The 66547-nt window shown below is 37.4% G+C and overlaps 3 protein-coding genes and 1 long non-coding RNA gene across 4 annotated transcripts in view; all 4 read left to right on the top strand.

The window, feature by feature from the left end:
* Nucleotides 1-15210, top strand: part of LOC121421388 (serine/arginine-rich splicing factor RS2Z33-like) — an 18071-nt gene extending 2861 nt beyond the window's left edge. Inside the window, exons 2-7 of the mRNA XM_041616084.1 lie at nt 645-656; nt 1284-1324; nt 8441-8524; nt 10125-10227; nt 11970-11985; nt 13698-15210. Of these exons, the coding sequence (XP_041472018.1) occupies nt 645-656; nt 1284-1324; nt 8441-8524; nt 10125-10227; nt 11970-11985; nt 13698-13887 (446 nt within the window). The 3' untranslated portion in view covers nt 13888-15210. The remainder of the gene's footprint in view (nt 1-644; nt 657-1283; nt 1325-8440; nt 8525-10124; nt 10228-11969; nt 11986-13697) is intronic.
* An 11170-nt stretch (nt 15211-26380) lies between these two features.
* Nucleotides 26381-32976, top strand: LOC121421250. Its single transcript, XM_041615911.1, has 2 exons — nt 26381-26429; nt 26883-32976. Exon 2 carries the CDS (start codon nt 27313-27315, stop codon nt 32974-32976), a length of 5664 nt encoding a protein of 1887 aa, XP_041471845.1. The 5' UTR covers nt 26381-26429; nt 26883-27312.
* Nucleotides 32977-34543: 1567 nt separating this feature from the next.
* LOC121422078 lies at nt 34544-35378 on the top strand. Its single transcript, XR_005971110.1, has 2 exons — nt 34544-34721; nt 35175-35378. It is a non-coding gene; the product is annotated as an uncharacterized LOC121422078 (long non-coding RNA).
* A 2300-nt stretch (nt 35379-37678) lies between these two features.
* On the top strand, nt 37679-60958 carry LOC121422118. The gene is made up of 9 exons (XM_041616954.1): nt 37679-38795; nt 39944-41117; nt 43817-43986; nt 44552-44644; nt 54910-55059; nt 56665-56889; nt 57698-58057; nt 58542-58959; nt 59495-60958. Exons 2-9 carry the CDS (start codon nt 39992-39994, stop codon nt 59677-59679), a joined length of 2727 nt encoding a protein of 908 aa, XP_041472888.1. The 5' UTR covers nt 37679-38795; nt 39944-39991; the 3' UTR covers nt 59680-60958.
* The last annotated feature ends 5589 nt before the right edge of the window (nt 60959-66547 follow it).

Here is a 66547-nt window from a genome sequence, read left to right as displayed (position 1 = left end):
CATACAACTGGATTTTGTGAATCCTTCACCAAAACTCCTCGAGCTTTAAGGAATCTTATACATGTAATAAGATCGTCATTTTTAGTTAGTGTAAGCAGTAGGAGTAACCAAAGCGCAGTAGAGTATATTTATATAGTGGCTGCGCTATACAAATTTATCGTTTATTATTATTATTATAATAATTGTCTGTACACGTAAAAAAAAATGTTTAAATGTATTGTACATGTACCTTCATCCTCCTTCAGACTGATTTAAGGGTCCTTACAAAAGTGCCGTATGCTGCACGTTTGATAAATAAAAACAAATTTTATTGTTTAGTCCCACATATTTTCAATGATCATGAAGACATCAGAGGTGAAATACATGTAATTGAATGTACCAGGGGCTGGTCTAGGATTTTCCAAAAGGAGAGGGGGGGGGCACATTTTCCTGAGGAAAATATTGACAACCCCCCAACAACAAAAAAAGGTTGACAGTGCAAGAAGGAAAATTCAAATTGTTTGAACTAGCTATTAACAATTTTAATTTGTCATTTGAGATTAATTGTAACCAACTGTTTTTCACATAATGTAGATGTGTTATTTTATAAATAAGCCTGCACTTTTTAATTTGATTTTTTTTCTTTCTTCCATTTGTTCTTGTAGGATCAGGCATGGGTGAGTACAATATAATGACACTGTCATGACTGTGTGAAAATATGTTGAAATTCACAATATGATGAGTAACCTCTATCAATGATGATAGTGATATCATAAATGATAGATCCAGAATGATACATGGAGTAGTAGTAGTCCGACTACACCTGTACATGAAGAAGTACTGTAGTAATAATAATTATAATGTATTGTTGATGATCATGATGACAATGATAATACTAATGATAGAAACAAATTATATAAATAATAATAATAGAAACAAATAATACTGTTGATGATGATGACAATGATCTGAATTCTGATAACAACAACAGCAACAACAATCACGCTTATATGAAAATTATTAGTATTCTGGAATTATATTTAAACTTTTTTAGGAATTATACATCATTTTCACAATGTCACCTTTGCCTAGAGTTGTTTTGATCACAATATTAATGTTGATTTTAAGTGCCGGAATGGCCACATTCAGTCAGTGCAGAAGTGGAATGTTTACAGCTACATGTATTTGTACATGTACAGTATGTAGGACTTCATAAAACAAAACAATCACAAATATTTTTATTGACATTGTGTGCTTTATTTGTATCTGCCATCTGTCATAATTTATGTTTCTTTCATTTGCAGCATATGCGTTTGTGGATTATGTCGACAAGCGTGACGCAGAGGTGTGTATGCAATTTTGATTTCATTTTTTTATAATATATACATGGAGCTCGTATTATCAGTGCACAACCGACAGGCCTTGCATAGACCCTTTCTTGCACTTGTCCCCTACCTGATTCCCCTTTTTTCAATACAATTTCATTTACAACTTCCTCATATTGAAATTAGAATTAACAGTTCCATTTTCGATTGTTCGAATGCCCATTCGTCCAATTACCAATGTGTCTACTATCATTTCGTCTACCACCATTTTGTCCACTATCTACATTGTTTAATTTGCCAGTTTCTCCACTCACCATTTCATCTAATGTTACCTGTTGGTCCTATAGCCATACCGTTTGGTCTAATTGGACTAAGTGTTAAATGGGGTGAATTTAATAAAAATTAAATGGGTATTAGACCAACTCAGAGTTACCAAGTCTCACGCATTATGCGTGAGACTCAAGCATTTTGGACTCTTGTTCATCCCCTCAAATCTCTGTCTCACGTTATTCACAGCCTATCCCCATATACATTGTACACAATGTCTGTGATCTCACTCAGATTCACAGAAAATATCACGCATAGATGGTCTTTGAACTTGGCATCTCTGCCAACTGGTTGCGAGACGAAATGGTAATAGACGAACTGGTGATTACACAAACCGATGATTGGACCAAATGGTTATTGGACCGTGTTGATTGGCTGTAGGAATTGGCTGAATATCATTCAAGTATTTTTAGACCATGTGGTGAGTGGACGAGTTGGCAGTAGACGAATTGGCAATTTACCTTATCCACATGCTCTATTGCATAGATGAAAATACTAAATCTGGGGCTTCATCCAGGGGGTGTTTCACAAAGATGAAAGTCGCACTTTAGTTGTGTGCAGGATAAAAGACATCACCTCATTGGTCAGATCCTGCCAAGAGGACGTGCACTACCGCTTATTCACCAATAAGATTTTGCGTTGCATATCATATAAATGTCGACATATAAGTGTGACTCTACTTAAAAAACGCAGTCACATATCCCCATGGCTGCTGAATGGTGAATTGAAAACAGCTGAAACATTTTTTGCATTTACTAGCTGCATATAGGTGGTTTGAATAAAAGTGAATAAAATGGCCGTTTTTGACTCGCCTTATGGCCGCCTGATGGGAAATCTGAGTGTAGCATTAGTCTTATTTAAGTCTGTGTGAACCACCCCCAGATCGGTAAATTGCCAATTCATCTACTTCCAACTCTTCCGCTCACCACATGGTCTACCTTCATTTTATACTCTAGTGCCATTCTGTCCATCAACATTTTGTCTAACGACCATTTGGTCCAATAACCATTTGATCCAATCATCACTTCGTCTAATCACCATTTTGTCTATGACCATTTCGTCTCATAACCAGTTGGTCTAATATCCGTTTTGTTTTCATTCATTTTGCCTAATGAACACTTACCGGTATGTGTAGTCACATTAGACCAAATGGTAGTCCTACATGTACATGTATATGGACTAAATGGCTATTAGCCCAACTGGTCATTAGACAAAATTTTTAGTGGACGAAATTGCAATTAGACCATGTGGAAAGTGGACGATCTGATAGTAGAACAAATGATAGTAAATGAGTTGGCAATAGGACGAATTGGCATTAGACCAAATGATGGTAAATCTACTAGCCTTTGATAATTCAAAATTGTTTGCATGACCCGACACTAGATCGATTAGTTTTTTAGTTTGAATTAATAGTTTGGACTTTAAGCAGAGCACTTGAGACTCAAGTGGTTTCATATCTTTATTAATTTCCTGTAAAGCCTAGATACGAAACCTCTTTGTTATTTTTCAAGATGATGCATAGATTTTTTTTGTTTGAATTTCCATATAAATGTACACATATGTCCTTAGTACAGGAACTGCATGGTTCATGTTGAGATATGTACATTAGCTGATCTGTTTGAATAGAGGTACTCCAGGCCACTGGCGTAAATCAGGGTCTAATTTCATAAAGACTTGTTACAATAACAAATGCACAATTTCTAAGAACAAATTAACTATCAACCAATCGGATTAAAGGATTTCAGTAGCTTTTAACTGTTATTGTAAATATGTCATTATAACAAGTTTTATGAAATGGATCCCAGGTCCAAGCAGTTGGGATGATAGCAAATTCAAAATTCTTGGGACACACCCACACCAAGGGCTATGTATATGGGGGTATAGGACCGTGTACATAATACTCCTATAGATCTTTCAATTGAAGGCTTCTAACGATTTGTTTTCGATGGCTATATTGTAACAATTAATTTGTTGTGATAAACTACTGAACTTTACAGTTACTATCCAAATGCGAGCGAGCAAAGCGTGCGAGTAAACTTTCAACAGTTGGAAGACATGATGACCAAAATAATCTTTTATGGGTTACAAATGATTATTGGAAAAATGTGGCGAGTGAGTAAAGATAGAATACATGTAGGTGGAAGAGTGTCCAGGGGGGTGTTTCACAAAGCTTTTCTTAAAGTTAAGAGTGACTTTAAGAATGACTGGTAATTCTTTCTTGTGGTAAAATGGAATATACATTGGCGATGGTTGAGCGCGTAAGAAAGGTTCACCAGTCGTTCTTAAAGTCGATCTTATCTTACGAACAGCTTTATGAAACGGCCCCCAGTTGGGTGTTTCATAAAGCTGTTCGTAAAGTTAGGCACAACTTTACGCACGACTGGAACATCATAAATCAATTATATAGGGATATCCCATAGCACAAGAAAGGATCACCAGTCGTGCGTAAAGTCATTCTTATCTTACGAACAGCTTTATGAAACACCAACCAGGGGGTGTGTAAGAGCGTAATTATCACATCCCAGACTGTATATTAAGGATGCATGTACAATTGTACATGATACTTTTATCTTTTACTTGAAGGACTATCACAATTATCTCTTTGACGGCTATATTATAATGAATTTGTGGTGACTTAGACATCTGAATTACACTTAATATCCAAATACATGTTTGCAAATAATGAAATTTTCAATAGTTGGTAGACAGAAAGATAAACAAAATTATCTTTTAAATGTAATGGGAGTAATTGTGGTGAGTGAGCGTAGTGGGCGAGCCTTGAAAAATGTTGCTTCAGATTTTTAGATTAATATTACTCTATTGCATAGATTATAGTGGATAAAAGAGTACGGTAAATTATCAGTCAACTTTAGAAGAAATTGAAAGTAGTCAAAATTTGTTCTTAAAACTTGTTTCCTCACTGTTCAAAGGTGAGATGAGATTAAAAAAATGGGATCATGATTATCTGGAATAAGGATTCCATGTATGAAATGACCATAACCCATCACAGGTCACAATATAAAATTTAAAAAACAACAACATGAAAATGGCACAATGATGCATATGAAAAGGAAATATTTTGAATAATCTTTTAAGATTATATTTGGAGATGATACAACAATATGTATTACATGGTTGTGTTGTGTGATTTAAAGTCCCAGGAATGGATAAAATGGTAAAGATTTGAGTTTCAAATGTTTAGGGAATTGATTTGATTAATGCCATCAGTAAGTCAGTGTACACTTAGTTTGGGGCTGATGCTCGATACACTTTCCGAGGTTTGCATTATTCTAAATATTGAAAAGGCTATTTAAATAATTTCTTCATTGTAGTCTAGATACATTTTCAAATCACTCTGTCATTAAAAATCAACAGACATGCAGAGAGAAATACCTTTTTGTTAAAGCTTGCGCAAAAGAAAATGATATCCGTCATTGCATTGTGTGTATAATAGGTGGTCTGTATGCAACAGTCTATATAATCTATCATGTACGATGTTGTTTGTGTTTTTTTGGCCCAAATTCACAGAGGTGGTTTTTAAATCTGTTAGATGAACCCATGGTTCGTGCAGATTTTCTAGTTTGCTAAATTGATGCTTGTTGCCATGGTAACATGCTATTTGGCACTGTTTTGAACAGTGGCTTCATAATATAACAATGGACTTGATCTTGATGAATGAAAAAAGGTGTGGTAAACAAGTACATGTATGCCAACTAGCATCAGTTTGGTGCACTGTGACTATAACCAGCATGCTTCAGCATTAGACTTTTCTTTCTTTGCATACATGTACCGGTACATGTATGTATAAATTCATGCATCAATTTTTTTTCATATTCAACCGATAGTTTCCAAAACCACCTTTGTGAATTTGTGCCATTGTATTGTATGAAACCAAGGTCAAAGTCTGACAACATCTGTTGCATTGTGATTTCTCTAACATGCTTCTCTGAATTTGTGACGAATCAATTTGCATATATAGGAGGGGGGTACCAGAGCAGCCAAGTAGTACTGATTTTCAGTATTTAGTACTGAAAAGTGAGAAGAATACTGATAGTTTCATGCAAAATACTGATTTTTAAAGTTTCAGTTGTATGTGTGGTCCTGTGGTATTTTTTGAAAATACAATGTACTGATTTCCTCACCGAAATACTGATTTTCAGCTTTAAGAATACTGAAATGTTCCTCTTCAGGTTGGCAGCTCTGGGGTACATGTAGGAAGGAGGAGGGAGGGAGTGGAGGTGGGAGGGGAGGGAGGGAGGTGGGAGGGGGAGGGAGGGGTAAAGGAAGGGGTTGGGAGATGGCAGGGGGCAGTGCAGACATTCCCTGATTTTGAGTGTAAAATGGCCCTAAAAGATGTCAGTCATGGAGGTAACATAGAGATGGGGGAAATTTTGCTTCCTCCCCTGCCTCTGACTGTCTGCAGACATATCCTTGTTGAATCACATAGACTTTCATGTACATGAGACATGGTGTTATCCATTTAAGTGTTAAAAGACAAGTCCACCCCAACACTAACTTGATTTGATTAAAAAGAGAAAAATTCAACAAGCATAACACTGAAAATTTCATCAAAATCGGATGTAAAAAAAAGAAATTTAAGGCATAATAAAGTTTCGCTTATTTTCAACAAAGTAGTTAAATGAACGAGCCAGTTACATCCAAATGAGAGAGTTGATGACATCACTCACTATTTCTTTTGTATTTTATTATATGAAATATGAAATATTTTGATTTTCTCGTCATTTTCATGTAAAATGAAAAAAGTTTCATTCCTCCCTGAACACGTGGAATTCCATTATTTTAACATTTTGTGCTTCAGGCAAGGAGGTCCTAATTGTCAAATTCGTAAAAATTGAAATATTGTTTAATTCAAACAATAAAAATCAAAAGAAATAGTGAGTTAGTGACGTCATCGACTCTCTCATTTGGATTTAACTGGCTCGTTCATATAACTATTTTGCTGAAAATAAGCGAAACTTTGAAATGTCATAACTTTCTTATTTTACATCCAATTTTGTTGAAATTTTCAGCATTGTGCTTGTCTGAGTTTTCTCTATTGAATCAAATCAACATTTTTCTGAGGTGGACTTGACCTTTAAAAGGTTAAAGCTTATAATAAATGCAGATGCCCCTTATGTCTCCTTGTTCCAGTGTTGCTGTTGAATGTCTGTGGTCTATATTATGGTTGTTTCACCTTAATATATGTTTGTCATTTTGCCTCCGAAGAAGATTCTGCTAGGATCAAAAGCTTAGGCCCCTTTTGACTCTCTTAAATGCAGATTTAGGCATGCATTAGAATAGCAAGTACAAACTATAAGGGCTCTTTTGCAATGTCGGCTATTTCCATGCACACCCCACAGTAAAGACTGGGGGTTATGTGTTGTCTTTGAAATGGTGTATTTTCAATTGGTCTAATGCCAGTTCGCCCAATTTCCAACTCGTCTACTATCTTTTGGTCTACCATCAGGTCGTCCACTATCTACATGGTCTAATAGCCATTTCGTTCACTCACCATTTTGTCAAATAGCCAGATGACCCAATATCCATATAGACCATGTGCCATTTGGTCTAATTGGACTACATGTAAGTGCCCGGATTAATATTAAATTGGGTGGAATGAACAGAGATGCCAAGTTCAAAGACCAGCTATGCGTGAGATTTTCTGTGAATCTGAGTGAGATCACACACATTGTGTACAATATATATGGGGATAGGCTGTGATAGTTGCGTGAGACAGAGATTTGAGGGGATGAACAAGAGTCCAAAATGCGTGAGTCTCACGCATAATGCGTGAGACTTGGTAGCTCTGAATGAATGAAAATAAAATGAATATTAGACCAAGTGGTTATGACACAGGGTGGTCGTAGAGGAACTGGTGATGAGACGAAATGATGATTTCACCACATGGTTATTGGACTAAACAATTGTAAAACGAAATGTTGATGGACGGAATGGCATTAGACTAAATGAAGATAGACCATTTGCTAAAGTTGATGAGTTGTCAGTAGACAAATAGGCAATTCACCTTTGAAACAGGTTTGTCTGTAAAACTTTGATTGTCAGAAAAGTAATGCTTGCTGTGTGATTCAAAATCAAATGTAACATTGTTTCACCTCTTAATTTTTTTTCATTTTTCTGGCTACCCTTAGCTTTTCTGATCTCTACTCTCCTTTGGAATGGTGAAAGATACTCTACCTAAAGGTCTACCCCCAAGATCTACCTTGAATGTTCTACCAAAAGTTTGACGAATTAGAAAAGAATTGGGTCGTCCTTGACTTGAGCCACCCGCAAGGGTCAAGATAGATCTACCGGGCTGTTTGTGGGCTTGACCGTTGACCGATTGCTCGGCTCTGAATTCCATATTGACGATTTTGAGCAGAGTATGTGTTGTTTACATCAAAACAAAAGAGATGGTGTCGTCACTGTGTTTTGTTTTATGTATTGTATGTATGTAAAATTAGGATTAAATATAAATCCGCATCTTGTTTAAAATGCAAGAATATGCATGAATACTATTATCAGCGTTGCCGCAAAACATCCTTTATCAATGCTGTTTATTGACGCTGGACAAATCTTACAAATTTATCCAGGAAATAATTATGTTGTTGGCTCTATACAGAGATGCCAACTTTTTTGTCAAGTATAAAAGTATTTCGCTTCTCAAAATGGTATTGTGCAAATGTCTATTATAGAAAGTTGAAAATTATTTGTAATCTATTTTGTTCTAGTATTTATTCTAAATGATCATGCTTGCCTTCTGGGCTGGAGTACTTAATGGTTGTTTCCTTTTTCTCTCTTTTTCTTTTTAGGATGCCATCAAGCACGAGAACGGACGAGAAGTGAATGGCCAGAATATCGTGGTAGAATGGGCCCGGGGGCCGAAAAGGGGATTTGTGAGTTGTTTTTCTCTCTCTCTTTCTTTTTTCTCAATTCACGTCATATTGACAGTGATTCTGAGATAGAGCAAGTAGAGAAATTGTGGCAAATAAATGAATTACTCTACCCCCATCCCTTCTTTTCCACTTAATCCACAATTCACAAGTATGTTTTCTGTGGTATTCTATGACTTCCCTATCTTGAATTGTTTTTCTGTGTTTTTGCGTTTGTGCAATATTTCTATACCCACACATTGGAAAAAAAACTATTAAAAAAGATTATTTCTTTTTGATATTTGAATGCCATCCAGTGGATAATCTGTGCCACATAACTGACATTAAAGGATAAGTCCATCACAAAAAACATTTGATTTTAATGAAAACAGAAAAATCGAACAAGCATAACACTGAAAATTCATCAAAATCGTATATATGTAAAACAAGAAAGTTATTACAATATAAATTTTCCCTTAATTTCGCGAAAAAGTTGTATGCACATGCGCACATCCTGGTCGATATGCAAATGGGAAGACGTCATCCACTCACCATTTTTTTTGTATTTTATTATACGAAATATGAAATTTTCTATTTTTTTCCTCATTGTCAAGTGAACAACAATTAATTCCTCCCTAAACATGTCATATTAGCATTTTTTTAATACTATATGATTTGGTAAAGTTGGTCCTTGTCAAATCTGTAAAAAATGAATTATTGTATGTTTGGAACAAAAAACAAAACAAGTAGTGAGTGATGGACTTCATTGTCTTTCTCATTTGCATGTCGCTGAGTTGCGCATATTACTGTTTTGTGATATATACACGAAAGGTTAAGTTGTCATAATTTTCTTTTTTCCATCCAATTTGATGAAGTTTTTCAGCATCATTCTTGTTTAATTTTTCTCCATTTAAATCAACTTTTGTTCTGGGATGGACTTACATGTAAAGGGGAATGAAACCCTTGGAAAAAGTAGGCTTGTGTCGAACGAGAAAAATCAAAGAATAAGAACAAAGAAAATTTGAGAAAAATCTGACAAATAATGAGAAAGTTATGAGCATTTGAATATTGCAATCACTAATGCTATGGAGATCCCCCCCCCATTGGCAATGCGACAAGGATGTGTGATGTCACATGTGAACAACTTTCCCTTTGATGGACTATAAAATACCCCAAAATGTCTCTTTTCGCTTTTTCTTTTGGTGATACAAACTCTTTATCCATGATGTTCATGTATTCTTTAAAAATCTGTATTACATGCCCTCATAGAAAGAATATACATGTACATGTATGCTCTACTGATAGATGTGAAAAAAAGAGGCAGTTTAAGTGAAATATATACTTCAGTAATTGGGAGAGTTGTTCACAAGTGACATCACACATGTGTGTCGCATTGCCAATTTTAGGATCTCCATAGCATTAGTGATCGCAATATTCAAATGCTCATATCTTTCACAATATTTATCCAATTTTTCTCAAACTTTCGTTGATCTATTTCTTTGATTTTTCTGTTTTCACACAAGCTATCTTGTTCCAAAGTTTTCATTCTCCTTTATTACCTTTAAGAAGATTATTGATGGAATTGTTCTTCTTCTCTTTCCTCATTTCTCTTCTTGCCTGGAAGGATGATGAATGCTATCGGTGTGGACGTAGAGGTCATTTTGCCCGGGCTTGCCGAGACGGAGGAGGCGGTGGAGACTGGGGCCGAAGACGGGGAGGCGGAAGATGTGAGTTAGCGCCCTCTTGTCTGACTGCTACCTCAGGGCTTGAATGAGAATTTCATGGCCATGGGATGACCTTGTAAAGGATGGGCATACAAAACAAAAAATTGCATGCTTCGGAAATTCACCAAACTTCCAATGAGGGAACTTTTTTTGCATAGACATCAAACTTTCTGGTGAACAATTAAAAAGAAGAAAGATTGGTGACTCAGATTCTTAGTCTTGTGTGTGTTTGGAGAACCTGCAAATTTTGGACTTTGGCTAATTTTGTATATATTCCATTGCTTGTATTTGTTTACTTGCTCCCTCTATGGAGTAATTTTCTATATATGTGTATTAGAAGACAAATGAGAAAAAAATTGAAAAGACAGAAAATCTCCTAGGCCATTAAAAAGGGGATTTAGGTGGCTTAGGCCAATCAAACTTCACAAAAATCACTGTTTTCAAAGGCAAAAAGAAAGTAGTTCCAGAAAGTTCTTGAAAAGATCATTTAAATCAAGACTGTCACCATATCTCATAGATCTCTAATGTAACCTCATCTGTGTGACATCATGAACTTTAAGCTGAAAACCGATAACTCTGTTGATTACTAACACAGATAAGCATATGTGGGACAGTATATTGATATTGTTTGGAAAAATGCCCAACATTTGATGGAATTCCATGCTTTTTTTGCTCATTTCTCAGCAGCAACATATTTTCTTCCAGAGCCATTTGGGACATATTTCTTATTTATGCATTCAAACACATGTTTGGTCATTTTATTGGATTCCGTTTGAACTCATTTTGAGATTGCTACCACAACTAGCATTTATCTTTGATGCATCTTTTTCTTTATAACCCCCCCCCGGCCTCGGCCATTGGCAGCATTTTTCTGCCTCATGGCTTTGATTATGAATGTGATTGGAAATATAAAGATGGTTAGAAAAAAATATCTCTTAAAACGAACAATGTGAGAAAACTCTCTTTTCTGGGCTGCCAAATGTCTCTGTTTGAACTCATTTAATGATCGCTACCACAACTGGCATTTATCTTTAATGCATTTTTTGTTTATAACCCCCACCCCAACCCCCCCCCCCGTAGTAATATACTCTCGGCCATTGGCAACTTTTGTCTGCCACAAGGCCTTGATCATGAAAGTGTTGGAAAAATAAAGAAAGTTGGAAAAATATCTCTTTAAAAATTAAGAATACTCCCTTTTCAAGGCTGCCAGGTCTTCCCAATTGTCAGGGAAACTTGTTGAAAAGAGACCGATTTTCGAGGAAAAACTGCACAATATCAAGCATTTTCCTGATTCACTGTATGCATTTGTGGGTGCGTCGTGGTCTACTGATTCTGACTCTTGCTCTTGAAACAGAGGGTTGTGGGTTTTAATCCTAGCCATGGCGTGTTTATCCACACTGCTGCACTCGACCCAGGTGAGGTACCCAGCAGGAGTAATTCCTTGAATGCACTGAGCACCGATGATGGTAGCCCAAGCTAAAACTGGGGTAATAATAGCAGCACTTTGTATCCTCGGGCAAAAAATACTTCATAAATCCAGCTATTATTATATTTATTATCATTATTTTCAATGTTATTATTATTATTTCTAACATTGGATTGTGTGTAATCGTGAAAGATCTCCCTCCTTCATGATTAGATTTCCTCTGAAAGGTGAATATTAAAGTGGGCAGCTCTGCTTATTACAACTATCACTGTAGATTATGAAATTTATGTTTTTATCTCCCTTTTCTTCTCTTCCACAGCATATGGGTATTCCAGGTGAGTCAGAATTCCTCTTATACAAATGTTATGATTGTTAAATATCGAATGGACCCTCCCCCCTCCTGTTAAAAGCTGGGGAACGTTTCATCAATATTTTTGTCTCACAAGTTATCAGTCTTGAAAAGAGTCCCCATTGATCCGATCAACATCAAGTATGTGGAAATCCATCAATGTCATATTTTTTCTTTAGGAAATTTGCAAATTGTCCTTTGAAAACAAAGAAGAACATACTGTAAAGTATTGCCAAGAAAACAGTGAATGAATAGACGTCATGGGCCCGTCTTGCAAAGAGTTGTGATTGACCCGATCAATCGCAACTATGAAAAGCCAGCAAAGTCATGTAAAATGCATTTTTGTTAAAAAAAAAATTATCCTACAAATGTCTGTCCATAAATTCATTGATTTCTTGACAATTTGGTGTGTTCTTTGTTTACAAAGGACCTTTTGCAAATTTCCTGTAGAAAAAATTATGACACTGATGGATTTGTAAGACGGGGTCCATATCGAGAAAATATTTTGGACAAACATGTATTTTAGATGTTGACATTGCTTGGTTTCCATAGTTGTGGTTGATTAGATCAATTGTAAGCCTTTGTAAGACAGGGCCCTGACAGCTTTCCCTGATATTGATTGGCTGAAAAGCAATAGACTAGTTCGTAGTTACTTCAGGGACAATTTTGGTCAAATGACCTTTCATTATGATAGGCAGATTTCAAAGCAAGGTATTACGTAAGCTTGCCTTACATATCAGGATGAATAAATTGAATAGACCTGGTGACTAGAATAGCACACCAATGAACACTTTGTAAAGGTATTTGTTGCATTCCTACTTTGAATGCATAATCATAGCATGTTGCACAATGTACTTGGCAAATCATGAAATACCAGTCATTCGTGGATGCATTGTTGTATTTTGTGGATGTAAATGAAAACCACTATTCTAAAGAATATATAAATAATCAAGACATCAAGTTGGTGCTTATCTCATTAGATTTTAAACCACCATGACACAAGTACAAATGACCTTCACCTGATCATGCGTAGATTCTTTTGATCATACGCAGTAAGGAACTACTAACTGGCTTATTCTACTTTCATAATTATTGTAACTCTCATATAAAATGGGTATTGTCGGATGTTGATCTTTTCATGAGAAGTAGCCTAGAAATTTCAAGTGAAAGGGTCATTCCATGCCAATACACCCAATGAATATGCAGTTTTTCACCCCATGTTTTCAGAATTTGTTTTAACAAAATGAATGTGTACTTCCAACTTTCAAACGGCCATTGTGTCGGAGTTGACCAATTTTTATGGAAATGGTACTATTTACTAATTCAAATTAAGTACTGGAGCATTTTCATGAAAATTGGTCAAGCAGTTGCAATGCAGTGACCATTTGAAAGGCGAAGCTCACATCCAGTTTTGTAGAAACACAGAGAAAAAGGCGGGCCATAGCGCAAGACCCGACAGGCTGTTAGCACTGTTTTGTTTTTGTTTTTTGCTTGGCCCATGTGGAAGTTTATACATGTACATGTATGTACCAAATTTCAATTCTGAGAGGGTAGGTTGCAGCCATTGGTTGAATCCAGATAGAATGACCCTAAATGAGATATTTTGAAGTTGTAATGCTTTCAATCTAAAAACGAAGTTGGATTATTCATTTCTCAGTTGCGCTCAGTTTTGGTTATCAAATAATCTCTTTTCTGTAGACGCCGTAGCCGAAGCAGGAGCAGGGACCGTTACAGGAGTCGCAGCCGTAGCCCCGATCGCCGCAGACGTTCATCTCCGGGATCTCGAAGCCGAAGCCCCAGGAAATACAGTCGTTCTCCATCGCCTCGGCGATCAAACGGTCACCATCGCAGCCGATCCAGAAGCCCTGATAGGGGCAGATCGCCCTAGTAACGTTTCCTAAGTGGGAGCAGTTCCTTCAAAGAAAGTATATATATATATTCACCTGCCTTTTTATTGTTGGAGGATATATTTCTTCCTCCCTTTTGTCCACACAATCGAGTTCACGTTTTTATATCAAGATGATAACATTTTTCTACTTGTATGTTCCCATTGTAAGTGTGTTATTAAGATGGTGACATTATTTGTACATGTGTGTTACCATTATAAATGTGTTATCAATATTACATGACAAAAATTATGATGCTTGTCGAAGTTCTGAAGCAATACCATGTTTTTGCTAGGTTCTCCTGCAACTTGATTGGTTTGTCTGTTGACAGTTCAGCACCCAAAGCAACATTTTTTCTTCAGAATTTATGAAAATAATAACACCGGCATACTTTCCCGGGGTAGCCATTTTAGTTCCGAAACTGTTCTCTCAGTAGGCCCTGGTATTATTACCATGGCTTTAGCTGGGCTGCCATAAAGGTGCTCAAGGATTCAAGGGATTTCTTCCTAACGGGTACCCATTCACCTCACCTGGGTTGAGTGCAGCACAATGTGGGTAAATTTCTTGCCGAAGGAAAACATGCCTTGGCTGAGAATCGAACCCATTACGACCTCCCCCTCCCCGCCCCATTGTTCTTAATTTGATACGCAACATAAAAAATCAGAAAGTCATTTGCTCGAAGTCCAAATCGAGTCAAAGGTCATTTGTTGCAAGTCCGAGTTAAGTCCCATGTCATTTGGGCATCTAGCAAGTCAACTTGCAAGTTAGCTAATTTGTATTTTCAGAGAACATTTTCTTGTGAACAGTACTGTGACTTATGTTGTTATATATACATGTATATCTTTACCCTCTATCCTCTGGGACACAAGTTGAAAATTTATCAATTTCTGTAAAGATGAAAACTTGTTTAAGATTTGAATGCTTCACCGGCCAACATGAGTAAGACACAGATGGATGATACGATACGTTGTCAGTTATTAATATCATACTGCAGAATTAAAGTCAATGCGAACCGGAAGCCCTCTAGGGTCTAGCACCCACTCAAGTCCTCAAATACTCAAATCTGGTTGGGTTCCTTACCCATAATCCATCATTCTGAGCAGTTTAGTAGTGTTGCAGTATAAGCCCACCTTTATAATAACACACTAGTATGCTTTTCATATTGTATTTCCTTAACCCCATACTATCCTTAATCCCAGACTATCTTGACCCCATACTATCTTTTTGGGGATTCAAACTGTCTTTCTTTACCCCATACTATCTGCTTAGCTGGGGTTAACACCTTAACCCCGGACTATCCCATAGCTCATGAGTATTGATGATTTTACCATACAGAGCGTGATTCACATGCAATTTCGACTTCTGTGATTGGCTATTGCTAGCCCCACTTTTCCTTAGCCCAGTTTCGTTTCACACTTCATCTCTTAGCACCGCAATAAGCCGGCTAACCCTGCCTTTTTGCAGGGCCAGATCGTACCGTACTATTTAACGTGCTAGCCCACTTTGCTAAAATGTAGTGTGAAAACGAAGTATCCCGGGGTTAAGGAAAGAAAGTACAGTGTGAAAAGCATATAAATCACCACTCCATACGTTCATTCTGCACTTACCAAGTAGTAAAACAAATCTTTTCCCCTCAATTCATTTTAGGTTCCATATACTGGTACATATGAAATTGTATGCTAATTTTTCCTTGATGTTATTGATAGTCATTACAAAACATTTATTTTAAGACTTAACTAAACATGCAAGCAATAAGGAACCACACATATTGTTGGTCAGTTTCTTCTTGTTTCTTCCTTTAATTGATAATAATAATTGCAACATTAATTTTAGCGCTTAATACAATGTACACATGTACCTAAGCACCGCGTACTAATACCGTGGCTCACGCACGGCTGCTCTTTGTTGTTGTTTTTACATATATATTCATTTTGCAGATGGTTGCAATTTTCTTGTTTTTCCTCAAAAGATTGTTTTGTTGAATAGCAGTTGCCATAATTTGGAGGATGCAGATTTAGTTTTGTACTGGGCAATACATGTATATTTTTGAACAATTGGTGTTTCTTGAAGGTACTTTCTCTGTAGTCTCATGTGTACAACCTTTTGTCTTATGTAGCTATTTTAATGTAGAAGATACATTTTGGACTGTTCTAAGTCCGGATAGCACCTTAAATCCATTGACCCGTATTCTGAACTCAGGTTTAAATAAAACTCTGGTTTAAAGCTTGTGTATAGTTTTGGTAAATCCACCAAAATGCACCTATCACTATTCCAATTTATTGCTAGCTAATATGAATGGATATGCCCTATAACAGTTATGATGTGGAGGATATGAAATGAAAATGTGTTTTACAGGATAAATTTTGCGATTTTACATGGAAATTTAACTTTATTGGGTCACCCGATCAAATTAAAACATCTGTGTGTTTTTGTCTTTCAATTAAATCCTATTCCAAATCATGGAATGGGCTGAAACTTTCAAGATATGTTCTTTGTAACTTTTGGATATCTAATCACTAAATTCATAAGATAAGTGCTTGCCCATTTTTTAAATTTAAAACAAACATCGCCGAGTGAGGGCGCTATATATCCAAGATTTGAATATTTGAAATTTTCTCAGAGAAGTGCAGTTGGAAAAATATCTAACGGTCTCTACGCTTCACTAAGACTGTCATATTAGATGATATTCGATTATCAATCACATTATTGACTCTTAACCAAAGCTATACACAGGCTTTAAGTTGTGGTTTAACTATGGAAAGCCAGTTATTACATAAATCTCAAACAGTAGAGGTTCAATGTATCAGCTCATTTGACTCCCAAAACTTTATTAACTGCCTGGGAAGGATAAGTATGACAGTTGTCTTCACCATTTAGGAATTGGTCAAGAGCGCAGTAAACATGAGAAGCAATCACTGTAAACAAAATTTTGAAACGTTTGGCTAACTATAATTTTACCACAGATTTAGACCATGGTCTAAGTTAAACCCAACGTCAGAATATGGACCATTGATAAGAAACATTATGTACTATTTGATGCACACATACTTTTTGTAGTCATGAAGGGATAGCGGGATGAATAAGACATTCTTTTGTTTTGATTTTGTAAATAGCTTTCGTACAAAAAACTCATACTTATTTCGAGCATGTACTATAAGTGTATTTTTGCCAAATGATAGAGTTGTAAATATTTTTGTTTTGTATGAGACTGTTGTATGTTAACGAATAGAAATTTGAACCATGTTCAGGGTGCTACATAAGCACTTGCCTGATTGCCTGGGGCAAGTAAAAGTCAAAGTTGGGCAAGTGTTTTGAAGTAAAGACCAAAACTACTTACAGTAGATTGCCCAAAATTAAGGTCGATGTATCAGATCGACCCTAAATTTGGTCATGGTTGGCAAGATAAATCCCTTTGGAAATAGATTTGAAATAACAAGGATACATCAGTTCATGTCAAAAGAGAAAAAAAGTCAATGGTTTATAAAATTGCAATATTTCCTCGTTTTTTCAAAAAAAATTTCGGCAAGTGAAATAGATTTTCGGGCAAGTATATTCCCACTATTTTACAAAATTTTACCTGATCGACAGGGCAAGTGCTTCTAAGAAGTTATGTAGCACCCTGCATATGTAAATTTGATTATTTTGTCATCAAATGCTGCAGCATGAGGAGTAGAAAGTCGTTATGACAATAATATACAAATATTGTGACATTTAAAGGGATACTCCTGGCTGTAGATGCTTATATCTAAATAAAATAGAGTAAAATTCACAGAGCAAAATGCTGAAATTTTCATCAAAATCAGATGACGAAAGTTATTGAATTTTACAGATTTGCATTATTCTGATGATGGCATGTCTTTTTTAATATTCATGAGGTGGACTGATGATGTCACATTCCCACTTTCCCTTCTCTTATGTTATTACATGAAATCATAATTGTTTCATTTTTTCATAAATCTGTAAATGATGTGTCTCCATTTTGATGAAATAAGTTGCAGCAATAAATAACTAATGTACTATCAATCAATCCAATTGCTTTAGTTCTTGGTAGAATTTTTTTTATAAACCTCATTTCATATAATGAAATACAAAAGAACAAGTGGGGTTATGTCATCATCAGCCCACCTAATGAATATTCGTGAAGACATGCCTAGAACTGTTTCACCGCAATAATGCAAATCTTTGAAATTAAATAACTTATTTTTTATCCAATTTTGAACAAATTTTCGGCATTTTGCTGTGAGAATTTTACTCTATTTAATGAGGTATAAATATCTTTAGCCTGGAGCGTCCCTTTAAATCTCAATGAATAGGCGATATTAGGTCCATGGTATATCTCCCTAACGTCCCATATTCATGAAAAACATTTGAAGCTAATTTTCACAACCTGCTGGCTAAATCTTTACCTTTGGAAAATATTTGCATACAGGGATTTTATAGTGGTCTTCTTAGCATTATGGAGGCAAAATCACTTGAGTCCCTGTGTATTTTCTTTCCAGATTGGAACTTTCAAAGTTTTGATATGTTTCAGATTGCATTTGTTATGAAACCCAACCTACTTCAACTCGTGTCTTTATTTTTTTATATGAACAAAAAAGAAAATATTTTCTTTGTTTTTTATTTTGTACTTTTGTAGAGATTCCTTATGGAGAAACATTCGAGCGGAAATATTTCACTATGCTTTAATTCATTTATATTTTTGCATGATATGAATATCAAAAACGTTTGTTTAATGTGAATGATATCTGTATTTCGTGATGGCCATTTGAGTAAAATCAACTGTTTAGATTTGCCAAAGGAAGGGGTAGGTTCTACACTCACTCAAAGCATTCATGTTCTCAAAATACTTTTTAGAATATGTTAGCATTTTTTTTCTACCCATTTGTGAAGCTTTTTACCTGTCCAAGTAGTTTTCTAGGGCGGCCTTGAAAGTATACATAAGCTATAAGCTTGCCTGGTAAACCAATGTGTGGTATTGCACAGCGCTTTGCGATGGATAGCAAATATGAAAGAATACTTCTGATTGGTTCCTGGTCAGTATTTTGAACCAAGTGTGCGTGTAACAATGATCTTGATTGGTCAGTTCATTTAGCGATTGATTGCTAATCTTTGTGTTACGCTCCCTTGGTGACATGACTTGTAGGTTAGGTTGATTAAAGGACAAGTCCACCCCTGAAAAATGTTGATTTGGATAAATAGAGAAAAAACAAACTAGCATATCGCTGAAAATTTCATCGAAATCGGATGTTAAATAGGAAAGTTATGACATTTTTTAAGTTTCGCTTATTTTTCACAAAACAGTTACATGCACAACTCAATGACATGCAAATTAGACAGTCAATGATGTCCCTCACTATTTCTTTTGTTTTTTATTGTTTGAATTATACAATATTTCATGTTTTGCAGATTTGACAGTAAGGACAATATAGCATTAAATATTGCTATATATCCAGGGAGGAATTAATCGTTATTTCACTTGACAATGAAGAGAAAATTAGAATATTCCATACCATAAAATACAAAAGAAATAGTCAGTGAATGACGTCATCAGTCTCATTTGCATACCGACCAGGATATGCATATACCTGTTTTGTGAAATTAAGCGAAACTTTAAAATGTCACAACTTTCTTATTTTACATCCGATTTTGATGAAATTTTTAGTGTTATGCTTGTTGGATTGTTCTCTTTTTTATTCAAAACAACTTAGTGTTAGGGCTAATAGAGAAAGCTTATCAGTTACATTATTCAGTTTAAATGACTTGCTGTCATTAAACCTGTTGAAAATGCCAAACATGACTGAACACTGCTGTTAAATGGGATAAAAGAATAAGTTATGAATAATACTTAATCTCGGTGATATAAAAAACACTATTTTGGTTTATGCCCAATGACCTTCGTTTGTTCATCTGCTCATGCGCAGATTAATTCTGAACTGGTGTCTTAGACTGTTATTTGAAACTATTATTGTGGATGTGTACCACACAGTTCTATTTTTGTTTTAATTACTCTGTTTGACAGCCATTTTGTGCTGGAAATCAAGAGTGTGTTTGTCGAGCCTTAAATGTGGAAATAAAATGGTATTATATATCTTTGATACATAACCTTTGGGCCATGTTTGAGGTATTATGTGGATTACTGTAAGGGTCGCCAAATGATTTTTAATGTGTGTTAGGGGTGGTGCGGATTTATGGAGAGGTCGATGGGGCCTTGTCCCTCCCCTCCCCCTCACTTAGGAAGGGAAAACAAGAGGGGGAAAGAAAATGATTGGAGGAAAAGAGGGAGAAGAGAAAGTGGAAAGAGAGGGAATGGGAGGGGGAGGAAGGGAAGGAAGAAACGAAAAAAAAGGAAGAGAGAAAATAAATGAATGGGAAGAGAAGAAAAAGGAAAGGACTGAAGAAAGGATGGAGAAAGAGAGAAGGAAAGGAAAGAGGAGAGGGGGACAGCGGGGATTATATGGGCCGAATGGTTCGAAGTCGGAAACGGTTCAATTGAATGGTTGTCTGCAAATCCCACTTCCATATTGAGCATATTTTGAGAGAATGAGACCCTGAAGAGATAAAAAAGCGGGAGGGATGGTATTATATTGACAAAATGATGAATAATGATAAAAATTATAACAATAGAATATGACAAGTCATCGCCTCGCAATTCTCTAAAGCACCCCCCCCCAAAAAAACGAGACAACAAACAAACACAAAATGAATACAAAAACGGGGGGAAAGAGGAAAATAGAAAATTATTTTGACACATCTCACTTTAATGATAATAATAATAATGATACTAATAGGCATTTATATAGCGCCATCTATCTAGAAATAATCTATTTCGAGTCGCGTCCCATTGTTATTTGTATTATTACCCCGGCTTTCACTTGAGCCGTCTTTCAGCGCTCAGTGCATTCAAGGAATTTATCCTGCCGGGTACCCATTCACCTCACTTGGGTTGAGTGCACCACAATGTGGATAATTTTCTTGCTGAAGGAAATTATGCCGTGGCTGGGATTCGAACTCCCGACCCTCTGTTTCAAGAGGAGGTACAGATCGACGTCGTGGGGGGGGGGGGCTTGCATGGTTACAGGTTTGAATGAATACTAACGAGTCAGAAAGAAGAGGATCGAGGGTATTTGAATTCCAGTTGATCGTGGCTTAACCGTGAACCAGAGTAGCCTGGTGGTTGAGTCGCTGCCCGGAAAGCAGTAGATGGCAGGTTCGAATCCCACTGATTCCAATTTTTTCTGACTTATGATTTATGACTTTCATACACATCGAGCATACTGATGTTATTATTTTCATTACAGATCGAGCATAATGATCTTAAACAAATCGGAGTAATGCCGAAAAAAAAAGACTGGGCTTTTTTAGAGGCTAGAAAAACTGGGTGAGGGGGCCTTTTGGGCCCCCCCCCAAGATCTGGGCCGTTGGTCGTCAGATCGAAACCAAATTTGGCACACACATCCTTTGTCATGTCCTCTAAAAGAAAACATAGTCAAAATACTGATATTCATTGTATTTTTTAATATATGCATAATTATTTATGCGAATATGCAAATTTTTATCAAAAAATTGAATTTTTCATTTTTTGGTACTTAATGCGGTCCATAATTTCCTGTTTCAAGGTTTTCAGCTGTAAGAAGAGGTTGTTTATCATGGAATTGTGTTGTTTCATGCTTGAATTATTAGATATGCTTATGCAAATTAGTAATTACTAAATATGCAAATAAGTACTGCACATGCGTTATGTAGAGAAATACAATAATTGGCATGTTTTATTGCATTACACTCTCTTGCAATGAGACAAAGCAATCTTGGAAGATACACAAGTGATGTGTTACATGTACACTAGCTGGTGAAAACAAAGCATAGGAGATATCACATACTTTATGCAAATTATATTCATAATTATGCGAATATGCAAATTTTTATCAAAAAATTGAATTTTTCATATTTTGGTACCTATTGCGGACCATAAATTCCTGTTTGCAAATTGTTGAGTATTCTAGATATATTTTGGGTTTGTTAGCTTATTCAATATCAATTATAGCATAATCAACTAAAGTGTGACATTACTTGTCTAATCAGTGTTTCCTGATTCTGGTATTTTGCGCTCGAACTTCGGTCTCTGTATTTGGTGAATCAAGCCAACGGAGTTCAGCTGAACAACCAACATAACAGAGACCGAAGCTTTTGGTCTAGTAATGGCTATGCAACTTCTGGATAGTCTGCAGGCAAAGACCCTGATTGAATGTTTGATCAGCAAACGGGTCTCGAGAGAATCCTAGCAAGAATACAATTTCTTGTCTCATTTTCTTTCTTTTTCTTAAACGAGAGGGACTTTCTACGCACAAGTCTCATTTAGCATGTTCAGGGAGTTTATGCTGCATATAATTATATTTAGACCATGCACTTTCATCGAACGAAGGGTAAAGAGATGGTCCGAACTGAAAAAATATATATATATATATATACACAACAAAAAAAGTAAGTCCCCCCCTAAACAAACATCAATAATTTCCGAACCAATGCGAGTTTTTGATATATTTTTACATGAGCGTGTAGGTAATTTTATAAGCTACCCTATGAGTAAATGTTGTAGATGTATCTTACGTCATGCTTCAGTGAGCACCGTCAGAAGGCAAAAATGTCACTTTTCAAAAGTCACAAGCAAAATATCACGACTTTGATTCCATTGTATTGGAACTAATTCCACATTCTCATCATGAAAACTAGTCAGAAGGCTTGGAAAGGGTACTTTCTAAAAGACGATACAACTTTTTAAGCTAAATTTCACGGTTGAATAAACTCAAGTCCAAATTTGCTATAATTGGATTTTTACACATTTCTTTCAATAAAAAATGCTAGAATATGATGACAGTTATTTTGGGGAAGACTATCTCCAACAATATTCACCGTTTCATGGTTCAATGAACATTTATTGGAAACAAAAAATGCGATTTTCAAATATCGTAGCAAGTATTGCTTCATTTTTCTAACTGAAAATGATCTTTTCTCAACTTGTTTGTTATGTTCATGACCAATTTACATGCTTCAATGATTCAAAGGTGTCAAATTAAACATTTACGCTTGAATGAACATGTGGAATGTGATTAGCTCTTTTTTACGTTATTGGAAAAACTGCAATTTGTAACTATGGATATCTGTCACACAACTCCTTGCACAGTTCATTTGATTTGATTTTTATGAAAATCCCGATGTTTAATGCATCAGTGAGCACACAATATTCGAAAATTATGCAAATGAGAAGAAAGTTCAAGGCCTTGGCCCCGCTCTGTACCGAATCGAATGGTTATTTTGGTGTGCGCACATTTCGGATAGTGTTACTCTGAAGCCATGTGCGAAGTTTCATGAAATAACTGTTGGCAGAAGTAACAAAAACCGTCCATGAAACAAACCCTCATTTCATATTTGTTAAAATTTTGACTTCCTCTCTCATAGACTTGTGTACATTATGGGTGCATATGTTTAAGCATACGTAAACCCCTTATTCAATATGGTGGAACTTTTTTTCAAGACTGTCTTTAGCAATGCCGTTTGGCAGTAATGTTTATCAACATATGGGCAGAATTCTGTGCAAAAATGAAATCGATTTGTTTGTTTATGGATGAGTGAGCACGCATCAAAGTTGGAAAATTGGTATTTTCAATGTCACAGACTCATTTTAAAGGGTAATAAAGTGAATATTGGGGGCAAATTTGGTTTGAAAGGTGTCTTTAATTGCTGTTGTTTTTATCATCCATCATTTCTATCACCAAACACTTTCCGAACTTTAGCCATTTCATGGTTGAGCGAGCACATTCAAAAATTTAGGAATGAATACTCTTTATACTGCATAAATGTATTCTTTTCCTAACAATTTCTCAGGATCAGTTGAATGTATGGACAGATCAGTGGTGGATCCAGAATTTTAAATGGGGGAGGGGCCTATAATCGGGGGAGCCATCAACATTTTCAAATTTTAACATGATCTAACAAGTTGTAAAAGATAATACCCCCAAAACCCTATGATGACACGTCACAATACAGGGGCCGCAGAGCAGTTTTCAAAGTGGGGGGGGGGGGGCTGACCATGCCAAAAATCACAATCGTATTACATTTTTGTACTTGCTTATGGAAAAAAGTGGGGGGGGGGGCTGAAGCCCCCCAGCCCCCCCGCCCTCCCCGCTTCCGCGGCCCCTGCAATACATCGTGCTCACTCAACCATGAACATACGATATCAAAATTTGGTCTGAAATGGTTAAATGATGGATAGTAAAACAGCATAACACTATAAAGTTCACCTAAAAACAATTTTTGCCCAACTTTGTATTTGCACAATCTGAAAAACGACTCTTGTGACTTTAAAAAATGGTCATTTTTAATTCAATCTTTAATTACTCATGCATGACTCAACCGATCAATCTCATTTTTCCCCAGGAGTTGCTTAATGAGTGTATAAAACCACCCATGAAATATCATATCTCAAAATAATTCGGTTCAAAAGTTACAGCAGTTTGATTTAGGGGGGACTTACTTTTTTTGTTGTGTATATATATTTTCTATATCTAAATAAATAGAGTAAACTTGGCAGAGCAAAATGCTAAAAAAATCATCAAAATCAGATACAAAATAAAGAAGTTTTTGAATTTTAAAGTTTTTCAGTATTTTGTGAAAACAGTTATATGCACATCGTCATGAATATTCATTAGGTGGGCTTTTTCTTTATGTTATTACATGAAATCACAAATGCTCCATTTTTGTCTCACCTGCGAAGCAGAGTCAACATCAAATCTTAACCTGAGGTTAAGTTTTTAAAATGACGCCATAACTTAAAAAGTATATGGACCTAGTTAATAAAACTTGGCCATAAGATTAATCAAGTATTACTGAACATCCTATTAGAGTTTCATGTCACATGACCGAGGTCAAAGGTCATTTAGGGTCAATGAACTTAGACCATGTTGGAGGAATCAACATCGAAATCTTAACCTGAGGTTAAGTTTTTGAAATGTCATCATAACTTAGAAAATATATGGACCTAGTTCATTAAACTTGGACATAAGGTTAATCAAGTATCACTGAACATGCGAGTTTCAGGTCACATGATCAAGGTCAAAGGTCATGTAAAGTCAATGGATTTTTTGTTGAATAACCATCATATCTCTGTAAGTTTATTGGTCTAGTTCATAAAAAGTGGACATTAGAGTAACCATGTATCACTGAACATCTTGTGCGAGTTAGAGTAGTATTCAAAGTCAACACTGCTGCTATATTGAACCGCGTGATGCAGGTGAGACGGCCAGAGGCATTCCACTTGTTGCATCAATAAATAACTAATGCACTTAATCTTTTGTCAATCCAGTTGTTTTAGTTCTAGGTAGAAATTTTTTGAATAAACCTAATTTCATACAACAAAATGCAAAAGAACAAGTGAGGATATGACATCATCATCCCACCTAATGAATATTCATGACGATGTGCATATCATTTTTTCAAAAAATATTGTTAAGTTTTAAATAAGAACATGCCTAGAACTTTATCACCGGAATAATGCAAATATTTAAAATTCAATAACTTTGTTATTTGTTATCCGATTTTGATCAAGTTTTCAGCATTTTGCTTTGGGAATTTTACTCTTTTTTTTATTAAGATATGAATATTTCCACCCTGGACCGTCCCTTTAACGTGTTACAGAGTAGACCAATCTCTTATACAAAATGCACGATTCGTGTTTCACGGATGTCGAGCTTTAGTTTGCTTTCTTTCAGGAGACATGCACCCTGTTTATTTCTATTTATTTATTTTTAATATTTTTAATAGAATTAAGAAGCAAAGAATTGATACATAAATAGGGGTGTAATTAAACACACTCAAGAACTTACCACTCCTGCTTTAAATGTGGGATACAAACATTTAGCACTAAAGACAACGAAATATTTTCCAGGGGGGAAAACCGGAACTCGCTATTGCAAGTAAGATTAATTGTATTCCCTGATGAGATTTTCTTCTACACTGAAAAAACTCCGGTGTTGATTTAACACCGGCCCTGAATCAATATGTGTCCACACCATTAAACACCAGTTTTGTTTTGGTCTAAGACCAGAAAGGTGTTTATACAACACCAATTAGTATTAAAACCGCATTGGTTTGATTCCAAACTGGTGTTGTTTCAATACTTCTCTGGTGTGGACACAATATATATTCCGGTCTGGTGTTGAATCAACACCTGAGTTTTTGCAGTGTAACACGTGACCACCAATTAACCAATCTTTGTGTGATGAAAGTACATCTGAATTGATAAATTAGCGCACCAAAATTAGCGCACAAGTGATTTAGCACTTTTTGTATATATACTTTCACTATTGCACTACCTGATTAACATATTTGTATCTAGCACTCCCTTAGTCAATGTGTACACTTACATAGCACCATGACAGGGCATTTGATTTTTGGACATTGGGTTGTGTGAGGGACCAGGATTTTGCCCTTCAAAATCAAAAACATCCTGGCTCAGAAGACATTCAATTTACTTGAGAAAGCAAGCAAAGAGGTTAGTTGATGTTTTATTTGATAAATATTTAATTATGGTCTAAGCATAAAGTGAGATTTTAGAGATCATTTTCTTGGTTCATAATGACAAATGATAATGTGTATGTAGTATGTATAATGTATGTACAAACTATAGCAGGCTCATCGATCCCATTCATAATCAAATAAGACTCAAGAAACTACATTTTGTACTACATTTATTATATAATATATCAAGAATGATTGTTGATTTGTACTTTTATTATAATTGTATTTGAGATCAAAGCTGAATGTTTGTAGTTTGAAACCTTTAATGAGTATAAAACAATCATATATGTATAGTGGAGAGAATTTGGAATCTAGTTTATATTAGACTATTTAGGTCTTCCAAAGATTGATGTTGTATTATTGATATTTAAGATCTTTCGTTTTGCTGGTATTTATGATTCCTTTTTCTTTATCATTGACTCCACAGTTTTCACGGATTAAAGATATCAATCAGATTAAAGGAACGAATTGGTTCGAAAGAAGGATTAAAAGTACCAATTGGATTCAAAGGATTAAAACTACCAATTGGATTGATTGTATGGATTTGATATCAGATTAATCGATTAAACAACGAAATCCTGTAGAGGCCTTTGTTACGCTTGTCTTTTGTTGTCGACCTCACTACAGCCACAGTGAAAACTCTTTGTGCAGCGAGAATTCTTCGACGTGAATTTCCTCTTTCGACACGGTCAAACATCCTCGCAGTTCAATGGACTTTGTGAATTCTTCCAGCTACGGAAGAATTTCGAATGCAAATGTGGAACTTCGATATTCAATGTTCGACACGATGAATGAAATCTTCGTGATATGTTGATCTCAACCTTCTTTCATCATAAATCTTCTATTTGGGAATAATCATGGCAGAAGGAGTTGAGAATGGACGGGATAGAATGCCCACTGAGAAGGGTTTGCAGTATAAAGCAGACGTCACAGTCAAGACATGGAGAGATGCCATTCGACTTTGGAGGAGAAGGGCAAATAAGCATCGCCAGCTTATAGTTGAAGACGATGTCAACACTGTGATGATTAAAGAATCCCGTAATCAAGTACAGGAAGCCATGGACAAGGCGATTTCTTCTCAAGAAGTACTTGCAGATATAGCTCCTTCAGCGGATCTTGATGATGGTGAAGATCTACTGGAAACTATTGAAGATGAACATTCTTCTTTAATGAGAGAAACAATGAAAGTAATTCTCCGATTGCAAGGTGGGACGCTTTCATCTAAGTCAGGTTCCCGATCATCCAGAGGGAGAGTTCAAGACTGGGTTGATCGTCAAGTGTCAGTTTCCCCTCGAGTTCAGAGTATAGTTGATAGAGGTAACAGTGCCCCTCCAGTGGAACCCACGATTGAGATGAACAACCCTGCTCCACCTTCGGAAAGCCCTGCAACCAAGATTGGTCATCGACAAGAACCAAGGTCCAACAATGATGATGTTCTCGCCAACAGTTTAAAAGAGTTGCTATCCTTGAATAGACTTCCTCTTCCAGAGCCTGGAATTTTTTCAGGTAACCCTCTTGACTACACGGCATGGAGGCGAAGCTACGACGCATTAATTGAACATCGTGGAATTCCTATGGCAGAGAGATTCTACTTTCTCTTGAAATACCTGACGGGTGAGCCGAAATCCTTGGTAGAAGGCTACTCTATGATCGGCGATGGAAGAGGTTACCTTAATGTGAAGGAAGCATTGGAACAGAGATATGGGGATCCATTTGTAGTTTCAAATGCCTACAGAGACAAGCTGGATGCTTGGCCCAGGGTTGGATCAAGAGACTCCTTTGGACTTAGGAGATTCGGAGACTTCCTGAAACAATGTGACGCAGCATCCAAGTATGTTCCGCACCTGAATCATCTTGATGACGAACGGGAAAATCAAAACCTACTGAGGAAACTCCCTGAATGGCTAGTCATTAAATGGGGAAGGAAGGTTGTTCAGTGGAGACAGGATTGGAAAACCTTTCCACCATTTGCTATCTTTACAGAGTTCATTGACGAAGAGGCAACCGTTGCTTGCGATCCCGTCACCTCTCTTCAGTCTCTGCAGACCTCAAAGGAAAGGAAGAAGTCAACTCCTTCTCGATCTTTGCAGACTGGAACACACAATCACAAAGATGGCTCTGCTGAGAAGAAATATCTGTCATGTGTCTTTTGCAAGGGTCAACACCATATTAGTGAATGTTCCTCATTCAATTCAGAAACAATGCAGAAGAAAAGACAGACTATTAAGGACAATGGTCTCTGCTTTCGTTGCTTGAGAAAGGGACACATGTCAAAGAGATGCAAGAAAAGAAATACATGCTCCGTATGTAAAGGAAAACATCCAACTGCTCTACATGATGATGAGTGGAAAGAGAAGCGACGGGATGCTACTAACAGAGAGAGGAGCAGTAAGGAAACTCTGGAATCAAATTCTCATGCTTCCCAGTCAGATTCCAGTCAGTCTATGAAGTCATCGATGATTGTTCCGGTATGGCTATCACACGAGTCCAGTCGTAAGGAGAGACTAGTGTATGCGCTGTTGGACACGCAATCCGATACGTCCTTCATTCTCACACAAACCAAAGAAGCAATGGGAATAAAAGGCGTACAAATACACTTATTGCTTTCTACAATGACGAGGACAAATGAGAGAATAGCTTGTGAGAAGGTGACTGGATTGAAAGTGAAGGCTTACTACAACTCCGAGAAGGTAATTAGCCTCCCTCCAAGCTATACGAGAGACATTATCCCAGCAGATCGACATCATATTCCTACTCCTGACACAGCAAGATCCTTCAAACACTTGTCTAGGATTGCCAATATGATTGCTCCTCTTCAGGATGTTGAAATTGGACTCTTGATCGGCTACGACTGTGCCAAGGCTCTAGCTCCTCGTGCTGTCATCCACTCTCCTGACGAAAGAGGACCCTATGCAGTCCAGACAGACCTAGGATGGAGCATTGTTGGGACGGTGAACGCAGGTTATGTTGAAAGTCACAATGATCCCATTGGTGTGAGCCATCGTACAACTGTACGGATGGTGCCTGAGGAGGTACAGTTGAAAGGTCATCGCTCAGAAGTGATCTTCACGCATCCAGCTACTACGAAGGAAGAGATCACCCCTCTTCATGTTGTCCAACTTCTCGAAGCTGACTTCACTCCTGATAAGAAGCAGAAACCCTATTCCCAGAATGATTTGAAGTTTGTTAAGCTAATGGAGAAGGAGATTCACGTTTCAGAGAGTGGACACTACGAGATGCCCCTTCCCTTCAAGGAGGAAGAGGTACCTGTACTGCCTAACAACAAGTTTGTTGCTGCCAAACGTTTGAACCACCTGAAGAAAAAGTTTGAAAATGATGCCACCTACTATGACCAATACCTACAAAAGATGAACAATCTTCTTGAAAAGAAGTATGCAGAGAAGGTGTCCGAACCAGGTGAACCAGGCAAGATATGGTATATTCCACATCATGGAGTACAGCAACCAAAGAAACTGAGGGTGGTGTTCGATTGCAGTTCACAGTTCAAAGGAGAGTGTTTGAACTCTCATCTTCTCACTAGCCCTGATTTGACTAATGCACTTGCTGGAGTACTGTGCAGATTCAGAAAAGAGAAGGTAGCCTTCATGTGTGACATCAAAGAAATGTTTCATCAGTTTCATGTCAACAAAGAGTACCGTGACTACCTGCGCTTCCTCTGGTGGCCAGACGGAGACTATCGTCGAGAGCCTAATGACTTCAGAATGAATGTGCACCTCTTTGGAGCTGCCTCTTCGCCCGGGTGCGCAAATTTTGGATTGAAGCATATAGCAACCGACATGGCAGATGAAATAAGTCAAGATGCAGCCAAGTTCATCCAACGAGACTTTTACGTCGATGATGGGCTCAAGGCAGTAGAAACAGAAGAAGAGGCCATCGATCTGATCTCAAAGACCAAGGAGATATGTGGACATGGTGGTCTTCATGTTCACAAAGTTGTCTCCAACTCAAGGAAAGTGCTAGATTCAGTTCCAAAGGAAGATAGAGCTAAAGAAGTGAAAGAATTGAATCTTCTACTCGATCACCTGCCTGTCGAAAAAGCTTTAGGCGTGCAATGGTGTGTCGAATCTGATACTTTCCGCTTTAGGGTGACCTTCCAAGACAAGCCTTTGACTACGAGAGGTGTGCTGTCAACCGTGATGTCCGTGTACGACCCTCTTGGATTGTTAGCCCCATTGCTGCTTCCTGGTAAGATAATACTTCAGGATCTATGTAGAACTTCTGCCGCTTGGGACGACCCCCTTCCAGACCTACTTCAAGACAGGTGGAATAAGTGGAAAACAGACATTCTCCAACTCGAAAGGGTCTCCATTGACAGGTGTTACAAGCCGGAAGACTTTGGGGAAGTCAAGAATGTCGAGCTACACCACTTCTGTGATGCGAGCAACCTTGGTTACGGTCATTGTACTTACCTGAGAATGATTAATGGAAGGGGAGAAGTACATTGTACGCTTGTGTTGGGCAAATCCAGAGTGTCACCAATCAAGACAGTCACAGTACCAAGGCTGGAACTGACAGCAGCTGTTCTGTCAGTGAAGATGAGCGCCTTTCTTCAAGCTGAGCTAGACCTCAAAATTGATAGGGAGGTCTTTTGGACTGATAGCCGAGTGGTGCTAGGCTATATTAAGAACGAGACAAGGCGTTATCATGTCTTTGTTGCAAATAGAGTCCGCCAAATTAGAGATGAATCATCACCCAATCAATGGAGGCACGTCAGCACTCAAGATAATCCAGCTGATGCCCCATCAAGAGGACTCACGGTCGATCAGCTTGAAGCATCAAAGTGGTTCATGGGTCCAGACTTCATTTGGGAAAGCGAAATTCCGGAAGAAACTGAGGAAGAAGCTACAGTCATTCCTAAAGATCCTGAAGTGAAAAGCAACACCCATGCCTCAGTAAAAGGGGTAGATGAGCTCGAGTTAAAGCGATTTGATCATCTCTCTAGTTGGTATCGAGCGAAGAGAGCTGTGGCGAACTGCCTCCGTCTCAAATCATACCTACAGAAATGCTGCCAAGCAAGAGGAGATGGGAATGACATCAAGAAAGTTGTGATGGAACCTCTGACTACCGAACAACTTCTTCATGCAGAGAAGGAAATCATAAGACTGATTCAGAGGAGGACATTTGATGAAGCGAAATCATCAGAGATCAGCAAGCCTCACAACGAAAGAGAAAGAAGGCGTCGTTGCAAGGAGACCAGTCGCTTGTGTCGTCTTGACCCATTTATAGATGATGATGGCATCCTTAGAGTTGGAGGACGTTTGAGGAGATCTGACCTCTCATTTGAAAGCAAACATCCTGCCATCCTTCCTCAAATTCACCTGACCGAGTTAATTGTATCTCAGTGTCATACTGAGGTGGCTCATGGAGGAAGAGGCATGACGACTAACCATCTCAGAGCAAAGGGATATTGGATCTTGGGTAGCAGCAACTTCATCTCGAAATTCATCTCCCAATGTGTAGTCTGTCGCAGACTTCGACAACCTCCACAAATTCAGAAGATGGCAGACTTACCTGAGGACCGTCTTTCCCCAGCTCCACCATTTACTTATGCTGGAGTTGATTGCTTTGGGCCTTGGCTAATAAAGGAAGGACGGAAAGAACTGAAACGCTATGGTCTGATATTCACATGTATGGCATCGAGAGGTATTCACATCGAAGTTCTACACTCCCTCTCCACCGACTCCTTCATCAATGGTCTCAGACGCTTCATTTCTGTCAGAGGCCCTGTAAGACAATTGAGATGTGACAGGGGAACGAACTTTGTGGGTGCTGAGGCGGAGTTCAAACGATGTGCTGAATCCAGTGAGAAACAGGTAAAAGACTTTCTCCTGAAAGAGGGATGCGACTTCATCGCTTTCAAGTTCAATGTACCTGCTTCTAGCCACATGGGCGGAGTGTGGGAGCGGCAGATCCGCTCCATACGTCAGGTCTTAGATGTTCTGCTACACCAGGCAGGCCAACAACTAGATGACGAGTCGTTGAGAACTTTGATGTGTGAGGCGGCTGCCATTGTAAACAGTCGTCCGCTAACCACCGACCTCCTGAATGAACCAACACATTCCACTCCATTGACTCCTAATCATCTGTTGACTCAAAAGTCGAGGGTCATTCTTCCACCCCCTGGTAGTTTCTCTCGAGAAGATGTCTACGCGAGGAAACGATGGCGGAGAGTACAACATTTGGCAAATGAGTTTTGGTGTCGATGGAAGAAGGAGTTTCTTTGTCAGCTTCAGTCGCGACAGAAGTGGACCAAGCCACATCGCAACATGAGAATAGGAGATGTGGTAATTATTAAAGACGATAACACTCCTCGCAATGTTTGGCCTCTTGGAAGAATCGTTGAACTGTATCAATCAAAGGATGACTACATTCGTAAGGTTAGGGTCATGGTAGGAGACAGAAAATTAGACAATGTGGGAAAACGAAGTAACCCAGTGACTTACCTTGATCGTCCCATCCACAAGCTAGTTCTTCTTCTTCCGAGTGAAGACCAGGAATAATTCCCAGCCAAGGAGCCACGTGACTCATTAAGAAAGACTAAAATGCTCATACAGAATCTGATAATTTTCAAGTTAATTTGATATTTCGATCTGGACTATAATTCACCAAAACTTTCTTTGAGAACTCTGGAGCACAGTCTGAACTCTAGACTAATCATAAGATATGAATACATCAATTTGTGGGTTATGGAAACAGAAATTGACTGTGTTAAAAATTTGAAGTAAAACTTTGATTTTACTGTCGTTCTAAACATTCTGAGTCTGATTTAAGACTATATTGCTTCGTGAATTTCAGACAATGAGTCTGATTATTGCAGAATAATTGCTTAATCATGTTTTTTATACACATACATAAATATATATATCGAATTCAATTTGATCAAACATACATTGGTCTGGAAATTAGACTTATTCTTCTCTTCATTTTCTTTCAGAAGAAAATTAACAATTTTGTATATTGCATATTTTCAAAGTTTTATAAAGATGCAAAGTGGAGAAAGTCTTGAGAACAAGTATGTTTCTAGTCGTATTCAAACTTTTCAAAGATGACTTTGTGTGTATTTCAGAATATTTTAATATTTTCATATACATGTATATACTGAGCAGGAAGAACGCATAAGTATATATATCATAGAATGTTGAAATCTTCCAAGGAAGAGTGTTGATTTATCTAAAACATCTAAAGTTTTGACTGAATTCAAGTTGAATTCATCTTAGCTATGGTACACTATGCAATTTGTCTTTCTATTATATTGATGCAGATTATATACACGTATCTCACATGCATCGAGGTCTGAATCTATATATATGATGTCTGAAGATGAGATTATAAAATTTATAACAACGATTGTCTTCCTTTTTGGCAGAAGCCTTTTTTCTTGGTTTAGACAAATATTCCATAAAAATAGAGGAAAGGTACAAATATTGGAGGTTAAGTTCGTATTCTACCAAAATGATTTGTTTCTTGATTATGAATACTTATTAATTTCTTGATATTTCTTGAAGTAGTCAAATTGTGTGAACTTGATGTTTTTATCTATATACAAAAAAAAAAGGTGAAAGGCAGAAAAGTAGTAAATTGATGTTTTTGTTTTAGATTGAAAGCCTTTCGAGTACGACACTTTCGAATTGGATTTACGCTTGTAAATTATTGTCAAAATTCAAGTATGACATTTTGCGATATCAATGTTTCATTATCATGTTTTGAAAGATGTAGTTTGAGTTTCTCATCATTTGTATATAGTACTTAGTATATCATCTTATGGTTGATGGTATAATTTTACAGCCAGGGAATGTGATTTAGTGAAAATTTTCTAGGAAACGTTCATGTATACTTAGTCTATATAGTAGCGTAAATTTATCTTTTAGAAGTATACATGTATGTAGTCAAGAAAGTACTTAAATTTAGATTTATTCATTGCAGATGTTTTCTTGAGGTAAATTAATGCTTAATTTAAAGGAGCCATGTGATGAAAGTACATCTGAATTGATAAATTAGCGCACCAAAATTAGCGCAGAAGTGATTTAGCACTTTTTGTATAAGATATACTTTCACTATTGCACTACCTGATTAACATATTTGTATCTAGCACTCCCTTAGTCAATGAGTACACTTACATAGCACCATGACAGTGCATTTGATTTTTGGACATTGGGTTGTGTGAGGGACCAGGATTTTGCCCTTCAAAATCACAAACATCCTGGCTCAGAAGACATTCAATTTACTTGAGAAAGCAAGCAAAGAGGTTAGTTGATGTTTTATTTGATAAATATTTAATTATGGTCTAAGCATAAAGTGAGATTTTAGAGATCATTTTCTTGGTTCATAATGACAAATGATAATGTGTATGTAGTATGTATAATGTATGTACAAACTATAGCAGGCTCATCGATCCCATTCATAATCAAATAAGACTCAAGAAACTACATTTTGTACTACATTTATTATATAATATATCAAGAATGATTGTTGATTTGTACTTTTATTATAATTGTATTTGAGATCAAAGCTGAATGTTTGTAGTTTGAAACCTTTAATGAGTATAAAACAATCATATATGTATAGTGGAGAGAATTTGGAATCTAGTTTATATTAGACTATTTAGGTCTTCCAAAGATTGATGTTGTATTATTGATATTTAAGATGTTTCGTTTTGCTGGTATTTATGATTCCTTTTTCTTTATCATTGACTCCACAGTTTTCACGGATTAAAGATATCAATCAGATTAAAGGAACGAATTGGTTCGAAAGAAGGATTAAAAGTACCAATTGGATTCAAAGGATTAAAACTACCAATTGGATTGATTGTATGGATTTGATATCAGATTAATCGATTAAACAACGAAATCCTGTAGAGGCCTTTGTTCGCTTGTCTTTTGTTGTCGACCTCACTACAGCCACAATTTTCATTTAGAATATATACTCATGAATGTATATATGCTAACATCCGGTGCTTTGTAGGACACACCACGTACGCTGCAGTAGTCGGTAATGCCGATACTTATTCTCATGAAGATCTTGTCACGTAAGGCGCTTGAAAGTCATACTTTATTTATCATATGAGTTTATTAATGAGGCCTTGTTATTAATTTTCTTTCGGTTGTGAGAGCCATTGGATGTTAATCCCTCACTATCGTGACTATTTTTGCGCGAGAGTGTGCATAATATAGTTTCGATTACATTTGGGGTATTTTAGCAATCACTTCGCCGACGCTTTCTATAACGCAGCGAATATATTGTCAAAAGCCATTCATGAAACAAAGCAGTCTTTGTCGAAAATCAATAAAGAGTCAATAAAGAAGTGTCGATCTGGGGGTGTTTCACAAAGATTTAAGTATGGCTTAGAGTCGCACTTAAATGTCTAGTTGCGCGCAGTATAAAAGGCCAGGCAGCATTGGTCAGATCATGCCAAGAGGACGCGCACTACTGCGTATTGATCAATAGAGATGTATATTATTGATACATCTCTATGGTATTGATCAATAAGATTGCGCGATGCATATCATGTTCACTTAAGTGCGACCTAAGTCATACTTAAATCTTTGTGAAACACCCCCCTGGACTCTGGACAAGCAACGTAAACTGGGTTCCACAATAAACTGATCAAACTTTATAAGAGCACTGCACAAACTCCGTTAAGCCAAAATGAACGATCCTTTTTTTTACACAAGCTATAGCTCCAATAACCTTTACTAGTCAATAATTAAGAGACTTATTCAATCACAAAGAGGCTATATAGCCTGTCACAGTCATTTGTTTCAGAATCCAAAGTCACAAAATGACAAAAGAAAGACCGTTGAAAGTGACTTGGGATTAACGAACTTCTCAGTTTATTGCACGCGTCCTTCGCGGCATGGGCGGGAATCCCAGGGGGGGGGGGGGGGCTGGGGGAAGGGGACGTGTCCCCCCTACTCAAACAGTAGGGGGGGCACAATATCAAATGTCACCCTAATATTTTTGGTCTTTTACGATGGTAAGAAATTTAAAATCGGAGTAAAACATGTATTTCTATTCTGCTTTTCAACTTTTCCAGTCCTTCGTCACCCCTGCCTTTCGGGAGGAATTTCCGTCCCTGCTTCGCGGACATGTAAAGTCATTGGCTCAAACACAAAGAATCTACACTGTAAAAACTGGTTTTAAAACTGACACCAGTTGGTCTAAATATTTGACCACACCCTGAGGTGTTAAAATTATACCTTAGAGATCGAACACCAAATAATGTAAATGTAGCAACCAAGGTGTAAGATCACCCGTAGTGTGTGTATTTGAGTTTTGTCAGACGTGTATCAATCAGATATGATTATTTACGTCTGGGACCGACCTTTAACGTCACCATCCGAAAGACGTGACCAGGGCTCGAACCTCTGCATCAATTTGTAACTTCCCCACAGCTTGGATTACAGGCGCACGCCACAACTCCCGTAGGTGTTAACACCGGTGTAAAATAACTGGTGTGGTCGTCTATGTACACCAGTTAACACGACAGTTTTTGCTGTGTACAATCACACAGGCCCCCCCCCCCCGAGTGTTAATGTCCTCATAAGCGGGTGATGGTGTGAACACGAGCGCCCATCTACAAAGAGTTGTGATTGATCCGATCAATCGCAACTATGGAAAGACAGAATTGTTTTTAAAAAGAAAAAAAAATGGATAGGTGTAATAACGATAAAAATGAGGGTTTGATGAAAATAATCATAAAAATAACGATAAGGATACTGATGATGATAATACCAATAAAAATCATATAATAAAATTGATTAAAATTATAATGATGATGATAACAATAATAATATATTAATAATAATAACAATAATAATAACAATTAGTAGCAATGGTAATAGCAATAATATTATTTATGGAGAAAATAAGAACGATGACGAAAAATTTTGTAAGCAGCTTATTTTTTTTACTGAGCATTTAAACCCTCTCAATAATGATAATAATAATAATAATAAATGCAATCAGCAACTTATTGGGATGGGATGGGGATTCATAACTCCCCTGCCCCTTTACAAGATACGATCACCGATCCCTACCCCCTACCCCGCCATTGCTAATTCTATACTATAATTCTATACTCTAAACTAGTTTTGATTATCATGTGGTCGATCGACTCCGTCAAGTTTACGAGAGTTTTACTTCCTGATTTGCACTCGAAGATTATATTTAAAAATAAATCATCACTCTTTGAGGACAGCAATGAAAGAAGGCTCTGTAGGAAATGGATTCTACATCGCAGGCGACACGTTTACTGAATTGAAAACATGACAGGCCTACACGACAGATCTACGTTATTCTGGGCAAAGGTGGTGGCATTCGTGTAAAATCGTTGGCAACAATGGTGGACACCTATCGACATAATACCTTATTTACATGAAACAGGATGAATATATTATTTTATATCTCTGTTGGTTGTTCGATATTCCTCTGTCAATATCATCAACCAGACGCGACATCAACTATATCCTACAACATATAAGGGCACAAAGTCATTCGCTTTTTCCCTTGAGACCAGGTGAATCTGTGCGATTATTAATCGTTTGTTGAAAGAGAAAGCGTGATTTAAGACCCACTCCCACATCATCTTCCACCTGCACACCTCTACACACAATAAGAAAATGACTCATCTAGTTTTGAAATAGCGTCTTCTTGAACGTGATGGTCATCTACAAAGTGAAAGTTTTTTTTTAATAAAGCGATCTTCATTTCCTGGTGGATGCTGAATAAGAATTTCCGGACATTGCTGCAACTCAGACAGATATGAACAGCGGAAGAACCGACAAACAACACCACTATCTAGGTTTGTGGAATTCTATGCCTATATTGCTCCTATTCTGTCTTCAAGAAAATCTTTTTAAAGCAGCTGTCATTATATCATCATCGTCGTCTTGGCCTTAAACTATACTCACGTGATTGAGACAGAGACTTGGATCGTTGATTTTCCAGCGAGAACAATCTTCGCGAAAAATTACTTCGCTCCTTGAAGACAAATAGAACCGGAACATTAACCTAGCAGCACATGATACAGTTTGCAAAAACATAACTGGTCCTATTTCGATATACTAGGAAATTATATAATCCTTTGTGGAATTATCTGCGGAGGGCCTTTCCACAGGAACGCCTGACATGTCGGAAGACGGATATAATATATGAATATACGTAATTGTAAGGAGGTAATTACATTCTCTTCAGCAATATTTATGTTATTCTACCATTGAATTTGCTGGGCTACGTTAAATGCTCACAATTACTTCCTTCTTCTGGTGGTAATCTAATCCCTTTATGACGTCATTTAGTTCCAACCGGGAATCAGCATGAAGTAAGTTGCCTTTTAATACTTCTAATACATATATTTTGTTTGTTGGGAGGGTCAGGAATTTGAAAATTTATTGACAAATAACAAAGTGGCCCCGCTACCAGTGAAGGAGGGGGGGGGAGCCAGGGAAAATGATATGATACTATTAGAATATGAAATTAAAGGGCCACCAAAAAGGGAAAAATATATTTCCGTTATCTTGACTAAAAAGCAAATACACGTATACGCATTCATATTTTGGCGTACATCCATAGGAAGTGGTAAATCTACGCGAAGATCTCGAAATTTTAGGGGTTAAGTAACTACCCCCCCAAGCAAATAAACACACGTTCACCCATCCCCTTTAGACAAATTATGTCCCTCGTGAAGCGATTTAGTCCACCCCCCAAAAATGTTGATTTGAATCCTTAGAGAATAAAGAAATCAAACAAGCATAAAGCAAAAAAAAAAATAAATAACACAATAAATAAATAAATAAAACATTTTCATCAAAATCGGATGTAAATGAAAAAGTTGGCTTGTTCAAATTTCACATGTTTTTTACAGTTACATGCACAATTCAGTAACATGCAAATGAGAGAGTCGATGGTGTCCCTTACTATTTACTTATTTTTTTTTACTGTTTATCTTATACAATAATTCAAATTTAAAGATTTGACAATATAACCAATTTAACTGTCCCATAAGATGTTAAAATAATCGTAATACCACGTGTTCAGGGATGAATACATTTTAATGAGGAGAAAATTGTAATATTTTATGTTTCATATAACAAAATACGAATGAAATAGTGAGTGGTAGATTATTCTCCTCGTTGGCATACCGACCAGGTTGTGCTTATTATTATTTCTTAAAAATAAGCGAAATTGGAAAATGCCATATCTTTCTTTTGCCCATTTTGCACCCAATTTTTGGACGAAACGGTCATTTTTTCTGCTTGAAGGATTTTTCTCCTTTTATTCACATCAACAATTTGTCGGGGTAGACCCGTCCTTTAAACTACATGTAGTTTCGAAAGTGAAAATACTTCTTTTTAGCGGCAATCTTGTAGGCCTACGCCCTTTCATCGATCCTAATTGATCCCCCTCATATTCATCACCTCATTATTTTGAATTGAAAAATAAATCCCTTCGTTTTTATTTGTTCCATAGGAGCTAGTTCGTGATTACTTTCTGAGGCCGTAAAACAAAGTGGGAGTTATGGCGAGGTCTGGCCATGAAGAGGAAGTCTTCTTTTCCGCTTGTTTATCCCCATCCGATTGTTACGTCACAATGGCCCCAATCAGTGGAACTTCCGAGTCGTCTGAAAATCATACTCCGGCGACGGAGAAATCGGAGGAGCGACCGGCAATCCGACCGTTGCCTGCCCAACGTCGCCGACGAATCAGTCACCCAAATAGACACATATCGTCTCGTTTTTCCCGCGTCATGTCGCCAACACGTGAACTGGTATCCGATCGGGTAGAGTCAACCTACGACAACCTTGATCTTTTAACCGAACCGAAGCCGCAACCGCAATCGCAATACGAATCACCACCTTTAAGGATACCGGATCCTCGGAGGGCCGTGGAGAGTCAGTATGAAAATGTAGTCCTGAGACCGCCCCGGTTATCACCGAGGCTGCCACCGCGAGCAAGCCACGCGGTCCTCACTCAACATGTTACTCCACAGCCAGCCTTACCAATCCGAACTCAGGTTAAAGAACTGCATAAACTACAGCCGCAGAAAGACAGACGATATTCGAAAAATGTAAGCTCGGACATCCAACAGCAGTTGGAAGGTGTCGTAATGCGGCGCAAGGATCCAATTTCAAGAAATCCTCAGGGTCCACGGAAAATAACCGCTCACGCGAGTCACCTCTTTGCCTCGGATCCGGTTTTTCCGGGTTTCAAGAAAACCGGTGCGATTGACTTCGACGCGCGGATCTACCGTTGCAATGAGATCTCAAGAGAAAACATAGGAAAACAGAGCCTGGTTATGGGAGAAGAAAATTTCGCGTGCGCCTACGTCAACCATCTTGGTGGATACCTGAAACTCATGCGCCTTCAAGCGACTCTGTTCATTCCTCCCCATGCAATACTCGGAGATCCGGAACCGGTTGTACTCTACTTCATGGCGAAGACGAATCAGGTCGGATACTCGCCGCTTGTCGGATGCTTACAGCCGGATCAGTTCCTTGTGAGTCCGATAATGTACATCGGTAAACCGGGCTTCAAGTACAGCACAGTCGATGTCGTTTTATCGTTTCCCATGGACGAGTCACACAGTACGGCGAGTTTTTTCAGTGTTCTCACCGTGAAATCATTTGATACTGCTTTTTCATCCGGTAAGTTGCTCAGAAATGTTACTTTCTGTTAAAGGTAACCAAAACCCAAGAGGAGAAGCAATCTTATTGGAAAGTGTAAAATGAGAGGAACAATTAAAAAAAAAGTTTCATCAAAATCGGTTATGAAATAAGAAAGTTAATTACGGACGATTAAAAAGTCTTGTACTTACTATGTAGATCCTCAAATTGGCAAATGTGCTTCAAAATGGCTGATTTTGTGGACAACTCTCCAATTGTTTTCTACACAAATTTTCAGATTTTCCCCTTTATTTTACATATTTCATATTATCTCCTCCTGACCTTGACATATATGATGTGGATTATATTCTCCCATGACATGTTGTGCTCAGTAGGAGGCAAGATGCAATTTGAAAGATAATGAGGAAAATCTGAATATTTGTGAACAAAACAAATGGAGAGTTGTCCACAAATTCAGCAATTTTGGAGCATGTTTGCCAATTTGAGGATGCCCATAAAAATTACAACAAGAGTTTTCAAACTCCCATAACTTGCTTATTTCATAACTGATTTTGATGAAACTTTTTTTTTAAATTGTTCCTCTCATTTTACTCTTTCCAATAAGATTACTTCTATTCTTGGGTTTGGGTTTCCTTTCAAGGGGAATCCAGCCTTGTCCATTTGGAGAAAAATAAATTAAACAGAATGGTGGAAGTTTGAAAGAAATCGGACAAGCCATAAGAAAGTTATAGCTGCTTTAAAATTGAGATCACTAAGACTCTGTATATTTCAAATTGGCAACTGGGTAAGTGAATTATGACAAGGGGCAAGGCCAACTTTCCCATAGGCCATATTTAAAGGGGTGGTCCGGGCTGAAAGTATTTATAACTTAATAAATAGAGTAGAATTCACTGAGCAAAATGCCCAAAATTTCATCTAAATCGGATAACAAATAACAAAGTTATTGAATTTTTAAGTTTAGCAATATTTTGTGAAAAGAGTCGTCATGAATATTCATTAGTGGGCTGATGATGACACATCTCCACTTGTTCTTTTGTATTTTATTATATGAAATTAGGTTTATTAAAATTTTTCCCTCCAAGAACGAGAAAAATTGGACTGACAACTGATTTAGTGCATTATAATATTTATTGCTGCAACTTATTTCATTACAAGGGAGACATATTATTCATAAAAGTATGAAAAAGTTTGAATAAACCTAATTTCATATAATAAAATACAAAAGAACAAGTGGAGATGTGACATCATCAGCCCACCTTATGAATATTCATGACGACTCTTTTCACAAAATATTGCTAAACTTTAAAGTTCAATAATTTTATTATTTGTTATCCGATTTTGATAAAATTTTCGGCATTTTGCTCAGTGAATTGTACTCTATGTATTAAGATATAAAATTTTTCAGCCCGGACCATCCCTTTAATAAATAGGGATTTGTGATTCTATCCTTATTACACATTCTCTATAGTATATCGGTTTTCAAGATCATGGAAGAAAAGTATAATTTGAAATAAAACCTTTTCGGGTACGAAATATGGGACGAAATACCCTTAATTTGTGGATGAAACCCCCCCTTTTTTTGTTGTCATTTTTTTCGGGTACGAAATATCCCTAATTTGTGACTGATTTTTTTTGCGTGTCAAAATTTGCCCCCCCCTTTTAGAAAATCCTGGATCTTACAGCAGTTCTTTAAACGTTTTAAACAATTGTTTAAATTCTTTTAAAAAAGAATGGCTTTTTGATATTTAATACACATTAACTTAAGCATGGTTGTTTTCAAACTGTTAAGCAATTAACAACTACTGTTAGGTTCATAATCATTGTAACTCGTAAAATGTAGACACTGATTTTTTTGTGCGCACCTTTCATTATCGGTTTATCTCCAATTGGTGCCAATTCGTCCAATTACTAACTCGTCTACTATCATTTAGTCTACCATCAGTTTGTCCACTGTCCACATGGTCTAATTTCCATTTCGTCCACTTATCATTTTGTCTAATAGCCGATTTGTTCAATATCCATGAAGTTTATATACCATTTGGTCTAATTTGACTTAATTTTCCTGGGCGAAATGGATGAAAAGAAAAGAGTATTGGACCAACTAGTTATGAGCCGAAATGGTTATAGACGAACTGGTGATTAGACGAATGGCCATTGGACCAAAATTTGGACCAAATGGTTTTGTCTGGACGAACTTTTGATGGATGGCTGGATTGATTTTAATCATTGTCATCATATTGTATATTCAGGCAGATAATATTTATACATGAGTGAATCACCATGGATGGAATGGCATTAGCCTAAATTAAGGTAGACCATGTGATGAGTCGATGCATCCGGGGGGGGGGGTACACAAGGGGCACACGTGCCCCCAGCTCCCATATGAGAAGCAAAACAAATTGTAATGTAAAAATAAAATGCCATGAAAACATAGGTGTAGCTCCTTTTTTGAACTTGTAGACCTTTTTTCTTTTTTTTTTGCTTGCCAATTTTTTTTCGGGGTATGAAAAACCCATAATTGTGGTTGAAGACCTTTTTTTAATTCTTATTATTTTTTTTTGCTTGTCAATTTTTTTTCGGGGACGAAATATCCTTCATTTCCTATGAAAAATGCGCCCCCCCCTTCTTGGAAAATCCTGAATCCAATCCTGAGTCGACGAGTGGGCAATAGTTATTTTGGCAATTCTCCTCATTATTATTTCTCTTTCAACGATCACCAGAGAATTCAAAATGGCGGATTCTAGCTCCCGGTCACGACTACTTCTTCACTGTCTGCGGTGGGCGTGGCGTTCTCATGGTCTCTCAGTCCGCCTTCTACGTCATCAGGGCGACCAAAGCAGCTCCGGAGTATCAGAATCTCGCGATACCTCGCGATACTTCGAAAAGAAAGGTACATCCATTCAACACTCTAAAAATGAACTGGTTAATCAAAAATTGAAAGGTTGGAGGAATGATAGTCTTTTTGCAATGTTGCATTTACCACTTTAAATGATTGGACACTTGTTGGATTCAGATTTATGAAAGAACAAAGAAAGATCTTTCCTCCAGTCTTTAACATTTCATTACTATGCACCTGAAACTAACATTTAGTCATTAAAAAAAATATTTTTAACAAACACCACTGCCGCAAATTGGCACCATTCAAAAAAAATATGTAAACGATCTCAATATTTCTCTGGCAGGTGAGATGTCAAATTCATGATGAAGCCTGAGCACCCTATGAAAATAACGTCTCCCCTTTTCCAATCTTCTTATGTTTTGTTTTATTACTTTCAAAATAAAAAAAAGACGACCACTGCGGCAAATTGGCACCATATTGAGCTTACCTATTCTCTGACACATGCGATTCAAATTCAGGATGACGTTCGAGCCCCGCCCACTCTCTTGCAATAAATGTTCCACTTTTTGTAATTTGATTACCCCACATTTTTTTTGTTTTGTTTTGCTTTTCAAAGATTCGAGTAGCTCTTTTCGGTAGATCTCTGCCGGAATCTAACCGAGCAAAACTCCATGTCGTGTTCTGCAAGGATTGTGATCAAGAGGTAGAGGTAAGAAAAAAAACATTTAAATAAATAAATATATATATATTCGTAGCTTTGCTTCTTGTAGGTCAGGTCAGGGCACTTGCCACTAACGTTACTCATTAATCGTTATAATTTCAATTTTTTTTATAAATATCTAATTTTTGGATCTTGAGTCGCCCTCCTATCACTCCTCATTTATATTCATCTTCTTCATCATGATCATTATCATTCTTCATCTGCTTCTTCTTCTTTTCCTTTTGTTCCCTTCCTGTCACTCCTCCATCTGCCAGTCTCTTTATGTAGAGGTGGTCTCCTGACTTTGAACCACAAAGTCTAGGTTCCTTTGGCAGGGCATTTATCTACATTTGCCATTGTCTACCCAGGTGCAGTGAATTGGTGACCGGAAGGAAGAAATTCCTTGACTGCTCATGATAGCCGTGCTAATATATCAAGCGCTTTATAAAGGTTCTATTATCATTAATATGATTGTTATTCATTATCATCATCATTATTTTTATTGTCATTATTATTATTATCATTATTATCCTTATCTTTATTATTATTATCATTATTATCCTTATCATTATTATTATTTTTACATTATTGTATAATACAATTGGTATATTCAAACGACCTGCGTTCTGTCTGCCTTCATTTAAAGAGCCAAGCCATTTTGAAGCATATTGATCACAAAACTTAGTTTATGTTTCAGCGGATTTTATTAAAATAATGTGAATGACATGATTACTGCCACTAACGCACTATTGAGTTACTTTTGTTATGTTCTGTGATTAATGTGTTTATCTTAATGTAATAACTGTCATCATGCCGTATCGTTGTAGGTTGTGTTTATATATTGTAGGCCCCTTATAGGCATATACGCTACGTTTATTGACACATGCATTCTGCTGTCAAAACCTGTTGTAATTCGACTTCAAGCTGTGATGTGTTCTTAATTTTTCAACCTAAAGTTAATTTTAAGTTAAATTAACTTAAGTTAATTAAAATAAAAATATAAAATCAATTTCAGACTTACAATATACGGCATGAAAAGAGAATATGACTTTTAACCGTGTTTATGAACATGTCAATCTCTGTATAATATATATCGGCCAATTTATTAAGCCATGAGAGATGTTGATTAGGGAAAATACAAAGCACAAACTTAATGACCGTGATTTGAATGGTAATAAGTACTTTCAAAACTGACTTGCTAAAAAATTTGGTTTCGACATCAGAGCCCCGTCTTTCAAATAGTTACAATCAATCCAATCAATCTCAAGTATATGGAAATCCATCAATGTTATAATCTTTTCTTTAGGCAATTTGCACAATGTCCTTTGAAAGCAAAGAGAAGCATACTGAATTGTCAAGAAAATAGTGAATGTAGGAATATACATGATTTGAAGAAAATATTTTGAGCAAACATGGATTTTAGATGTTGACGTTGCTGGCTTTCCATATTTACGATTGATCGGACAATCGTAACTCTTTGTATAAGACGGAGCCCAGCGATTTATACACCACGCGAAGAAGTCATTGTGGTCAGGATAATAATAATAATAATAATAGGCATTTATATAGCGCCATCTATCTAGAAATATTCTATTCAAAGGCGCGTTGTTATTATTATTATTATTACCCCGGCTTTAGCTCGAGCTGCCTCTCAGCGCTCATGCATTCAAGGAATTAATCCTGCCGGGTACCCATTCACCTCACCTGGGTCGAGTGCAGCACAATGTGGATAAATTTCTTGCTGAAGGAAATTACGCCATGGCTGGATTAGATCAACGAGTTTTCGACATCGCAACGGGGACGGATTCTGCATCATATAATAGATCTATTAAAATGCTCGTCAAGTCACATTAAACAGCTGATAGGCCTTTGCCGAAAGTTGGTCGACCGAGGCAAAGCGCTGTGGCACAGTGGATTAGTCTTCTGACTTTGAAACAGAACGTCGTGGGTTCGAATCCCAGCCATGGCGTAGTTTCCTTCAGCAAGAAATTTATCCACATTGTGCTGCACTCAACTCAGTTGGGATGAATGGGTACCCGACAGGATTAATTCCTTGAATATGAGCGCTGAAAGGCAGCTCTAACTAAAGCCGGGGTATAATAATAATAATAACAACGCGCCTCGGAATAGAATATTTCTAGATAGATGGCGCTATATAAATTTATATTATTATTATTATTATTATCATCATTATTATTATTATTATTATTATGACCGTCTTAGGATTCCGAGCTGACAAAAAAAATGCAAATATTTAGATGTCCAGAGTCCATGACGAAACTACGGTATTGATTCACCATTTTTAACAAAACACCTAGCTTTCACACGGTAAAAAAAAAAAAATCGTAATTTTGAATGATGATTTCAGTGAAAAATAAGGTTAATGACGAATTATTAGCACGTGTGAAACGTCTCTTCGGAATTATCATATTTAACGACTTGTCGGATAAGGCCTATAATTACGGTGAACGACTACATTGATTCATTATGTATAACGACCACTCTGATTTATTTTATTTTTTATTTATTAAACGCCCTTTCACACGGTAAAAAATCGTAATTCAATTCAATTCAATTTTATTTATTTCACTTCCATGAAACAAACACAAGTTGTATACCATACATAAACATAAGTATTTGTATCTGTTGCAAAGAAACAAAAATAATAATACACATGTTGTGAAAAAAAACACACAATTTGGGCAACACATTGGAGGTTTTAAGTAAGTATACTATTTTTCAATAGAAATTAAATTAAAGATGGAAATGGAGGGACCCACTAAAAAGTAATGCTTGTACAATGTGGGCCCCTCGAAAAATAGATAACACAGCCAATAACAAAGTACAAATACAGATATATGTAATCAAATGAGAAAAAAATGAATAAATGATAAATGATACTCACAAAATAAATACGAAGTTATCAAAAAAATATAGTTTGTATAGGACAAATCAACCCGTCCTAAAATATCCCCAACCCCCTCCCCTCGAAAAAGAAAAGAAAAAGGGGAGAATGCCCTGATAGGATGGATGGGTGCTGCTGAACGTAGATAAAACACATGCAATCGTGGACTCAAGCAAACTGGATTCAATGATGAAGTAATGTGAATGATGATTCCAGTAAAAAGTAATGTCAGCACGTGTGAATCCAAACTAGAATCACGAACGCTATCACAATCACGAATTCAAATTGTACTCTGGAGGTGAATTCCTATCAAGTTTCACTTTGATTAAGGTACGAATTTGTCCGTGTGAAAGGTGCGATTATTCTAAGGACGAACTGCAATCTTCATGACAATGATGATTCAAGATTCACGCGTGAAAAACCCAAAGACTGGTTTGTTGTGAAAGGCATATGACAATAAATTGTATGTGCTATGATTTCGAAATCTCGCCATTGTTTGATATACATGGATTAACCGTGTTTACCGACACTTCGGAATTATTATGTTGAAAGACTTCTCGGATTAATTATGTTAAACCACTACATGGATTATTTTATTTATACTGATCATTTTGATTTATTATGTTTAACAACCACTCGTATTCAGGTATTTATTATGTTTAACGACTACTCAGACATATTGGCCCGAATTCACAAAGATGGTTTCGTTTGAAACCATGGTTTCTGCAGAAACCACCTTTGTGAATTCGGGCCATTATGTTTAGGGTGCCAGGTAAAAATGGCAGAGGTAAAAATGGCAGAGGTAATAATGGCAGAGGTAATAATGGCAGAGGTAATAATGGCAGAGGTAATAATGGCAGAGGTAATAATGGCAAAGGTAAAAATGGCGAAGGTAAAAATGGCAGAGGTAAAACTGGCAGAGGTAAAAATGGCAGAAGTAATAATGGCAGAGGTAATAATGGCAGAGGTAAAAATGGCAGAGGTAATAATGAAAATTATATTTCATTAATATTTTCTATACACAAAATATGGGAAGGCTGCTCGCAAATGACGTCATCATTGAAATATAAAAGTATAGCTTTTTAAATCTTTGATTGATTTCCTAAAACCCTCACCATTATCATTTTATTTTTTCTGCTATTCTACAATGACTTTTAACCGAGGTTGAACTTCTCCTGTAATGAATTAAGTACATTTGTGATCAAGAGTGTGCTTCAAATTTGAATACTAATACAGCGATTTGACATGAGAAGGCTGTCCATGAGAGTACAGAAAAAAAAGATATTCTAGCCAAAAGATTATCAATTCGGTGCAGACGATCTATCTATGATTTTAAGAATGTCACCCTTTCCATTATTTTTATTTTTTTAGAACCTTTCTTAGTTAATCTATGTAGGGCTTACATGCGGGGGCTTTATGATTTTTTTTCATGGGGGTTGAAGATTAATTTTACTTATACCATTATGACCTCTGCCATTTTTACCTCTGCCATTATTACCTCTGCCATTTTTACCTCTGCTGAAAGATTTAGAGTAACACAAATACGTGGATTATAATGTATCACGACTACTCAAACTGATGATGCATCACGACTACATGGATTTCTTATGTATTACAACGACATTCAACCTTTAGACTTGGGGAGAATGACGTAGATTTAAAAAGATGACCCCCCCAAAAAAAAAACACCAAAAAGTTCCACGTCACTATACTCTTGTGTAAAAGTGAAATGTTAGATGAGAGTAAAACATAACTCACATCATGGAGCCTTTTCTACCTTTTCACAGTGGCTTGAAGCTAGGATTTTGTTTCTGTTTCTTATCCAGACACTAAAATAGTTGATAGCTGTTTGGACCTTTATTTGAACTGCACATGAAAGCGATCACGATTATTAAAGTCAACCACAGACAGATAATGATTATCTCCGCGATAAACTACTTATGAATAATCGTAATTTTCCGAAAGTGAAAGTAAAATTGACATAATTATCATCTCCACTTTCAGTAAGAAATATTACACTCAATCACAGCTATCAAGATGACAAAACTTACATGATTTTGCATTAATGAAACCAGTTAAGCTCTTATAGTGATTCCATAATGCCGCATCATGATATCAGGGAAAATGTATAACGATTTCCCCTATTTATGTCAATGTTGCGAAATTGCATATTCATACAAATAAATCTAACGAATTGTAATGATTAGATTTCGCCTTCATCTTTGTGTATGCGAAGCTTTATAATAACTAAAATTATTCAGTAACATCTACAAAATTTCTATGGGTATTAATGTCGATATTTGTACAACAAGGAAAGTAAAAATTAAAATAAATATGAAAAAACAATGGTCATTATTTATTGTCTTTTCATAATTTCATTCACGGTGCAAGGAGTTAAGGACTGGTTATACGCCATTGGTGTTGGTTTGTCGTGGTTAAGTGGTTTTGACTCTCGCCTTTCAAACAGAGCGTCATGGGTTCGAATCCTAGCCATGGTGTGTTTTCCTTCAGCAAGAAATTTATCCACACTGTGCTGCACTGGACTCGGGTGAGGTAAATGGGTACCGACAGGAAGTAATACCTTAAAAAGCTGTGCGCTCCAGAATCGGTAGTCTAGCTTTTAATTATGGCCGGGGTGCGCGTTTCCGTTTTACACCCTGGCGAAGGCATTTTCCGGAAAAGTAGCCAAAAAGCGACTAGTGAAGAGTCTACGTCTACGTTTGTTTACATTATCAGCTGGGCGCGCGATCCAAAGTCCTCACCGAAGTTATCCGCAGAACATAAATTTGCAAAGTGCAGCTGAGCTTAGACTTTCCAGGTTCAATACGAATGTATGCCCTGATCATTTGCCTTGCCGATTTGCTGATGTCTGTCTTTCTCTCTATCTGTCTATATATCTATCTCTATCTATCTATGTAACTGCAGTATCTATCTATCTAATAATCTTCTCTGTCTCTCTCATTCTTTATCTAACATCTATCTATCTCAAATTCTCTATCTCTCTCTCTCTATCCATCCATCTGTCTGTCTTTCTCTATTTCTCTCTCTCTACCTATAGTAACTACAGTATCTATCTGTTAATTTGTCGCTCTTCTCTCTCATTCTTGATCTATCTGACATCTATCTATCTCTCAAATTCTCCAGCTCTCTCTCTCTCTATCCATCTGTCTGTCTTCTATCTATTTATCTATCTATCTCTACAACTACAGTATCGGTTAATTTGTCTATCTTCTCTGCTTCTCTCATTCTTTATCTATCTAACATCTATTTATCTCTCAAATTCTCTCTCTCTCCCTCCCTCTATCTATCCATCTGTCTGTCCGATTTCTCTCTATCTATATCTATTTCCGATTTCTCTCTATCTATATATCTATATATCTATCTATGTATCTATCTGTTAATTTGTCTATCCTGTCTCTCTCATTCTTTATCTTTCTATAACATCTATCTATCTGTCTCTCAAATTCTCTATCTCCATCTTTCCCTCTTTCTATCTACCTATCCACCTCTCTCTCTCTGTCTCTCTCTCTTTCTATCTATCTATCTATCTATCTGGCTATCTTGTCTCTATCTATTTATCAGTCTTCTATATCTATCTTTCGGCTGCTTCTAAGTGTATCAATCCATCAAACTTCAATTTGTCTTTCCATTATAAGTATCTGTTTATTTTGATTTTGTCTGTCATTCTATTCATTTTAATTTATTTTTAGAAAAAAAAATCATTAACAACGCGACTGCAAAAGCATGTTCGGATTTCACTCATAGAGATGTATATTGATTTCACTCCTGACTGCCGCTCTCTCTGTACATGAAGTGCCGAGGAACTCTGTGCATGCGCTGGTGGACCACTGATCTTAGTGGAGAGATCAGTGTGGTGGACTCGCCTGTGTCATCACGCTGCATGCAACCAGCGACGTGTGTAGACTCTTCACTAGTCGCTTTTTGGCTACTTTTCCGGAAAATGCCTTCGCCAGGGTGTAAAACGGAAACGCGCGGCCGGCGCAATATAAAAGCGCCTTGAACACTTAACAAGGTAGTCCAGATTGGACCTTGTTGTTTGGAAGTGCCCTTTCCCAAAGCTAACTTAGAGGGCACATGTCTCCCAATCTCTAATCAGTGCCAATCCACTTGTTGGGGAGGGAAGATGAGTGGATTGGCGCTGATTAGAGATTGGGAAACATGTGCCCTCTATGTTAGCCTTGGGAAAGGGCACTTCCAAACAACAAGGTCCAATCTGGACTACTAACAAGGTGGATACGTACTCTATACAATTCTTATATTATCATTATTATATATAAAAAAATCATGTTATTTTAAGATCAATTATTATACTTCGTAAAGAAAAGGAAAAAAACAACATTGTAAAGTCCATGTTAATGATCCGAGTACAGCAGGTTGTGTTTGTGCTAGTCTTGTGAGAAGACCCACTTGTTGATCAACGTTTCAATTAGGGTCTGTGCCTGCAGACTACTCTCTCTCTCACAGTGAGAGAAAAGTGAAGGCGATCGTCGCGAAGATGAAGAATTTGTATCGGTACTATTGTCTTCAAACATTGCATGGCCCAGACTTTCAGTATAGTGACAACAATTTCCAGAAATGGATATCAGCATTAGAGACTGTCATATTGGCTTCGTTATTTTTTTTTACTTGAAAGACATCGAAGTAACTGCTACAAACACCGGACATACAGTGCAGCCCAGAACCCCCCCCCCCGAATTCAGTGTAATTTTTGGTAGCACCAATTTTCCATTGATCTACTCCAGTCGTATGTGCCTAAACGCGGGTCTGAACGTTGAGATGAGTGTCAAATGAAAGTAGGAAAAGCATACCTTTCCATTCATGTTCATTTTATGAAACAAATTTATGATCATGATAAGGAAAAAAATGCACTGAATGCAGTTTACAAGTTGTATTAGAAAAGAAAATTCATGCAACCTATAAGTATATTCAGTCATAAGCCTTGTTTATGCAGTGGAAAGCACATACTTTCTTCACTTATATCTGTGTGTTTCCCATGTTTAAAGTGATTGGTTAACATTGGTTTGACTTTTAGAAATTCCGAGCTAGAAGTTCAACACTTGTCACCTGTGTCTGTGATATGTTACAAAAATGAAGCCCAGAAAAAATGCGTTCGAAAATAATTATTTAGTGCTTCAAAAATTGACGTATAAAGTGACCGAAAACACCATCTTGATTTCATCCCATACACTTATGTGTACTATTTAGGTGTCTATAAGTCGCCTATTTACAAAATCGGGGTTTGTCTAATGTACTTTTCGCTTTTCCTTCTCAATAATGGTTGTTTTCAGGGTTTATTAGTTCTAATACATGCACTTGTACACATGTTTCATCTTGGTTTGAGATTTTCTTAAATCGGCTGCTCACAAAGTTAAACAATACCTTTAATTCTTCCCTCACGTTTCATTTACAGTGTGCTTTGATGGTGACGAAAATTCTAGTATTTTTCATTATGAGATTTCATAGTTTTGCCATAAGCATGACGCAATATTGGTGCACATATAGTTCTAAACCTCAAAGTGACCTACAAAAATAAATAATTGAATGGCTAAACATACATTTGCGTAGTGCATTTTCCTTTTACGCTGGCTAGAGCTGTTTTTACTTAATTACACACATGACTTTCTTAACTAAAGAGTGTTTTTTTTTAATTTAGATTTGAAGATAGTTGATTATGATAATAATAGTAATAACGGCATATTTACCCACGGTAGTAGCCACTTCAGTTCCGAAAACTGTTCTCCCAACGGGCATCAGTGTCCTTTGGAACGATTATTGAAGTGTGGGTGCTGGTTTGCAAAAAATTACAAACCCCTCATTTAAGTGGTTATCGCTCCAAATGGAAGGTGATTTTGATAGCATTTCGACATTTTACCATAAAACCTGATTTCCAAGGGTGCTTTACGCAGCACAACCATCAAATGGGGATGAGAGGAGGTGTTTCAGCACCCCTAGCATCCTCGCTTTCCAGGGCCATGTAAATATACTAAATTAAACTAAGTTACGGGGGCTTGCCTCCCATACAAGCTTTGCTTTTCTTGGCAAGCCCCTCCGTTCTGTTTAATAATATTATTATAGTCAAAGTTACTTTAGTTTGCATTAATTCTCATTGTTTATACCTTATTTCGATTGATGTTGTACTTTAAATTTGACTATGTATTGTTTGATTTTGTTAAGCTTTGTGAACGGAAAATGAATAAAATCTAAATCTAAATCTACACTGTAAAAAATGAAGCGCTAATTTAGCACTTACAGTGCTTGTATAATGGCTGCACTGCGAGTGCTCATTTTCTAGTTTAAATTTGAACTAGCAGTTACAGTGTAGTCACTATACAAGCACTGTAAGTGCTAAATTAGCACTTTTTTACAGTGCAATTACATGAACCTGGGAAGCGAGGATGCTAGGGTGCTGAAACAACTCCTCTCGTCCCCATTTGATGGTTGTGCTGCGTACAGGACCTTGCTCAATTAGCACTATTTTTTACAGTGTAGTAAGTAAGAGACTGAATTTCCCATGCCAATTGACAGGCAAGTGTAAAAGAGCGATTGACATTGAAGTGTGACTTTTATTTTTTTGATCATAATTGTATGCTCCTGAAACGCAAGGGGTCTTCCCACCGGACCAAGTGACCATGAGTCCGAGGTTAGGAGAGCATTACGTAGACAAACACATGGAACCTTCTGTCTCGTAGACTCTCGGGCCCGTATTCTGAAGTCGGGTTTAACTTAAATAAGTATGGGAAGCCAAAAGTATCAAAATTTTTATTAAGTTGTATGTTTCATATGTTTACTGTGCTCTTTCCTGATTCGTCGATAGGGAAGACAATCATCTATTTTTACTTCCTACACAATTATGAATGATTTGAGAGCCAAATAAGCTGAAGTATGATATCTCTACTGTTAGTGAATATGTAAGGATTGGCTGTCCATACTTAAACCACAACGTTTAACCTGGGTTTAAGTTAAACCCACCTTCAGAACACGGGCCTCGGACTCGTGGGTCCTGTCCTAGCGCCAGGATCATGGGATGTTGTTTTAAATTTGACAAGAAAAAAAATGAAGGTGATTTCGGTCCTGGAAAACTTCATATGTACGAAAACGGGTTTCCCTACAGAAATTAGGTAATTTTACTTACTTTTCTCCTATTTGGGGTATGTACGAACTCTAAATGTGGTGCTTCTTAAGGAGAACACGCAGCGGCCACACTAAGGTAAATCATGGGCATGCAGCTTCTAAGGGCCATTCTTAGCGCACACAGGCCTAGTAGGTAATGACAATGTATTGGCAGTAGTTTTTCCTTTTTGAAAAACAAGTAAACATTCTATTCATTCATCTGATTACATCAATACAGAGAGTAATCGAATCAGAGAAGCGAGACTCATTCCGTAAGCTAGACCACGTGAGGGCGCTGTCCATCCAGACGTCTTCGGGTCAACCTATCTGGGTGTCATTCTGTCAGTTGAAGAACACATCTTGGATTCTCCAGACTAGTTCAACCGCGGTGAGTATCGCTTAGGGTAAGGTGGGACCAAACTCCCAAAATTAAGGTTATCGGGAAAGGATTCTAGAACTTAGTAAATGTATTGAAAATGCCAGTCAAATCACAATGATCTGGTGAGAGGTCTTTGTCAAAGATTTGTGACCAGAACAGCAATTTCGTCCTAGGTTTTGTAGCTGACGAAAAAAAATGCAAAATTTCCGACAAATGCTGCTTTGTTGAAGGGCATTTGACAATAGCTATTATTTGTTTTTGAGGCGTCGTGCATGTTGGAAGCGAAAAACTATCACATCAGGTCGGAAATCTTCCAAGTTACTGGTTGAAGAGCAGTGGAAACCCAACCATGGACCTATCCACGGAGATTTATCTATTGTTACTTGGGGTGCTGTGACAATGCTCAGCAAGAAGACCCCCAGTTATAATAGGATTAATCCTCCTTGGATAGGTTCATGAACCCAATCATGTAGCCACACTACCAAACTCCGTTGCAATGGTTGTCGATGACATCCTGACGTAAAATGGTAGTAGACTGGGGGATTCCCCAAAATGAAACACTGTTGAATGACATTTGCTCCGGCGACAATTGCTTCGCTCTAAATTCCACACAGGAATGACAAACTTCACCGCTAGGTTTAACTCTATACCCTCCTCTAAACGTAACATAACACCTTTTCACAACCCTGACCCTATATCTTAGACGAAATTAAGCCTGGGGGTGTTCCACAAAGATTTAACATGTTTAAGTATGACTTAGAGTCGCACTTAAATACCGAGTTGCGTACGGTATGAAAGGCTTGACCGCATTGGTCAGATCGTGTCATGAGGACGCGCACTAATGCGTATCTATAAATGAGATCGCGCGTTGCATATCATATACGCGTCGGTATTTAAGTGCGACTTAAGTCATACTTAAATCTTTGTGAAACACCCCCCTGGAGCAATATTTTTGCAGGAGCAAATATCATGTTACCGGATTAAACAAGGTTAGTGTATCTCGTGAAGAAAATATTAAGAGTGCGAAACCATCGATCGTCAGTTGAAACGAAGACGCAGTGTTGCATTGGCAATGATCCTGGGGGAAGGAGGAGTGGATGTGGCAAGGCATTTATCTATATGCATGAACATTTGCCACTCTTCACCCAGGTGTCGTCAGTGGGTACCCGGTACGAAGGAATTCCTTGAATGCTCGAGCGCCCGATCAGGGCAACCGTGCTGAAGCTGGGGTAATAACGATGATGATGATGATGATAATAATAATAATAATGATAACAGCCAATTTTACATAGCGCTTTTCCCAGAATATCTCAAAGCGCTTTACGGCATATTATTACCACGGTCATTGGAATTACTTCAATCCCACACGAAAAGGGCACAATTTCCACTCCCTGGGGAGTTCCTTGTATTCATTATATATGGCGCTGGCAAATTTTGAAATATATAATCTTTCGCATATTACCGGGTACCCATTTAGCGCCTGGGTCGAGGGTGGCAAAGTGAGTAATTTTATGCAACGCTTAGAAACATTTAAGCGGTATATAAATGTTGCATATTATTATTGTTATTGATATACAAACATGTCTCAATCGAGTCACTCAATTTTCATGACAGAAATTCACACCGGACGAGCTGTTTAACTACGCCGATCCGTATCCACCCTCTGTGACCTTTGCCCTGTCAAATCCGACCACCAACCTCATGTCCGCCGATGCGTTCGTCCAGTGCATGGTTGTCGTCCACGAGGGATCCTCAGCAAACTACCAGGATGCTGACGTCACCACTTTTGTTCAGCTGGTGGGTGACGTCACCGTGGCAAAGAGTGGCCAGTTCCAAAGTGTAAGTTTTTCTCCAATTTGCGTTTAGAGTCATGTCCGCTTAACTGACACACTGGACTAACTACCCCATCACATTGGTTAAGATCATTGGAATAGTCCAAGGCCTTCACCATAGCTAGCATTGGTGACAATATATATAAATGTTCTGAAGCAGAAGCTGTTCCAGGATTTTACAAAGGAAGAGGGGTGAGGTATCATTTGCTCAGATAATTTTGACAGGTTTATGCTACAAAAAATATGACTAGTAGAAGAAGAATAATGATTCTTCACTCGCGAAAGCCAGTCATTTTTGTGTCTGCCACTGCGAAATGCTATTAAGGACCGAGGACCACTGTTCACTAAAGATGCATTGTACACTGTAAAATATGAAGTGCTAATTTAGCGCTTGAAGTGCTTGTATAGTGACTGCAGTACGAGTGCTGATTTTCTAGTTCAAATTTGCAAAAAAAAATCAGCACTCGTAGTGCAGTCATTATGCAAGCACTGTAAGTGCTAAAATACAACTTCATTTATACAGTGTAAGTAGAATTCCAATACTATTTCGTAACAGTTCCCGCTATAAAACAGTGATCATCCGCGCTTCCATCAGCATGATTTAAATGACCCTGCCAGATATCAATGTCGACATACGTCGACGGGTACATTAACGAGTATGACTGAAGTCAAATCGAATTGGACCTGAACTCATCAGTCTTCCTTCACGACCTTGGCGAAGTGTCACACAAAGCAGCGGTAGCATTGAAATGCGCATACGGTGGATCAACGGGAACCTACTTGAAACATTCATTTTTTTTACATCTTGCCTACAGCAATCACTTGGACGGGCATCTGCAAAACGTTTACCAATGCTGACTGTACCTCAAACTGTGGTTACCCCGCCCTCTAGTGATGGATCCGGTCAAACATCCATCTCATCACATTCCTCCCAGATATCATCAGATTGCACCTCCGTGTCGCCGCAACCTGTTCCGGATGTCGACCGGAAGTCGGTGGTGCTGTTGAACTCGTATGACGCACAGTCCGACACGTCGAAAGCCCGCTTTGAAGATATCTACGTGTCCTACAAAGCTCTCGCCGAACTCTGCTTGATGCTGCAAGCTTCAATGACTGGATCCAGCGAAAAAGACTGGATGACTTTCGCAACCAAGATTGGTCTATCAATGGAACAGGTCAGCAGTTATTCTGTACATGACGTATTTTAAGCAATAACCTTTTCAATTGTTGAATGCGGTAGCTTAACTATTATTTGAATCCTTCAGATAAGACAGGAATGACAAGTTATTCATCTTGATATCGACTACTTTGCCATAAAACTTAGCGTTCACTATGCGAACCGATGCGACGCATTTTTTTTTTATAATCGCATTTTAGATAGAATGTAAAAGTTATTATTTTATTTGAAGTTTGGCACAATAGTCCTATTAGGAATAGTAAAAATCATAATTTTGGTTTGCGGCAAGCCTTGCGGTAGCAGTAAAGTCCAAATCGGCTTCAACGCGCAGCTGATGATGACGTCATTACTATTTGAATTTGCTTTTATTCCTACACGGACGTTCGAACAAGACTACATTTCTTCGGGAGGGTGCACGTGCACGCCAGTGCATCCCAGCCTACGCTCTTGATTCATCTTTTTTCTTGTGCTTTCCTTCTTAGGTTGACAGGATGTCCGACCGTTACAACTTCCAGTCCCCACTTTCCATCATCCACCTCTTCTTCGGCACCTGCCCGGCGGCGACGTCCTGTTGTCCATCGACGTCTCCCCGTGAGAAAGCTCGAGCACTCCTCGTACGCCTCATCTCTGTCTTCCAGGAAATGAAACGAGACGACCTGACCCACGTTGTTCGGCGCGAGCTGACGCGCATCGACCAGGAAATCGACCGATACAGCAAGTTTCTCTTCGAAGGCGGCCAATTTGAGATTAGAACAAACGTGGGTGGCGCTGTTACCACAAACCGGACACGTCCGCGACACTCGTTCAGCGACGGGGATGTCACCGTTTTGACACCCTCGGCAGAGAGCTTTAAAGGGAGGCTAAATGACATTGTCTGCTGGTTCAAGAGTAAATCATCTGGTAAGTGCATGTATTACTTAGTTTAATTTCAAGTTACCTTGAACGCATAGACTTTGCATTTTTTGATCATCCGGAATGTAGATGGGACATGATGCTAGGAGTCAATTGGGTGGCACTAGTTTGCGCCAGTTCGCGCCAATACCGAAAGGTACCGAGTGGCGGGTAGTGGTTCAAACTACCATCAAGATGGCGCGTGTTGGTGCGTAACACTGTAACATTGCGTAATATCGAATTTGGCGCGACGAAATTCTAAAACATTTAGACTTTTTCGTCGCGCCAAACTCATTTTGCGCCGTTAAGCGCCACCACGTGCACGCCAGATGAGAGGCGATTTGTACCACTGCGCGCCACTAGGTCATGTGTAGGCACCTTTTTGGCAACTCTAGGCACCACAGCCCCTTTGAATTGGCGTAAATTTGTGCGGCACATTGGACTCATAGCAAACATGGCCGTTGTTTGGGATTCTTTATATAGACTTTGCAACAGACTGTACGTGGATCATGTTCACACTCTCTCTGTCTCTCTTCGATTGCAGATGTCTTCAAATTCACTGGAAGTAGTAAGGAAACGACTGCGGAACAGATCTACGAAGTCCCGAGGTCGAATTTCAGCGTGTTTGAAGACGGGAACACGTACGAAGCACTCGTACCTCTCAAAGGGCGGAAAAACTCGAACAGCGATAAGAGGAAAGAAAAGGCAAAACAAAATGAATATAATTAAAAACAGCAAGTAGAGGGTAACGATCTGCATTACAAGCTTCTCTTGTTCGAAGCATAATCGATATTTTACTCACTTAATCACAACCGAATTATGAAAAATGACCGTGTGAGACATAGATTATACTGCAATCTTCCTGAAGACGGACTTGAATATTTGCAAAATGCGTTGCTTAGGTTATTCATATGAATTTGATGACTTGCAGAGAACATAGACGATGGTGATTGTATTGTTGTTATTGTGTATTGTAGGAATCAAGGGAAGTCAGCAGTGGCGAACACTACTGAATCTGACAAGAAGATAGATTTTGAAATAAATCATATGAAAGCAAACTGTCCTATGGCAGAAAACATGGAGACTGAGGGAAGGGGCTTCTTGGGTCTAGCCGCATGCTTTATCGGCTTTTGTTCTCACATCGGGTCGTCGCATCTGATCGGGCAATCGCGAAACCTGCGCATTGGAGGAAAGAGCCAGCTAAATTCCCTGAATGTTGGGTACAGTTTACACGACCATTCGATAATTTACGCCAAACATCGGGGAAACTGGATCCGACGTTTCGGGAATACATCTATCGGGGACCTTTTTCTCGAATGGTCGGATATACGCGATTGCTCGACTCGACGCCATAACCAGATGTAATGGTACAATACGCCTTTTTCAGTAAAAGTATATTTCACTGGGGTAAAATACCCTTCTTCATATGTGATAATTTCGTGTCTCCCACCAACTTTAAAACGCTTTCGCTGCCCCTGTCTTACATTGGGGAAAATGCATAGACTCAAGTCCTTGCTGATGGCTGGTCTTAAGAAGTATTACATTACAAGATGGCAAAATACTTTTAAATGAAAACATAAATCATGATAGTCTTTTAATTGCTGCGGTGAAACATGAATGCATTATGACATTGCGAAATAATTTTCTGAAAATATGTCATGTAGGGGTGTAGACTGTTGTGGCTCAGTCTGGACTTTGAACCTCAATGTACGGGGTTGGAATCCCACCACAGCATTCGCATCCTTTGGCAAGGCGTTTATCTACATTTGCCTCTCTCCATCCAGGTATAGTAAATGGGTATCCGTTGGGAAGCAATGTCTTGAATGTTTGAGTGCCTGATCAGGGTCGCCGTGTTAAAGTGGTAATGTTGCATATGACTATTATTATGTATAAATGTTCCAAATAAGTTAAAGTCAAACCTATTTTGCCATTCAACTGTACAAATTTCACATAGAATATAGTGGTACTCTGGACTGCAAATTATCATGTCTTGATAAATAAAGCAAAATTCACTGACAAATGCTGAAAAATTCATCAAATTTTGATAGCAAATAACGTTATTGAAATTATTGAATGTTAAAGTTAAGCAATATTGTGTGAAAACAGTAATTTGTACTTCGTCGTGAATATTCATTAAGTTGACTGATGATGTAACGTCCCTGGTTTTCCTGTTCTTATTTTCTTTACATGAAATCATAATTATTTATATATCCATACATGTGTGTGTGATATGTCTGCTATAGGAGAATAGATAAAATAGCTGGCAGCAATGAATACACAATACATTAAATCTTTTATCAATCCAATTCTTTGACGACAAAATTTGAATAAGCATAATTTCATGTAATAAGGTACATATGGAACACGTGTAGTTATGAATTATCATCAATTTGCTCAGTTGAATATTTATGAAAACATACCATGAACTGTTTCATCGAAAAATGCAAATGTTTAAGTTGTCATATTGTTTTCTGATTTCATTAAATTTTTATATGATTTTTATATTTATCTGATCAATCCATTGTATAGTCAGCTTGGATTACCCCTTTAAGGGATCGTATTTCAAAAGAGGAAACACGAACTGTTTGAGTAGCTTTATGCTCAATCAGGCGCTGCTCACTGTAGATGGGTCAATATACGACCAACAATACCCCCGGAGCTACCGGAACTAATTGCAACAAATGTTTTTTTCAACAAATTTTGGTGTTATATGTATCAAGAATAACATGCTAAAATATACCAAAATCAGCATCGAGGAAAGTGGTTATTTTCAAGATAGCGTCCAAGATGGACGCCATTCTCTGAATATGAATACTTATTCATTATCCACCCAAGAATCCTATTTCGGTTCATATTCCATGGTCTAGGGGGTAACGTAATTTGTTGATACAGGCAAAAGTGAATGTAAGCACTCCAAAGTACCTGGGAATAGATGACGCCTGAAATAGCTGACATAGGCTAAAAATCCAAAATTCATATATTACTTAAATGACTTTTAATTTGGTTTCGAGGGTGAAGCAGTACACTGGAACAAGTTAAAGGGACAGTTAGTGAAGTGGCGGGTTAAAAATTCCAAAATGGCCTCCAAAAAAGGAGTTTAAGATTGCGATTTGATACTTAAAATGGAAATATTTCATTTCATATTCGCATGGGAGATAGGATTTGGTGTCTAGACTATGGTATCAATGGAAAATTACGTTGAGACCAGTTACTAGGACAGTATGCGAAAAAATGCAAGCTGCCTCCCAAAAATGGAGCCCAAAATGCTGTTATTAGTTTTAAAAAACCTAGACATAGTTTGCACAATATACAGGAATATGATTTTTGTGACTGTACCATGGTGAAATGGATCAAATAATACATTGGACAGGACAAGGACGGTCAGTGGTCTGCTATGTCCAAGAATCCAAGATGGATTCCAATAATTGATTCTGAAATGGCTGCTAATATTTTAAGCGGACATGCTTTATTTCATATCGGCCTGGGAGATTTGTTTTTGATTTCTAATCCACTGGCCGGTCAAATAATATATAAGCAAAAATTACAAGGACAGTCAGTGGTCTGGTATTCACAAATTCCTAGATGGCTTCCAAAACTTGATTCTTACTTTGGCTGCTGATACTTAAAGCGGACGTAGCTTATTTCATATCGGTCTGGGAGATGCGATTTTGGTGTCTAAACGATGATTTTAAGGGTCAAATTATACAACAGGACAGGTTACAAGGACAGTCAGTGGTTTAGTATGTAAAAATTCCAAGATGGCTTCCAAAAAAGGGGAAAAAATGTCTTCTGTTACTTTTAAATGGACATAGTTTGTTAAATGTATGTATGGAGAATATGAGCTTTGTGTCTCAGCTTTGGTGTAAGGTGACAAGGAATACATTAGGGCAAGTTGCAAGAATAGTCAGTGGTCTGACGTGTTAAAAATATGTCAAAAAATCCAAGATGGCTTCCACAAATTTATCTACAAATGGCTGATGATACTTACAGAGGACGTGGCTCGTTTCATATCGGCCAGGTAGATGTGATTTTGGTGTCTAAACCACCTGCTTCAAGGTCCAAAGGATAAGTAAGAATGACTTAAAAGTACACATAATTCATTAAAAATACACCTTGAGGATATGATTTTGGTGTCTACACTAGAGTCTAAAGATTAGAGTCAGGTAATACATTTGGTCAAGTTGAAAGGACAGTTAGGTGTTAAAGGTAAATGCTAGTTTTGGTAACGATATCAAAATGAGTTCGTACAGAATCCAATGAAATGACCACTAAAGTGTCTGTTTGTATAAATAAAACGCATGTGCCAAAGGATTCTGGAAGAAATTGTGTAATTGCTGAGAAATCAGCAAATAAGCACGGGATTCGGGTAGGGCGTTGGGCCCGACGCCCTAAGCAATAATTATACATTGTCCCACGTGCGCTTATCTGTGTTGGGGATTTTCGGTGTGAACATTTTTCAGCGTAGATTTCAAGATTTCACAAAGTCCAGTTAATGTAGCTGTACCAGATCTAGATTCTCGATGATATACTGGCAATTAAGCCTTGTTTTACAGACTTTCTCATGAAATCAGTGTTAACTGCAACTACTGGAATTTCTCTTTAAGTATGTCTAAAAATCCAAGATGGCTTTGAAAAATGAGGTAGTATAAAAAGTGGAAAAGTACACCTGGGTAATATTATTTTCGTGTCTACACTGTGGTTTCAAGAGTCAATAATGCCATTTTATTCTAATCTGCATAGCAGAGTGAGACTATAGGCGATGTCATCATAACTTCGAAAGTATATGGACCTAGGTCATGAAACTTGGCCACCAGGATAGTCAAATATTACCAAACATTCTGCTTGAGTTTCAAGTCACATGGCCAAGTTCAAAGGTCATGTAGAGTAGATGAATTTTGGCCAAGTTTGGGGAATTCGTTAAATTACCATTATAACTAAAAGTTTATGGATCAGATTCATATAACCTGGGAAAAAAAGAATAATCAAGTATCACTGAAAATCTTGTGCGAGTTTCAGGTCACATGACCAAAGTTAATGGTCATTTAAGGTCAATAAACGTTGGCCATGTTGAATATAATTATGAAATTGCTGTTATAACTTTAACCCTAAATCTCCCGGGGTATTTTGATTCTTGTCATTCCGGGGGGGGGGGGGCATTATGGCCCCCTTAAGATCTCAGCCGCGGATTGCGCGATCACAACGAAAATTTGCATGATGGGTAGAGAATGACGTAATCTACGCAGTTGCATTAGTAAATTTCATTGACTTCATATCTTTTTATTTTATATGAATTAATTATGCTACTTCATTCATGAAATTATACTTTTTGCTCTGATTCACTAAATAAAGCTCTTAGAATGCTATTTTTGGTGAAAATATTCTTTGTAGCATTCCTAACAATTGTGAATGAAAAAAAAATCGGTACCGAGACCAATTTCTTATGTATTTTGGAGCGTTGTGGAGCGTTGTGGCCCAGTGGATAAGTCTTCTGACTTTGAAACAGAGGGTCGTGGGTTCGAATCCCAGCCATGGCGTAATTTCCTTCAGCAAGAAATTTATCCACATTGTGCTGCACTCGACCCAGGTGAGGTGAATGGGTACCCAGCAGGATTAATTCCTTGAATGCATGAGCGCTGAGAGGCAGCTCGAGCTAAAGCTGGGGTAATAATAATAATAACAACGCGCCTCGGAATAGAATATTTCTAGATAGATGGCGCTATATAAATGCCTATTATTATTATTATTATTTTATATTTTTAATTTCTTATGTATTTGTCTGTTTTTTACTTGTTGTTTTTTATTGATTTTCTCGATGGAAATCGTTCCAGACTTAATTTTGATCATAAACAATACAAAATTGATTAAGTTTAATCAGTAAAAGTAGAATTAATAAAACATTTATGAATTTTGGCTAAATACACAATTTGCATTAGATTTGTACATGAAATCACGTTTATGAGCAATTTTGGGTGTGACATGCACTTACATAATGTTGCGTAATGTCGTAACCGCGTACCCGGGCGTCACAAATTTGGTCTGAAAATTTGTGCGAGACTTGAAAGTAAAAAGTCAGGTAAAAAAATTGTGCAGCAGATATATTGCGAAAATTGTCGAGGGGGGAGGGGCATTGTGCCCCCGGGAGAATTAGGGTTAAAAGTTGATGGATACAATATACGAAATGTGGACATAGGGGCAATGGAGTATCACTGACGAGTCTTAGGTCACACGATCAAGGTCAAATGTCATTTAAGGTCAATGAATTTAGTATTGTATCATTATATGAATGGTGTTTTTGTGAATAATGATTTGATAATAGTTTTCAAAGTCAGAACTGTTGTTATAATGAATCTCGTAATGCAGGTGGGACTGCCAGAGGCGGTCCACTTGTCAAGTAACAGCACTCATTTAAGACTCCGAGTTTTGGAAGCCATCTTGGATTTTTCGACACACTGGATGACTGACTGTCCTTGTAACTATTTTTCTGACATTTTAAACCATTGTTTAGACATATAACACATATGCCATTGACTGATTTTACATGAACTCTGAACATTTGTGAATTACGGCGGCTATTTTATACCCCATTTTTGAGACCACCGTGGACTTTTGGACATAATTGACCACCGACTGTCCTTGTAACTTATCCCAAATGTATTATGTGACCTATTTAACCATGGTATATACACAAAAATTATTTATCCCAGGTAGATATGAAATGAGGTATGTCCATTTTAAGTATCAACAGCAATTTTCAACTCTCATTGGAAACCATCTTGGATTTTTCGTCATAATTGACCACCGACTGTCCATATCCCAATGTATTATGTGACCTATTTAACCATGGTATATCCACAAAAATTATATCTCCCAGGTGGATATGAAATGAGCTATGTCCATTTAAAATATCAACAGCAATTTCAAACTCCATTTTTGGAATCCATCTTGGATTTTTGAACACACCAGAAAACCGACTGTCCTTGTAACTTGTCCCGATGTAATATTTGACCTGTGAAACCATAATCTACACACCACAATCATCATGATCATATCTCACAGGTGGAAATGTAATGAACTGTGTCCATTTGAATATCAATAGCCATTTTAAACTCCATTTTGGAAGCCATCTTGGATTTCTGGAAAAAAACACACCACTGAATTTCCTGTAACTTGTTCCAATGTGCTGCTTTACCCTTTAAAACCGTTGAAAAGTATTCAAATCAGAGTCACTTAAGTATTAAAGTAAAAGATGTTTTTGGATTCTCAGCCTACTGCAATCATTTTGGGCGCCATCTTGGATTTTTCCTGGAACCATGGATTGTTTATATCACTCTAAGGTGTATCGACAAATTTATTTACCCTGATACCATGGAATATGAACCGAAATTGGATTCTAGGGTGTATAATAAATAAGTTATATCCATTTTCAATGAATCACAGCCATCTTGGACGCCATCTTGAAAATATTCCCGGATGCGAATTTCGGTAGATTTTTAGAATGTTATTCCTGAGGTCAAATACTTCCAGAAACAGTTAAAAAAAACTTTTGTTGCAAATTAGTTCCTGGTCAAACCATATATTTGGACTATAGAAAATAGCC

The sequence above is a fragment of the Lytechinus variegatus genome, chromosome 9, assembly GCF_018143015.1.
Source record: "Lytechinus variegatus isolate NC3 chromosome 9, Lvar_3.0, whole genome shotgun sequence".
NCBI lineage: Eukaryota > Metazoa > Echinodermata > Echinoidea > Temnopleuroida > Toxopneustidae > Lytechinus > Lytechinus variegatus.
The sequence above is the reverse complement of the archived record's forward strand: the minus strand, read 5'-3'. Positions and strand labels throughout refer to the sequence as shown.

What these genes read in the sequence shown, in the direction of transcription:
- LOC121421250 (XM_041615911.1), top strand. Translation starts at nt 27,313, where the DNA reads ATGGCAGAAGGAGTTGAGAATGGACGGGATAGAATGCCCACTGAGAAG.
- LOC121422118 (XM_041616954.1), top strand. Translation starts at nt 39,992, where the DNA reads ATGGCGAGGTCTGGCCATGAAGAGGAAGTCTTCTTTTCCGCTTGTTTA. An exon ending in TGATACTGCTTTTTCATCCG is followed by an intron (nt 41,118 to 43,816) that starts GTAAGTTGCTCA and finishes AACGATCACCAG; the next exon opens with AGAATTCAAAATGGCGGATT. An exon ending in TTGGTCTATCAATGGAACAG is followed by an intron (nt 58,058 to 58,541) that starts GTCAGCAGTTAT and finishes TTTCCTTCTTAG; the next exon opens with GTTGACAGGATGTCCGACCG.